This window comes from Parus major, chromosome Z (genome assembly GCF_001522545.3).
Source record: "Parus major isolate Abel chromosome Z, Parus_major1.1, whole genome shotgun sequence".
In the NCBI taxonomy this organism is placed as follows: Eukaryota; Metazoa; Chordata; class Aves; order Passeriformes; family Paridae; genus Parus; species Parus major.
Genome location: NC_031799.1, coordinates 162,153 through 229,495, shown reverse-complemented (window position 1 = coordinate 229,495; position 67,343 = coordinate 162,153). Strand labels below are relative to the sequence as shown.

The 67,343-nt window shown below is 47.2% G+C and overlaps 3 protein-coding genes and 2 long non-coding RNA genes across 6 annotated transcripts in view; 2 read left to right on the top strand and 3 right to left on the bottom strand.

Moving 5' to 3' along the window:
- CFAP53 (cilia and flagella associated protein 53) overlaps window positions 1–7,609 on the bottom strand; it is a 17,684-nt gene extending 10,075 nt beyond the window's left edge. The window contains exons 1-3 of one of the 2 annotated variants that reach the window (XM_015614872.3): window positions 7,327–7,608; window positions 6,123–6,352; window positions 3,765–3,941 (exon numbers count right to left, since the gene is read on the bottom strand). In XM_015614872.3, the coding sequence (XP_015470358.1) occupies window positions 3,765–3,941; window positions 6,123–6,352; window positions 7,327–7,425 (506 nt within the window). In that variant the 5' untranslated portion in view covers window positions 7,426–7,608. Of the gene's footprint in view, window positions 1–3,764; window positions 3,942–6,122; window positions 6,353–7,326 lie in introns of both variants that reach the window. The other variant, XM_015614873.3, reaches the window with a different exon arrangement.
- Window positions 7,610–16,764: 9,155 nt separating this feature from the next.
- LOC107198162 (tetraspanin-36-like) lies at window positions 16,765–33,094 on the top strand. Its single transcript, XM_015614875.3, has 7 exons — window positions 16,765–16,888; window positions 28,187–28,378; window positions 29,228–29,302; window positions 29,753–29,848; window positions 30,454–30,606; window positions 31,556–31,639; window positions 32,469–33,094. The coding sequence occupies exons 1-7, from the start codon at window positions 16,829–16,831 to the stop codon at window positions 32,553–32,555; spliced, it is 747 nt and encodes a 248-aa protein (XP_015470361.1). The 5' UTR covers window positions 16,765–16,828; the 3' UTR covers window positions 32,556–33,094.
- Window positions 27,268–28,192, bottom strand: LOC117245616. Its single transcript, XR_004500483.1, has 2 exons — window positions 27,832–28,192; window positions 27,268–27,357 (listed from the first exon to the last, which is right to left on the bottom strand). It is a non-coding gene; the product is annotated as an uncharacterized LOC117245616 (long non-coding RNA).
- Window positions 33,095–33,590: 496 nt separating the features above from the next.
- LOC107198163 lies at window positions 33,591–35,209 on the bottom strand. The gene is made up of 2 exons (XR_001518868.3): window positions 34,328–35,209; window positions 33,591–33,810 (listed from the first exon to the last, which is right to left on the bottom strand). It is a non-coding gene; the product is annotated as an uncharacterized LOC107198163 (long non-coding RNA).
- Window positions 35,210–35,335: 126 nt separating this feature from the next.
- Window positions 35,336–52,006, top strand: SKA1 (spindle and kinetochore associated complex subunit 1). The gene is made up of 7 exons (XM_015614874.3): window positions 35,336–35,471; window positions 36,379–36,482; window positions 37,187–37,311; window positions 38,260–38,351; window positions 42,013–42,141; window positions 46,739–46,908; window positions 50,669–52,006. The coding sequence occupies exons 2-7, from the start codon at window positions 36,383–36,385 to the stop codon at window positions 50,815–50,817; spliced, it is 765 nt and encodes a 254-aa protein (XP_015470360.1). The 5' UTR covers window positions 35,336–35,471; window positions 36,379–36,382; the 3' UTR covers window positions 50,818–52,006.
- Window positions 52,007–67,343: the final 15,337 nt, after the last annotated feature.

Here is a 67,343-nt window from a genome sequence, read left to right as displayed (position 1 = left end):
CAGAGCAGCTGGGGCTGCCCCTGGATCCCTGCAGTGTCCAAGGCCAGGCTGGACAGGGCTTGCAGCAGCCTGGGACACTGGAAGCTGTCCCTGCCCATGGCAGAGATGACTTTGAAGGCTCCTTTGAAGGCTCCTTCCAACCCACACCATTCCATGGTAAGACACTGTAGTTCGGTGGCAGTGCAGGCTGGTGAAAAGGGATGGTTGTTTTACCTCTTGGATAAGACAGGAACCCCCTGACCACTGTTTGACCCAGCAATAAAAGCAGAGGGCAGCAGAGGGATGTGCATGCCATGAGCCATGGCACATTCCAAGGAGTGCCCCTGCCACCCAGCAGGTCAACAGACGTACTATGTCATTGATAGTTTTGTTACATTTTATCACTTGAATCTATCTTTCATCTCCTGGGCGGGAGTTAGTGGTGATTAAAGACCACAGCACTAATCAGTATTCATGAAAAACGTATCTCTCAAATGTTGTGAGGGAAACATGCCATTATTAAGATTTGAAATCTTACACCATTAGCAATAACTGTATTACCGTAACACAATGGGTTCAAAGTTCTCTCAGCATTGAAGTAATAAAGAACTAGTCCTTCTTCTCTGTGATTATAAACTAATCTGATATTTATTGAATTCCCAGGAGGGAGTACAAGTTGATTATGTTCAGCATTGCTAAAATTTTAATATAAAATAACCCTGTAATTGCTTGATTTCATCAAAATAATTCCCTCAAAGCAGCTTTTACACCAACCCATAAACATCTGCTCTCCCAGATGGCAGGTTTTCTTCCTCACTTTGCTATCCTAAGCTTCTTAACATTAAAACTGTGCCTGGATGTGGCTACTTCCCAAAGACAGAACCTCCCCAGTTATTTATTCATTTTACGGCTGCAGCATGATGTTGCTGGGATAACAACATTCCCCATACAGATACTTCTGATGTTACCACAAGAAAGAGGATGTGATACGTGTTTTATGCAAATTTTAAGACGTCGCAGTTTTCTTTAAAGTTACCAATGATGAACATGCCCTCAGGCTAGCACTAGCCGAGTCTCTTCTCAGACAAGAGGTAGCCTTCCCTGAAAATGAATTCCAGCCAGATTCCTGTGGTCCAAGCCTTGTCCCCTCTGTCACCTTGTGACTAAGGACTCCTCCTGGTTAACATCACTACTGAGAAGCTGTTACACCTGTATCCTCAGGCCATGGCAAGCAGCCCACAGGGCTGATAAAAATGCTGCCTTTTACTGCTCTGGAATAACATCTGACAGTGTAGGTGCTCCTACACCTCAAGGTTTGAGGTTCCATGCCTGCAAAAGAGTGGAGCACCTTGCTTGGAGTTAAAGTAAATACAAACAAGTCTGTATCAAGTTTCAGAAAGACATTCAAAAGAGTTGTAAATACACAGGCAAAGAAAAACAGATAATCATGCGTGTAATAATCATTCACTTGCTACTGGATTGACTTGCCAGGGCTCCTGAGTGTGCCCTCGAGTAATGATCTCCAAAGCAGGGGTGTGCAGGAAGAGAATATGTTTTGTACCATTGATAAATGGCATTAAAAAGTAAAAATTAGCATTTATTTCATCTTTACCTCACCCTTTTTAATTCTTATTTTTGCATATGTTTTATAATGTACACAACATACCAGCACAGTATATTATTATTTATTTTTATAGTAGATAAATAAAGATATTGGGTGGAGTGTTAAAAGTTTTCACAGCTAGGCAGGTGCAGTCAGAGGACTGGAGACCACTGCCATAGAGGACAGGCTGTGACACCATTACAGACTCCTGCTTGTGGATTTTCAGTACGTGCCGATCTCCTGAGCAGCAAATCCTGCTCCCAGATCTCTGCCTGGACCAGAATGGTTTAGGAGGAAGAGTAACATCTAACAGCCAGACAAAAACAGACCTGGGGCTACTTAAACAAGACAAACACATGCAGATTGAGATATAAGAAGTTATTGGTCTAATCAGAATTAATTACCACAGCAGAGACTTCTTTCTTACTGGAAAAGGACAAAGACTAAAATATAACTAAGCACATCCATGTCACAGAACTTTTGTCAGCTGGTGTCTATCATAGTTCTGTTCTCTTACAGGAACCTTAATTTAAAAGTAGAAAGGGACACATCTAGAGGAACTAACCATGGAGTGTATTCCCATTACATCAGGACAGTCAAAGAGAAGAACTCTGCCCTGCAGGATGAAGATTTATCTGCAAAGATACCCCAAGACTGCCACTCACAATAGCTGTGAAGAGAGATGGTTTCACTGCTTCTAAATCCTCTGAAAACATGCAGCCAGCAGAATGCCAACAGTAAAGCTTCAACAACGCTTTTTAGCAGGAGGCTGTGTGGTGTGAATATTGCTTAGATCCCAGAGCAGAGTGGGAAAGGTAAAAGGATAATAATAGGATGAAATAATCCCATGAGACTGAGTGAACCATAGATCAACAGGGCAAAATTGGGAAGTCAAAGGACCTGAGAAATTAAGACAGGCAACTACAGCATGAAAGTTCAAGTATGTGTCACCAGATGATGCAGTTCAGTGGTGTGATTCATTTTGCAATTAAAATGCCTAAAATTAGACATCTAAACAGGAATCTGCATATGTGCTAAATTCCCACTCTGATCAATGAGAACCTAATTAAAGTCAGTAGAGCTGGACTGCAGTTCAACTGACAGGGCAGGATAAGCCTGTTTGAGACTGACTTTAGGTTCCTGTAACTGTCCTGATTTCAGTGGAGTTTTAAATAGAACAGGAATGCAGATTCCCAGGGAATATGAAGATACCAACACTCAGACACCTACCTTTAGGTGTCTACGTAACATCTCCTTGGTGTGTAAAACAATCTACAATACAAAATAAAAGACACTCCAGCAGCACCCCCTCCAAACTATTTTAAAAGTGTGCTTTAACCACTTTGTGTGATAGATAGAGAACAAACCAGAAGCTGCAAAAGGCCACATTTTCAAACCACCATGTGAAGTTAGGCAGTATGTACTTCTAACACCTGTCTAAGTCAATAAACCCCACATTTAAACAAACATTTACGTGTGGAATTAGTTAATTAGAGTTTATGCACAAGTGAGAGCAAATGTTGATTTTTATCCCCAGCCTGTGCACAGTGAGAAGCAGGTGTTGTAGATTTCACAGTACTGTGGGAGACTGGGAAAGACACTTCAAATTATCACAATTGAATAACATTATTATTTCTTTCATGCCTCCCTCAGAAAACCAGATTTCCAAGAATGGGACGAGGCAAATTTCATGCCAAGGCCTCAGGTCCTAATAAGTACCTTGCAAGTTACTGCTTTCAGTCAGGAAGACTTGGCACAGAACTTCAGGCTGCATAAAACCTTAGCTGCTGCTGCTACTCTTGGGAAGTATGCAAAAAATAAAAACACTGTCTTTTTGCACAATCTTAGCATTTTGGGAATCTTTGACATGTTAGCTTAGCTTAGTAAGCTTGATTTAGGCCAAATTAACCTTCCACACACCCTGTTCACTCCAACAGTATAAAGCTGGAACAGGAATTACAAAAAGGGTTGACTTGGCAGGTGGAAATGCAGGGATGCTCACGTGGGACAAGGAGGACACACTACACTTGCAAGAATTAACTACTTTAATTTTTTCTGTCTTACTTTTTCAATCAGTGTCATCTTTCCTTCCTCAGTTTATTATTGCCACCTTCTTTTTAAATTGTCCCTATATATTTATTTTGGGCAAATTCTCTTTTATAAGGTATTTTTATGGCAATACCTGAACTGTTGCTCTCGTTTCTCAGTCACCACTTTTAGTCTATCCTGCTCCCTCTTCTCCCTCAGTAATTTTGCTTGTTCCTTCATCTTTACTTCTCTGTTCTGTGCATTTTCTTCATCAAGTGCTTCCACCTCAGCAAAGTGCCTACTTTCCTCTGCCTCCAGAAAGTCACGCAGCCTGTAAGGAAAACATTTGAATAAAAGCTAAATCAGTTCTTTGATGAAGGACAAAGTTCTAGTTTACTTGTTATTGACATGAAGTGGGTACTGGGCTCCTTTCAACACATCTTTCAAGTATCAGAGAAGTGAACAAAATTTAAATTTGGGGATCATTCCTGTTGTGTCCATCAAGGGAATCTTTCAGCACAACATGAGTGATTCTGTCCAGGCAGTTTAAACTCCAGATCTTACAAACCTACTTTCAGAGCTGCTTTATGACTTCAGTTCCCCATCTTCTGATTCTCAGACTACATTTGCCACCAGGTGATAACAATTAGATTTGGTACTATTGCTATCCTTTAGCATAGACACACAGAATATCCCGAGCTGGAGGGGCCCACCAGGATCCTGCAGTCCAGCTCTTGGCCCTGCACAGACACCCCAACAATCCCAGCCTGGGCACCCCTGGCAGCGCTGTCCAAAGGCTCCTGGAGCTCTGTCCAAAGGCAGCCTTGGGGAGCCTGGGCAGTGCCCCACAACTCTCTGGGGGATGAGCCTTTTCCTGATACTCTCCTTTCTCTCTGCATCTATAATTGTATCTTCTCTCAAACGACCTCTTGCTATTTTAGCACCACTCCACAGAACACTTCATCCTGAAATATCTTTGATGAGAAAATTATGTCAAATACGCAGTTTTTACACACACCATCATTTACTTCTCTGTTAATCCCAGCAGTGAGAAACCTGAGGCTACCAGGAATCACTGATTTCAGCCCAAATGCCACAGTGTCTCCGCAGAAAGGGACCTGGGGGTCCTGGCACACAAGCTGAGCACAAGCCAGCGATGCACCCTTGTGGCAAAGAAAGTCAGTGGCACCTTGGGCTGCGGGAGGAGGAGCACTGAGAGCAGGCCCATGCAGAGCAGCCTTCCTCTGGGCGCTGCTGGGACCCCACCCCGAGTGCTGGCTCCAGCTCTGGGCTCTGCAGCACCAGAGGACACAGCCTCAGCCGAGGGAGCCCAGTGGAGGGACACCGAGGGACATGAGCATCTCTCCCAAAGGGAGAATCTCTCCTGAAGTTCCTTCTCTCCTGAGAAAGCTGGAATTGTCCAGCCTGGAGAAAAGAAGGTGCAGAGGGATCTTGTCAATGTACACAAACTCCTGACGGGAGAGAATGCAGAGAAGACAGACACCTCCTCCTCCTCAGCAGTGCCCAGTGACAGGACAAGGGGCCACAGATTAAAACATGTGAAATTCCAAATGAACAGAACAAAACAGTTTGTTTTCTTTTTAATGTGAATGTGGCCAGATATTGGACAGGTTGCCCAGAGGTGATTCAGTCTCCATCTGCGGAGACAAGCAAAAGCCAAATGGGCACACAGCCCTGGACACCCTGCCCTAGGTGACTCCAGATCTTCTCAGGAGGTTCCTTCTAGCCCCAGTGGAACCCATGTACAATTCCCCTGAAGGCACATTACACCAGGACTGACAACCTTCACAACTACAAAGTCACTTGGCATGAAAGAGTAACTGAGAAATGATACACATTATTTTTTTCCCAAGATCCATACAGCACAATTCTGTTCTTTACATGGCAGCAATGTGCTTCACCTTTAATATTTTTGAAAGACTTCTGGAAGATTTTAATTTTTTTAAGCTGACTGTGCTGCTAAGTGTTATTTGTAGGACCTAAACATCAGCTTGATGAGTTTGCAACAAAATTCTCAGTGAAAGTGAACTGGGAGAATTTCTGACACTTTGCTACCCAGAGAAGCTGTGGATGTCCATGGCAGGGTGGGTGGAACTAGGTGATTCCATCCAGCACAAACCACACCAGAATTCTATGATTCTGTGCTCCATATCTGAAAATGTTCCAGGCCAGGTTGGACAAGACTTTGAGCAACCTGGTCTGGTGGGAAGCGTCCCTGCCAGTGGGCTTGGAACAAGATGAGCTTTAAGGTCCCTTCCAACCCAAACCATTTCATCATTTTATGATTATATCAAGGTATTTTTCATTCTCTTTAAAAATCAAGCAGTGAAGAAGTGCTGTATTACTATTTCTACCCTTCTCTGCAGACAGGAGGCTCTGTAGCTACAGGCTACAGAGCTAAGTGTTTGAACACTTATCACTGCCCAGCTCTCTGAGCACACACTGAAAACAGCAGGGGTGTTTTCAACAGCACTGGCTACTTGTTTGCTACCTCTCTCTTCTCACATCGATCTCCTGCAGGTACTGCTGCAGGGTTTCCCGGACCTTCCTCTCGGCAGTGCGGTGCAGCCATTTGTCCTCGCCGCCCTTGTACCAGTCGCAGGCGTTGCGGTAGTGCCAGAACACTCGCAGGTCACGTTCTTGCTCACACTGCTCCTCCTGCTGCACCCTCTCAGCCAAAATCGCCTCCTCCACGATGTTTCTCTTGAAGGGCTTGGCTAGCTGCGAGAGAAAGGGAATAGAGAAAGCGTGGACACCTCATAGCACCCTCACAGAATGTGAAGGGGCCTACAGTGAATCCAGAGAGGGACCCTTTATCAGGAGCTGTAGTGACAGGACAAGTAATGGGTACAAAGTCAAAGAGGGAAAATTTAGGCAAGATGTAGGAAGAAATTCTTTTTGAGGGTGGTGAGGCACGCACAAGTTTCCCAGAGAAGCTGTGGCTCCCCCATACCTGAAATGTCCAAGGCCAAGTTGGACAGGGCTTGGAGCAGCCTGGGACAGTAGAAGATATCCCTGCCACGGCAGGGGGTAGGACTGGATGAACTTTAAGGTCCCTTCCAACCCAAACTATTCACGGGTGAAAACACAAACCGTTAGTCTGTGTGGTTTTCAGTTGAATTTATGACAGTACAAGTACTTAACACTAAATGATGAGTTCATGGTAATTACGGGGTGATCACAGAATCACTGAGGCTGAAAAAGAGCTCCAAGATCATCAAGTCCAAGCTGTGCCCAATCCCCACCTTGTCGCCTAGTCCAGAGCAGAGTGCCACATCCAGTCCTTCCTTGGACACCTCCAAGGATGGGCACTCCAACACCTCTCTGGGCAGCCCCTTCCAAGGCCTGAACATCCTTTCTGTGAAGAAATTCCTCCTAAATCAGGCAAGCCTTGCCTATACCCCCATCCCACTTAGCACCGGGCTCCCCTGGACCCTTCACACAGCACCGGGCTCCCCTGCACCCCTCACACAGCACCGGGTTCCCCTGGACCCTTCACACAGCACACCGGGCTCTCCTGCACCCCTCACACAGCACACCGGGCTCTCCTGCACCCCTCACACAGCACCGGGCTCTCCTGGACCCTTCACACACAGCACCGGGAGCCCCGGGACTCCTCCCGGCCCGCTCCGGGGCTCCGGCCCCCACGTCCCCGCAGCTCCCCGGAGCGGAGCAGCCCCGGTGTGGCCCCTCACCAGCGCCACCTCGTGCGGCCCGCAGCCGGTGAATTCCCGGCGTCTTTGGGTGTGAGAGCAGTGAGGGGGCCGGGGACGGGGCGGGGGCCGCGCCGCCATGGCGGATGGAGGCGCCGCCGTTGCTGAGGGGACGCGCGCGGGACGGAAGTGGCATCATGGCGGCGGGGGCGCTGAGGGGCTGTCCTGGCACGGCGGGGGCGCTGAGGGGATGTCCTGGCACGGCGGGAGCGCTGAGGGGCTGTCCTGGCACGGCGGGGGCGCTGAGGGGATGTCCTGGCACAGCGGGGGCGCTGAGGGGATGTCCTGGCACGGCGGGAGCACTGAGGGGCTGTCCTGGCACGGCGGGAGCACTGAGGGGATGTCCTGGCACGGCTGGGATGCTGAGAGGTGTCCCGAGGTCGGGGGACTGTCACGGCTGGAAGAGACCCTCCAGACCACCCAGCGTGCCCCTGCACCCAGCGCTGCCGCTGTCACTCCGAGCCCACCACACCGCGGCACCTCGAGCCACAGCCCGGCGCCTCCCCAACACCTCCAGGGACTGCAACTCCGCTGCCTCTCTGGGCACCCCGTGCCAATGCCTGCCCCGCCCCGTGTGGCAAAATGAGGAATACCTAATTTTTCTGAAGAAGGGGTGTTCTTTAACCATAGAACCACAAAGTATCCTGAGTTGGAAGGGAACCACAAGGGGCCCTCTTCCCACCGCACACGCCGTCAGGGACCCACAGAGTGCAGCCCCGGGTGCCACTGCTGGGACGCCAGTGGGGACAGGCTGGCACAGGAATGGAAAGGATTTAGGTTAATGAGTCTTATCCTGGGAGAGCTGGGGCTGCTCCCCTGCACAAGAGAAGGCTCCAGGGAGAGCTGAGAGCCCCTGGCAGGGCCTAAAGGGGCTCCAGGAGAGCTGCCCAGGGACTGGGGACAAGGCCTGCAGGGACAGCACCCAGGCAATGGCTTCCCAGTGCCAGAGGGCAGGCCCAGCTGGGATATTGGGAAGGAATTGCTGGCTGGGAGGGTGGGCAGGCCCTGGCACAGGGTGCCCAGAGCAGCTGGGGCTGCCCCTGGATCCCTGCAGTGTCCAAGGCCAGGCTGGACAGGGCTTGCAGCAGCCTGGGACACTGGAAGCTGTCCCTGCCATGGCAGGGGTGGCACTGGAGGGGCTTTAAGGTCCCTTCCAACCCAAACCCTCCACTGACAGTGAAATGGAGTTAATGACAAGAATGGGTTCCCTGTGCCCACAGGTGAAGTATGAACTGACAGCTCCCAGGTCAGTTCTGTCACAGAGACCTCCTGCAGCACACCCTGCTGATGCCAGGCTCTGCACCTGCCTGGGCTGCAGGAGGACAGAAGGTAAAACATTGTGCTTCAAGCTCATTGCCATCAAAGGAGTCACAGAAAAAAGCTGTGCACTGAATCTTTGAAACACACACATGCACTGCCAAGAACTTTGCCTTCTTGCACATAATCACTTTAACTTGGCTGATAACAAGTTGAAAAAAAACTAGTCCAGGGAAGAAAGGTCAATGTTTAACCTGGCTGTAAAGCTTGTACTCATCCAATTAAAACCCAGTGCAATTACTTCTGATGTCAATGATGGGATCCTTGCACAGTTAAACACAGCAGTTTGATACACAGGATTTACACACCAGAGTATGTGTTATTCCACCATGGTAGTGCTTGAAATAGAATCTTTTGAGTTTATTTCAGTAGAGACTTAATGCTGTCATACTATTGCGACTTAGTCTTGGAGATGTTTGTGAAAGGGAAACAACTTCACATCACTTTCCCCTGGAAACTTGTATTTGAGTGGTGGGAGGGCTGAATTTCTTGGTATTTTGTAGTTTTGCCTAGTATTTTATGGTGTGTTTAATGGGAAATGTTGCCTCAGTCTTAAGATCTACACAAAGCCAGCAATCAGTTTTATGTGTAAGTGTACACACTTACTGCCATCTGTTTGAAATCCAAAAATAAATAGGGATGTGTGGATTCTCTAGAGCCTCATTCTTCTGTGAAGTCCCTCCACCAGCTCTGACAACATTTCCTCCTGAAAAAGCTGGATTTATTCCAAAGACATTGCAGATGGCTTGTGACTTTAAGTTTATTTTAGATTAATATTTGATGACAAACCAGATTCTCCTTAATTTAGATGCTGAAGAGGACCCTGATCATTGGCTTTCCTCACAGGGAATGTATATGGTTATATAGGATATAGTCTCTTCTGGATCGGCTAGATTGAATGCTCTTTCCTGAAACCTCTCTCTAAGGAACAGCCCATAAACTTCAGATATTCACAGAACCACAGAATCCCAGGATGGTTTGGGTGGGAAAGGACCTTAAAGCCTGTCCCATTCCAGCCCTGCCATAAGCAGGGACACCTTCTACTATCCCAGGGTGCTCCAAGCCCCATTGGCAGGAGGGAAGAGGTGGGAAGGCGTAGAAGAAGGGCAGCATGTGCAGATGGACCGAGCAACTCAGCAAAACAGAGCCCATTTTCAGGAGCAAAATCTGCAGTGGGAAAATCTGTCAAGGACAGTAGGGCCTTTCTGTTCTTCAAGGAAGTATGAGAAAGTGATTAGTATCAACTGATAGACAATTCCCTCTTTGTGCAAAAGAAACTTTGAACTTCTTCCTCTAGAAGAAAAATTAACTCTATTTAAGGGAACCAAAAAATCATCCCTACCCCTCAAAAAAGACGATTTTCCCTACAGTGGCTGCCTATTCTCTTTGACTGGGACTGTGGTATGTACATGAGCCAGTGCTTGGGCACACCAGGCCCCTTCCCTCACCAGGATCAAATGTCCTTCTGTCCTGCAGATGCCCCTGGCTTCCCAGGCTGGGGCTTTCAGAAGTTGCCAGTTCCTCTCTGGCTCTGAATCCCCCTGATGTTTCCTCACTGGTCACACTCCACACCATCTCAGGTTCCTCCAGCCAGGCTTTCTTGTGATTCTTCCTCCAGGCAGTTTTCAAAGTACTTGCTTAGGGAAACCATGACTCTTGGCTTTTTGTGTCTTTTGGGTACATTTTTTTCTGAGGGCTTTTTGGTTTGTTTTTTTATAAGGGATTTCCTGTTTGCTCAGATCCACATGACTGGCTGAGTCAGGAACAGGAGAGTCACATAAATATGCCTACAGTGGCACAATTTGCATCAGCGGCAGAGCTCAGAACTTCTACTGATGTATTTAAAAAATATAAGTTAAATATAAATCTTCCCCTTACATCACTGTTTCACAGGCAGTTCCTGCCAGCTGGCACCACATGTCATGGTGCAGAGCCACACAGGCCTAATGTGGCAGGAATCACAGAACCCTGGAATGGCTCTGGTTGGAAGGGAACTCAGAGTCCCTCCAGTCTCACCCCTGCCATGGGCAGGGAGAGCTTCCAGTGTCCCAGGCTGCTGCAAGCCCTGTCCAGCCTGGCCTTGGACACTGCAGGGATGCAGGGGCAGCCCCAGCTGCTCTGGGCACCCTGTACCAGGGCCTGCCCACCCTCCCAGCCAGCAATTCCTTCCCAATATCCCAGCTGGGCCTGCCCTCTGGCACTGGGAAGCCATTGCCTGGGTGCTGTCCCTGCAGGCCTTGTCCCCAGTCCCTGGGCAGCTCTCCTGGAGCCCCTTTAGGCCCTGCCAGGGGCTCTCAGCTCTCCCTGGAGCCTTCTCTTGTGCAGGGGAGCAGCCCCAGCTCTCCCAGCCTGGCTCCAGAGCAGAGGGGCTCCAGCCCTGGCAGCAGCTGCGTGGCCTCCTCTGGGCTGGCTCCAGCAGCTCCACAGCCTTCTCATGGCTGGAGCCCCCAACATATACACACATGTTTCATGTACCTTGTGCAGTTTCCCTGAGACAGCAGCCTCATGTCTTGGCTCTCATCTCTCACCATTGTGATCAATTTAAAATCATGCTGGCACTAAATTCTGCAGCCCAAGAGTCCCACAGATGTTTCATGGTGGAGCTTTAAGCACCATTGACTCATCATTCACATATATGTGACACAACATGTGTTTCTGTTGGGTCCATGGGTCTCCCTGTGGAATTTAATGGCAGCAAGATACAAGTTTCTAGCACTGGCACATAAAATTCAGGTACTCCTCACTATTTATTTGACTGAGCTTCACGGGAGGACGGAGAGTTTTGAGTTGGAGGCTGAAAAGAGCTCAGTGAACTTTTTCAGTGCATGAAGGAGGCAGCTGATGGGACGGGTCTGTGTTTGGCCGTGGCTGGCAGTGCCGGCTGTGTGCATGAGTCCTGCTTGGTGACTGTGGTCCAGATGTGGAAGTGCAAAGATCAGAGCCCTTCCCCAACCACATCTGAGCCAGGCGCCATCCGACAAATGCCCCTTTTTACCCCAAATCCACATGGTGGAAGGGGCTGGGAGGATCATCTGCTTTCCTCTCTCCACACCAAGGGGCAAGCAGAAAAGATATTTTTCTCCTTCTTTTCAGCCTTGAAAGAGCAAAAGGTAACCACAAAAAGGGAACATGGTGTGAGGGCAGGGTGAATAATTCCAGCATGATTAGGACAGAGTAAAGCCCGCTAGTGGATTTACAGTATTAATTCTATAAAGCTGCCTGTGGTCCTTCCCTACTTCCCTGCCCCAAGAGCTGATCCATCTCAAGAAACATCTCCTTAATCTCTCTGTGAGCTCCAGGTTTCACCAGGAAGACTGTACATCTCCAGGATGCTTTATCCGTGTTTTCTAATTAGAAGAGGATATCACAGAGAATCTCACCAGGCATCATTTGGGGTTTCACCACCCACATCCTGCCTGGCTACTCTCAGTCACCAGTTCAGCAAGTGGGTGAGATCAGCAGCGAGGTCAAAATTCCCCTCCCAGCAAATCAGAGTCCCTGAAGCAGAGCAGGCTCCAGCTCCCTGCAGGCACAGCTTCGCGGTTGGGGCAGAGTTACCTGTGGTGGAGTGCTGAGGCGTGGCAGAAATCAGAATTCCAAGCTAGTGACATGGATCCTTGCACATGAACACTCCAGGGAAATGCTGCCCTGCTGAGTTCTCTGCCAGCATGGGATGAAGAGCCATGCACAGTCCTTCCCTTCCTAATCCAATTCCAGGCAGCAGCAATTTCCCTACTGCAAAAATATGAGTATTTGTGGTGGGAAACACACTGTTTTTCATGCCTGAGAACTGAGTGTGTAGCCCAGCTGGGTTAAGGAGGAACTGAAAGTATTTGAGTTTTTCAAACTTGGCTACCTTCTTATTTTATGACATCAATAAAAAATTATTTTATTTTTTTTTTAGCTAGAAAGCAAACTCCATTGACTATAAATTTTCCTTCCTGTTATTTTTTACATGAGTCTTTTTAACAGACCCAAATAATTCCAAGAAATAAGGTCATGTACTACAAAGATACTTCTCTGTCATCCTCACATGCCAGTCATGGGAGAATGATTTTCTGTCCCCACTGCAGTGGGGACACCAAAATGTCCAGCACAATCAGCAGCTGGCACAGCAAAACATACAATGAACAGGATGAAGGGCAAAATTCAGCAGGAGAATGAGGAAAGGACAGATTACACAGAGGATTTATCAATGGATGGCTCTCAAATGAACTTGGTGTTGTGGGTTTTTTTTCCCAGAAGGCTTAGAAAGTGAGTCCAGCCATCTAAGAGCTGTTTGCTGTGGGGATTTTGGAAGGGAGTCAAGGTGCTGGCAGACTGATAAAAAGCACCTCAAAAAACTTGGAAATTACAAGCCAGTTAACTTCAGTTCCTTATTAACAACACCAAAGAGACCATGGAATAAGTATTTGGGAAATAATTTGCAGGCAAGAAGAAAATACAGACAACAGCCAACATAGATACTGTATAATATAATTGCACTTCCTTCTGTGATGGGTAACAGGCCTTGTGGGGAAAGAAGCAGTACATTTAATACCATAAGGCTTCTAACATCTCCCTGTGCCCCACAGCACCTTCATCCCCATGGTGTGTCAGGAATGACCTCTAGATCCCCCACCCATGGCTTGGTGTCACCTGGGTCACTGTCCCATTTCTTGTTTAAATTTCAGAAATAACCTGGAGAAGAGATTTTTATGTGCAGAGCACATAGAGGTGTTAACGACAAGGACTGCAATAGATAGAGTTTACAAGAGACTTTGAGGATTTGGAGGAAAGGGCTGAAAAGTCAGATATGGTGCAGGAAGGACAAGGCAAGGAATGGCTTCCCGGTGCCAGAGGGCAGGCCCAGCTGGGATATTGGGAAGGAATTGCTGGCTGGGAGGGTGGGCAGGCCCTGGCACAGGGTGCCCAGAGCAGCTGGGGCTGCCCCTGGATCCCTGCAGTGTCCAAGGCCAGGCTGGACAGGGCTTGCAGCAGCCTGGGACACTGGAAGCTCTCCCTGCCATGGCAGGGGTGAGACTGGATGAGCTTTAAAATCCTTCTGAGCCAAACCATCTTGGGATTCTTGGATTCCATGACACTGGCAGGGATGCCCACCTGGACAGGCGTAATCAGGAGACGTGGATAGGGAGCAGCTGACTTGGAAGCAGTTCCTTTGGCAGAAAGAGATGGTCACGAGCTGGGAGTGAGTCAGCAAGGCCACGGCGCTGCAGGAGAAGGCAGAGAGCCGTGGTGACCTCTTCATTACAACCCTTGGGGAATTCACTGCGTTTCCAGGCATTTCAAGAAAAATGAAGCTTAGTGGGAGAGCATGAGTTCTGTAAAGTGTCCGAGCTGACAAGTTATTTAGTCTAGCAGGGGGAAAACAAAATAGAGATATTTTCAGATACGTGTTCTCAAGTGCAGAAGGGGATTATATCTTTACATTGTGGTTGTCCGGTGGATAAGGGGAAATGTAAAGATCCTTTTCCTATCACATGTTGCAGCTTCCAATACAAACCACTGAGCCATGCTGCTGAACATGCAATGAATAAATCAGTGGGAAACCTGTTGTTTTTCCACCATGTTTCCTAAACCAATCTCAGACAAATTCAGCAAGCCCAACCAATTTACCCAGGGCAAGAGATCTATGACAGGCAGAAGCTCTGGAAATATAGCCTCCTTTGAGGCTTTATCAGGTTAGGTAGTTTTAATTTCCTTTTTTTCCCCAACTCTCCTCCAAAGCTGACTTTGAAAATTCCAGCTTACTGCTGGAATTTTAAAAATTCTAAAATCTCATGTTCAACAGGAACCTCTTGATTTTAATATTAATTTGGTAGGAAATGGTGCAGAATATCATAATCAGGGCTGCTTGTGATGTTTGGGATACTTCTCTGTGCGCACATTTTGTTCTGGCAAGTTACTTTCTAGATCACCTGTAACAAAAAAATACCCACCGTTGATTTTAAGTAACACTTTGTTCTGAAACAAACAGCATTCAGAAGGTGACATTTTTCATAAGGATCCTATTTTATTCTCACTGTGAAATTACCTTTCTTTTATTTCTAATTAAGAAGTTCTAGTGAACTAACAAGTGACAAGATTGGTAACAATATTTGGATATTAAAGAAAGATAGGGCTTGGTTGGTGTTTTGGATGTTGTTTCATATTTTATGCTTTATATTTTATGTTTTATATTTAATTTTAAATCAAACATCAAACTTTTCAATTTCATTTTCCTTCAAACTATTTCCCCCAGATTACCAATCATACCTGCAAAACTAGGATAAATGGTTTCCAGGTGATTTTGCTATTTGTTTTGCTTTTTTTTTTTTTCTTTGTCCTCCTGCCACAGTGCCAGGGAAAATGGAAATGCTGATTTTTTTATTTTTTTTTCAAATAAAAAAATACTCCACAATTACACACTGTGTTAATATTTAGTGCTGTAATAGAAATTATGATGGCAAAGAGTGGCTTGCTGGTCAGAGAAACTCTATGAGCAGTTCCCAAGTTTTGACTTTGTGCTGATCTTTACTCTCCAAGGAATTTAATTTTGGATATCAGCTTCACCCCACTTTCTGCATGGGTATTTCTCTTCTCAGCACCTGGCACAGTCTACTGCCTGTCAGAGCAGCTGCAGCTTAAACTCATAGGCTGTGGGCAGAGGCTGTCCACAATCACCCTTTCCTGATTTCCTGCTGGGGAGCTGGTTCAGCACATCCCCTCCAAAATCCATCTCCCCCAGAAGATGCTGCATCACAGCAATTTTTGCCAGGAAAGGGCAGTGGCAGGAAACTCATTATTGCTGCATCCTGCAGCCCTGCCAAGGGGTGGGTTCAGCTCAGTTCAGGCTGCCAAAGGTCTTCTCTGCCCCTGGCTGCCAGTCCTGCGCCTCCTGCTCGTTTGAAAAAGCACAAGGCTTGGCTGATGGAAATAAAGCAACACTGGCAGCCCCTGAATTACAATACCTCTCCCTTCAACTGTTCAGCCTCACATTCTAGCAGTTGGGATGTACTGCTGTGTGTCCAAACCAGTGTTGTGGAGTCACAGAATCACAAAATGGTTTAAGTTGAAAGTGACCTTAAACACCATCTGGTTCTATCTCTGCCATGGCAGGGACAGCTTCCAGTGTCCCAGGCTGCTGCAAGCCCTGTCCAGCCTGGCCTTGGACACTGCAGGGATCCAGGGGCAGCCCCAGCTGCTCTGGGCACCCTGTGCCAGGGCCTGCCCACCCTCCCAGCCAGCAATTCCTTCCCAATATCCCAGCTGGGCCTGCCCTCTGGCACTGGGAAGCCATTGCCTGGGTGCTGTCCCTGCAGGCCTTGTCCCCAGTCCCTGGGCAGCTCTCCTGGAGCCCCTTTAGGCCCTGCCAGGGGCTCTCAGCTCTCCCTGGAGCCTTCTCTTGTGCAGGGGAGCAGCCCCAGCTCTCCCAGCCTGGCTCCAGAGCAGAGGGGCTCCAGCCCTGGCAGCAGCTGCGTGGCCTCCTCTGGGCTGGCTCCAGCAGCTCCACGTCCTTGTGCTGGTGTTGCCCAGGGCTGGGGCAGCTCTGCAGGTGGGGTCTCACCTCAGCACAGGGGCACAGGGGCACAATCCCCCCTCCCCTGCTGCCCACCCTGGGGGATCAGCCCAGGACATAGAGCCCAGTTTTTAACCCAGCATGGATCCACGAATCCGTGTATTCCCACCACTGACCCACATATTTCTGCTGTTCATGGACCATGTGACTGAGAAGATTGGCTTCAGACAGACCAAAACAGACAGTCTGGACAGAAGTGAGAAAGCTGTGGGTTAGCAAAGCTGGAAGGCAAATCTGATGTGAATCTCTGTGCTGCAGTGAGAGCTTTTCACAGGTCTTAGCGTAACTTCGCTGGAAAGTTGCAACAGTTTAGAAAAAAAAAAAAAAAAGAAAGAAAAGAAGAAAAGGCAAAAAAAGCACCAAAAAACCCCCAAACCTCGCCGAAGTCAACAGTGATTTGCTTTGACATTTGTTCCCGGCACTCCCCACCCCCTGCTTGTAAATCTGCCTGTTTGGCCACGGGGAAACGCGTCCCGTGGGTGGGCAGGGCAGGGCAGGGCAGGGCAGGGCAGGGCAGGGCAGGGCAGGGCAGGGCAGGGGCGGGCCGGGGGCGGCCCCGCGGGGAGCCCAGGAGCGCTGCGGCCGCACAGCCCCAGAGCTGCGCCCGACATGGACTGCGGAGTCATCACCTCCAAGACCGTGCTGCTGCTGCTGAGCCTCGCCTTCTGGGTACCGCGGGGCTGTCCCGGGCGGTGGGGAACGGGGGCTGTGGCAGGGGGACATGCTCGCCATCCCGGGTTTCCCGGGCACCGGGCTTAGCTGGGCGCATGTAGTGCGTATATTTCTGTAGCAACGCCTGAATACGTATTTTTAAAGGACAAGGAGATTTAGGGGTTTTAAGTTTCTAAGAAAAAAAAAGTAAGGTCGGAGCTTGTTATTTTTTTTTGTTTTGTTTTTTCTTCGTGGCGTGTTTTTAATGTACCCAGCTTTTTAGTAGTGTTTTTAATTAAAACAGTTTGCAGCCACGTTTTGTGATCAGAAGCAATTGGAGCCGCTTAGTGAGGACATTTTATAAGGGCTTTCCTCCATATTTGGGGTGAGGAGATTTTTGGGGAGGAAATCTGCTGAGAACTTTGTTCCAGCTATGTCCTTGGCACAGTTACGGCTTTCCAAATCACTTCCACGATAATTATTTACAAGCAAGTGAAAAGATGAGGGTGTTTTTTATGCTTTTCAGCCTAACCCTCGCTGTTTTGGGGGTGTTGGCATGGGAGGCTCAGGGCACGGCTGCCTTGTGACAGTGACAGCAGGGCTTGGGGCTGTTCAGAAGAGCTGGGGATTATTCTGGTAAGCAGGCTCGGGCATTCCCCCTGCGTGGGGAAGTTTGGAAAATCCCCAGCAGCACCATCAGCCGCCCCGGGACTTGTGTGCTGCTGTCAGGCAAGGGCCCCTGTCGAACCTCACTTCTGTCTGTCGGACCTCACTCCTGTCTGTCGGTGCCATGGGCTGGGGGCTCACGGCTGCCTTGTAGCACCTGTAGCACGATTTCCAGACGGGGTTTTGCCTCCAACCTGCCGGCAACAGCCCGGGCTGGGACTCAGCATGGCAGCGCCCCTTCCTCTGGGTGTAATGGGGGCCCTTCCTGAGGAGGAGAACCAGAGCTCTCCAAAGAGAGATGCTACAAGAGGAGAGGAAAAATAAAGTGAAAGAAGGAATACTGCTCGAATTAATCCCTGGGGCCTCGTGGGGTGTGGTGCCGTTTTGTAAAACATGACTTGCTGCTGGCTGTGGTGAGAAGCTCGTCCCCTCTGTCCTGTGCCTCGTTTTGAAGGCCAGGCACATTTTATTGCTAAATGTGCTCCATGTGACTCCTGAGCCACTGGCGCAGATGGAGCTGCAGGCCGAGTCACTGCTGCACACCAGATAACATGATCTCACCGTGTCTGCTTGGTTTGTGGTGATTGTTTTGTTGTTTGTTGTTTTTTAAGTAGCCACAGAGAAACATTGCAGCATCCCACTGTTTGTATGTGGAAAGGCCCTGAGCCTCAGATCAGGCATACCTCAGGTTAGCATCGTTGCTTGGCTTTTTAAAAATGAAACAACAGCCTTATATCCTCCTAGAAATGTCTCTGGTACTTTTTCTTCTGCTGTAGGAGAGCTCTCTAATCGTGATTGGGTCATCTGCATCTGTGGACTGTCAGTAAAGATCCTCCTTCATGTCTATGGCCTCTGAATTTGGGGTGACCCAGACCCCAAAAAAGGCTGCCTTTGGGTTGTTTTTTATCCCAGTAGGAGCAGAGCAGCCCAGTACCTGTGGTATCTAGATGCTGCTGCCACCATTATGTGTGGTAATCACATTCCAGCAGCAGAACTGCAGAACCTGGAATTCTGGTTTTGGGAGGGTGGAGATGGAGGGACCGATTCTTTTATGCTCTTTCAGAACACTTCTGACAGTCAGGGCTCTGTAAGTACAAGGCTCCAGATGATTGTGAAAACACAGGATTTGCAAAGAACATTAGAGTCCTTCCCCAAGGAGTAATTCATGTCCAGACACTGCATGCTGCAGATCTTTCCCAGCTCAGAAGTGATTACGGAAAATAATTCACCACCTGCGTAGTCAGCAGATGGTGCAGATGTGGTTCTTTGACAGAAGTTATTACTTAAGAATATCCTAAAAAGGCAAAAATCCTCTCTTGGATTTCTGATCGTTATCGTGCGGAATGGAGGAAGTCAGATCTTCCACAATGACAAATCGGGGCTTCCTAAACAAGGTGAAAAAACAGCTTTTCTCCTGAGCACCAGGCTCAGCACCGTATGTGCGGGTCATTCTGTGGGTGAGGGATCCATGCATAACTCCCCCCAAAAACTCAGTGATTAAAGATTATTTAATTAAAAGGCTACCACGGGTGGTGCTTCAGGCTGTGGGAGTTCTTCCCACCTCCTGTTCTACTCTTCAGCACCTTCTAATTAGGTGCAAGTGTTTTGGTAAGTGGGTGTTGGCCTGCTCTAGGTGAAGACTGGGGATGCAGGTTTATCTCATGGGACCCAAAACAGGGAGAGGAAGGGTTAGAGCAGACCATGATGTTCTTGGCAATGTGTTTTGAGATGACTGGGCTGGGTGGGATGTAATGTTGCTCTTTTTGAAGGAGAGAGCTGAAATGCTGGGATTCACTTCCTGTGCCAAGGGAAGAAACTGAGAGTCTTAAAACTAGATGGAAGCACTGTGCTCCAGTATTTCTGTCCAATGTGTAGTAAACACCTTCCCAGGCTGCTTTTAACCTCAAAGCATCCAGCACCGTGCCCCTGCTCGCCTTCAACTTTGTTGTCACTAAACAGGTCTCTGCCTTCAGAGGGTGTTTGGCATCTGCTGGCGGTCCTGGGGACTAGGAGATGGACTTCCATCATCCTTGTGGGTCCCCTCCAACTCAAGGTACTCTGATCCACCACCAACGGGCTACTTAGGTGTTCCTGCAGTGAAAATCCTGTTTGCCCAGATTTCCCATTCACTTTTAGGCAGAAGTGAGCACGTCCCCAGCTTCCTTGCTCTACTTGCCCTACAGCAGGGAGAAGCATAAGGACAAGTTACTGTCTGGGAGGCTTTAGCAGGACCAGTGGATTTGAGACAGCACCATTTGATCTCCTACAAGAAGTGCAGCCCCCTGCCATGGACAGGAACACCTTCCACTAGGCCAGGTTGCTCAAGGAATCACAATATTGCTGTGGTTCACTTTATGTAATTTTTAGTGATTTTAAGGTGTAAACTTACCCAAAAGAAAAATTCCTCCATGTGTGAATGGTTTAAATCGCTCATGCCAATAATGAGTACTTTGGGAATGCTTAACTCTGAAGCCTCAAGTCCTAGAAAATCTGGATACTTTTAGTGAACAATGTATTGAAAAGCAAAGATTGCATTGAAGAAGGGAAGGTAAAGGTGGGGGGCTCCTTGGGAGGTGGAACAAGGGTGATTTTTAAGGTACCTTCCAACCCTGGCCATTCTATGATTCTATGATTTCTAGCTCGTTTCTGAATGGTGAGGGAAGAGCAGCCACATGATGCAAAGTGGTCACAGGATGGGGCTGATGCTGGGGCTGGGCACTTCGGTGTGATCCTGTTGAGCATGCCTTGAAAGGGTAAAGTTCCTCCTTGTTTTAAATTTTTCTGCCCAAAATCAGGAAGCAGAACTGAAGTGACTTTCAGGAAGATGGGCTCTGTGTTTTGCATAGGGGCCTCAGGGACTAAATTAAAATGAAGATGCTGGTGCTGCGTGGTCAGCACAGGGGAAGTGTTGGGACAGTGATGCAGATTTGGAGAAACAACAACCTCAGCCAGACTGTCCCCAGCAGTCCCTGTGGCTGTGAAAGGATCCACTGGATGGCTGGGCTGTGTATCCATCCCTAAACACACTTTGATCTCTTCAAAGGTGTCACCAAAACCAGAGGTCTGATATTGACAGGCTGAGAAGGCTGGGGTGATCAGCCTGGAAATGAGGAAGTTGTGTGGAGACCATGTAACAGCCTTCCAGAGTCTGACAGAGGAAGCAAGGAAAGCAAAGAGGGATTCTTCATCAGGAGCTGTAGTGGTGGCAGAATGGCTTCATACTGAAAAGAGAAGAAATTTAGTACAGATATTGGGAAGGAATTGCTCCTGTGAGGGTGCTCAGGCACTGGCGTAGGTTGCCCAGAGAGGTGGAAATGTTCCAGACCAGGCTGGACAGGGCTTGGAGCAACCTGGGATAGTGAAAGGTGTCCTTGCCCATGGCAGGGGGTGGAGCTGGATGAGCTTTATGGGTCATTCCAACACAAACCATTCTGGATTTCTGTGATTCCATGTTGTGGAAGTGTGTGTGGTAATTACAACAGTTCAAGAGGACCCATTTTTGTACCTCTTTAGCAAGATTTATGATTGAGCTCTGCTGTGATTTAGGTGCACCTTGGTTCAGTTGCAGGGTCTGGTGTATGAGCCTGGAACAGCTGACCGAGAAAGTGGGGTGGTTCCGAAGGCAAATATTGAACTACAGGGTGTTTTGTGTCCAAACAGGCTGCTCAGATCCAAAACTGCCTGGCACTGGCTGAAAAATCAATCCATGCTCAGCTGAAGTTACACTCCCTGCAAGTTCATGCCCTGCAGTCTGTGTATTTGGGGAGAATACAAGTGAAAATGGGGGTTCTGACAAGTGAAAATGGGAGTTCTTCCTCTCTCTCTCTTTCCTCCTGTTGCCTCTGTGATTGTGATTAACAGCAGCACCCTAGCTGCAATGCAGGGGTTTAAGCATTAGAAGTTGTAGAGATTGAGGCAGGATTCCTTGTTTGGCACTGCTGTACAGTGTCTCTGTGAGGACATCCCACCATTTGTTGGCTTTTAGGGATGGGAAAATAACCTTGGAATTAGGCTTATGGAACAGAAGAAGACGTGCTAAAACAACTCTTAAAGTGGACATTTACTTAAAACAGCTTGGAAACAAGCCCACTACACCCAGAGACCCCTCTGAGTGTGTGGTTTTGCGGCATGTAAAAACTGCAGGAAGATGTTAGTCTGGGTTGGGGATTTTTTTCTCCTCAAAGAGAGACATAGGCTTTCAGAGCCTTTTGGCAGCTGCTCATTGTTTTCATTTGAGAAAGAAAAGGAGAAAGTAACTGCTTCCCACCATACCCAGTACACAGCCTGAGGTGTGTTTTGAAGGCAGGCTGAAACATGCCCCGCAGTTGTACATCCCAGCTGAATATTTTGGTGTAACAGACTTTGATGTGTCTGCTGTAGCTTGGTGTTAAGTTGGCTCAGAACAGTTGTCTGGGTTCTGTCCCACCTCTGTAGCTCACGTCAGGAAACTGATTTGAAGGTTTTAGTTTGAGGGTAATGACTAGCATGAGATTAACAGGAATTTTCTCCTGGGGCTGTTGGTGCTGCTGGAATCAAGGGCAGCCTGGTAGGAGCTCACAGCTTTGGTGCTTTTTGCTCCAATCCAGAACCAACTTGCTGAGATCAGTATTTTTTATTATTTTGTAAATCAGTGTTTTCACAATGTGAGGATCTGAGGGAACACAGCAAGTTTGCATACTAACAGGAGATGCCATCCTGCCCCAGCCCTGGGCAACACCAGCACAAGGACGTGGAGCTGCTGGAGCCAGCCCAGAGGAGGCCACGCAGCTGCTGCCAGGGCTGGAGCCCCTCTGCTCTGGAGCCAGGCTGGGAGAGCTGGGGCTGCTCCCCTGCACAAGAGAAGGCTCCAGGGAGAGCTGAGAGCCCCTGGCAGGGCCTAAAGGGGCTCCAGGAGAGCTGCCCAGGGACTGGGGACAAGGCCTGCAGGGACAGCACCCAGGCAATGGCTTCCCAGTGCCAGAGGGCAGGCCCAGCTGGGATATTGGGAAGGAATTGCTGGCTGGGAGGGTGGGCAGGCCCTGGCACAGGGTGCCCAGAGCAGCTGGGGCTTTGGTTGCTCTTCTGTGACTGTCCTTGCCCAGATGATGCTGTCAGTGTGCCCAGTGACAGGACCAGTGAGCACAATCTGGAGCACAGGATGGTCCCTCTGAACATCAGAAACTTTTGTCACTGTGAGAGAGACCAAGCAGCGTCACGCTCTGTCCTGGGTGAAACCAGAGAACACCAATGTGGCAATACCTGATTTATCATTTAGAGAAATGAATACCATAAGCAAGGTAGGAAAAGGTAACTGAAGCCAGAAAGTCCCTTTCAGCTGGCAGAGTTTTAAATCCAGGATGGGAAAAGGGACAGAAAATTGTGCATGTGGGATGGGAGGTGCTGAGATGGGGTCACTCATTGCTGGGAGAAACCAGCTTTGCCTCGGGCCAAGGGAGAGTCTTACGTCTGGGAAGTGCCTGGTCCATGTCAGTCAAGGGGAGTTTTAAAATGGTTAAAATGAGGATAAAGTGAGGAAAACTTTCTCAAAGGTGCTCAGTGCCTTTCTTTTCCTCTAAGGTCACTAGAAAACCTGTTGCCTCCCTGAAAAGGGAGTAGTGCAGCAGCCAGGGAGGACTTGAAACTCTGGTAGTGAATGGGAAGAATAAATCTTGTAGTACAATAAATCTGCAAGGGAGCCAGATACTGATTCCCTTTGCCATGCAAGCTGACTGTTGGGTAATAAAATACATTATTTATGGAGGAAATGTGCAAAACCTTTCAAGCAGAAGATTTACCTGTCAAGGTAAATCAAAAACACTTCTTGTACACAGAAAAAAAAGCCAAAAAACAAAGACATGGAGTGTCTTTTGTGTTAAGGAGAGAATGGGCAGCTGTAACTGAGACCAGTGTTTCTGGGGGCTGATTCTAGATATGAGAGGCATGGGGGAATCTCAGTAGTAATAATTGTAATTGCCAATGTAAAAATTGAAGGTGACATATCCCACTCTGTCCACTGGAACTGCTGAAAAGGTGACAGCATCCCAGTGAAAGTAGGTGCTGGATGGGAAGGCAAAACAGCAGCATCAGGTGTTGCCCTGGGTGAGGAGCCCTGACTATGCAAAGATACCGGTGAAAAAGTGGGATTTGAGCCTTAAAATTAACTCAGGCAGCTCTGTGAGCTGACTGTCTAATGATGAATTAGCTGGCAGTGGTTCAGAAAGGGTTTGGGTGGATATTCATAGTTCTTCCAATTCATCTTTGCAGTAGTTTGCTGTAGAAGACAACTTCTCTTACTGTGTCATGAAAAATGGTATTATTTATCTTACCTGTCTTTGCCTATAGAAAGTTAATTATACAGGACAAAGTCCAGCCAGTCGGAGTTTTGTGCTCTGGTGGATATTAGTGCTGGCTCAGGGAAAGCCCCATTGCACAAAGGAGAAATGTCTTTAAGTCTCATAGCCTCAATTTTTACTGTAAAGGGGCTGCATCTTGCTGGACACATGGGGTGAAATCGCCCTGTTCTTAAGCTTCTCCTTTCAATACTACAGTTTTGTTACTCTGCATTTTTAATTTTCCAGCCTTTTAAAAAGGAAGTCTTATACCAGTCTTACGTCAGTTTACAGAAACAGACCGATTCATAGAATCAACACTCTGAAATGGGAGGTTGCTGGAAGAAACCTTTCAAAAAGTACCTCAAATCCTCCCAGCAGCAGAGACTGCCTTTTAACATCACGGTCGGTAGTTTGTCTCCTTTGCTGTACCTTATCTGGTGTTTGGCAGGGAACAAGGAAGGCTGTGCTAATAACTGTGAATGAACACTAACCTCTGTTCTCAGCCATCACATAAGGCAGGCTTGTGAAAACAGAGGAGTAAAGGTGGAAAAGCACCGGTTCTGCCTCCTGATAGCAAAAGAAAGGTAGATGTGTATAGATACATATATATACATAAATACATATATATAAAGTGCATGTATTTCAGAGCAGTGGTATAGAGGAAGCTTTAAGCAGCTCCTTCTGTGTCTGTGATCAGGTGGCATGAAGTATTTGCATGGCCATGAGCCTCTTGAAAAGGGTAGGTGCTTATGGTCATCAGCATATAGCAAAAGAAGCTTGTTTGTATTTTTAAAAATACATAAAACTGGTGTTTCCCAGCAGCTGTCCTGTTCTGCTATGTGACACAGCCCAGGCTTCTGTTTCATGGGCAGGATTGAATATTCACAGTGCTGTTTGTTATGTGACTGAGAGCCCCCCTTGTTGTTTTTGTGCACTCTGTGCACCTGCTTCCCTGGCTCAGCTGAGCTTGGAGCCCAGGCCCTGCCCAAACCTCAGCCTGGGAAAATCTGGTGACTGTCACAGCTTGGCTTTCTTCTCACTCAGCCTCAAGAAGTTCACTTTTTCACGCTCAAATAGTTTTTCTGCTTTCTGGCCAGGGTGTGGGATATGAAAGGTTGAGTGGTTCTGGCGTTAGGTCCTTGAAGGGTGCGAGGCATGGTGGGTGAGGCAGCAGAGGCGGCTGCAGCTCTGTTGCCCAGCTGTGAAAAGGGGTTTTCTTGCAAATTTTCCTTTCACCTCATCTCGTCACCTTGTCTTAAGGAAGTCGTGAGCATTGTAAAGAAACTGGAGTTTCCTGCCGGCCTGGTGAGTCAGCTGGGGCTGCGTGGGAAGGACAGGGTCAGGTGTGGGTGTTGTGCTGGCTGTTGGTGGCCCAGGGGAGGTGTTTCTCCTGTATCCGCCTTGAGTCACTGTCTGTGCCCTGCTGGGCACTGGACCTGCCTGCAAGTAAGCTGCCAGACAGGAGACTGACAAGAAATGTGAAGAACAATAACCATTTTTATAGTGTGAATTTCTTGGCATAATCCTAGCACCCTTGTGTATAATCTTAGATGGGTTTGAGAAGGTGGTTGTCTCATTGTGAAAAAGGAGGTATTTGATCTATTTCTCCTTAAAAGTAATCACTCAAACTGGCCTTTGTGTTTGTGGGATTGTTTTTATCCTTGAGATCCAACAGAAATCTTATCAGACATACTTTGAGATCCACCTTTTGCAATGCAAAGGACTTGTACTTCTAGAGAAGTGCATCTTAGTACATTATCATTATCTTAGGTCTAAGAATGGGCTGTAGGTTTTGTGATGTTGGGGTGAAAAAAATCTCTCCACTGGATTTTGAATTCGCCCTCAGTTCTGGAAAGGCTTAAGGGAAAGAGCTCTGGTTTAAATTCTAAAATATTGTTCATCTTTGCTTTCAAAATTTGTCTCTGGGACTCACCTGCAAAAATCAGAGAAGAGATCATTATCTGTGATGCCTTCTATTCCTGAGCAACCCTGCTCTTCAGGCTTCAGGACTCTTCCCACTGAACTAAAAATCATGTGTGAAGTTGTGCCATTATCTGTGGGGTAAAACATCATCTTCCTTTAAGTCTTTTCCCAAAGACTTCTGGTTTTGCCTCATTACACTTCCTTTTTCTGCTTGGAAGCAGAAGCTTGGAAATTTTAGTAGACTTCTTGCAGGCAGTGTTTTGTCTCTGACCAGAAATGAGGCGATCCTGAGTATTGCAATGAAACCCACTGTGAAAGTGTTTTGTATCTGAGGTCCTTGAACTTAACACTAGACTTTCTGGTTTTGTCTTGCAGTCATGGAGCTTTGCTGGTTCTGGCTTTAGGGGCCTTCTGTGAATTGGCTTCATAATTTATTTTTTTCTTAATTCATGGCAGCCTTTTGCTCCCAGCAAGGTTTTTTTAGCTCCCCACAGCTGGTTGGTCATTAGCAAGTCCTGTGCTGTTTCCTTTGTATTGTGTGTTGAGCACACTGGAAATGGACAGAAAACGAAGTATGCATGAAAAATTAAGAATGTTTCTCCACCATGGTGGAGAGGGACTTTGGACAAGACACTAGAGTGATGGGGGAATGGTGTCCCACTGCCAGAGGGTGAGGTGAGATGGGATATTGGGAAGGAATTGTTCCCTGGCATAGTGGTGAGGCCCTGGCACTTTGCTTGCCTCTCCATGGCTGTCCTTGCCCAGATGATGCTGTTTCAAAACAGAGAATAGGTGCAAAGACACGTGCATCCAGCCTTCCAGGCCAGAAATACAGGATACACTTTCTGAGTCATGCACCTTCATTCTTTTTGTGCCACTGAAGGCAAAGGAGGTGAGGTGTCCTCACCTCCACCTTCACTGCTGCTGCCATTCCAAGAACTTCTCCTGTCCTACTTTCAGTTTGGGAACAGAGTGTTGGAGGAGAAGGTGAGGTTCCTCCTCCTCAAAACCTCATTCGTGTGGTGAACTGAGAAGGCAGTGGTGCCCTTTGAGGTAAAGTGGTCTCATCCTTTCCCTGCATCCCTAAAAAGGGGTGTCAGGAAAAAGCCACAGCCACCTGCAGATAGGGAAATAGGAAAGATATTTTCCTCAATGGAAGGAAAAATGAAAGGAAGCTTTAGGAACCGCTTTAATCATTAGCATATCTGAAAACCCGGTGCATGTGGAGAAGAAAAATAACTTGTTAAGAATTGGTGGTCCTGTTCCTTTTCCTGATATCCCACCACCTCTATCTGAGCCCCAGGGCAGCAGGATCTTGCAGGTCATGTGCTAAATATCTGGCTTCATCACTTAATTCTGGGGTACAGACAGCATCCAGGAATGTGAGATTATGGGATGGGAGCTGTCTAAAACAAAGGATGTTCCTGCACTTGGAGGTAATTGAAGGGCAGGCAGCAGACCTGGCTGGAGGGTAAAGAGCCAAACAAGGTAAAGGAATTAGCAAGGAGTGTTTCATTTAATTAAAACACACAGTGCTGGGGAAGCAACAAGCTGCTCCAAGGCTACGTGATGAAATCCTGCTGCAACCTGTTGAAAACAAAACAGCTTCCCTTAAGTTTCCAGAATGTCAATACAGAGGGTGCTTAATTTTCCTTGTCCTGCAGGATTACAGAGGGTGGACGAGCCATCCTAATGCCTGTGAGAATTTTTTTGTGGCATCAGTGAGGTTTGGCAGGGCATGGCTGAGTCTTTTGGTGGTGTTTCCAGGGCTGTACCCAGTACAGTGGGTAAAAGGCTTTGGTTTCCAGGGCAACTGCCACTGGTGCACTCTACCTTGGCTTCAATCAGCAAAACATCCCTCTGGGAGAGAGATTGTTTTAGAGGTTGCAGAAATCTGTTTCCTTTTCTTTCCCTGAAAAGGAGGGGTTCTGTTTTGCTGAGATTAGGTACATTTGTGCCTGCCTTAGTGATTAATGCTGTCATGAGAGTGCAGAGGATGAGTTCCCCCACCCCCCCTCCCCCAAAAAAAGAAAATAAAAAAGCCCCAAACCAGCAACTCACTGTGGGGATCTGATTCCTGCAAGTGCAGCCTTGGGTAGGATGTACTCGACCCTGGGTAGGCAGTGTGAGTGTTCTACAAACTGCAGTTTGTGCAGGTCTACAAACTCCAGCCTTTTGGCTCAGCTTCAGTGGTGCCTTATTAGCAGGGGAGTGATAGAGTGAATTTCATCTTCTCTGTGTTCAAGTTTGAATGCATGGCTAGATTAGGTAATAGTTTCAGTTGCAGCGTATCATCTAGTTCTTTGCACACTGTAGCCATTACTATTACTGTTAATAACTATTAGAAAACAATCCATGATCAGTTTCCGGGTCAGAGGCTTAATAAATAACTCCTAATAACTTTATTGCGTTTCAGGCGGCAGCTGCAGGCCTCAGCTATGTTGGGGCGTACGTCATCAACACCTACAAGAGCTACGACAACTTTCTGCAGGACAAGTACGCGCTGCTGCCAGCTGTGATCATTATTTGCGTGGCCGTGGTGATGTTCATCATCGGGCTGCTCGGCTGCTGCGCCACCTTCCGCGAGTCTCGGGTCGGCCTGGGGCTGGTGAGTGGCATGTCCGTGTGTGTCGTCTGCCTCCTCCTGGCAGGGGAGGTGCTAGGCTGCACCTCGGGAGGTGAGACAGAGCGAAAGGTTGTGGTGCTGCACACTGCTGAAGCGCTGCTTGTTTGTGCCAGTCATCTGCAGCTGAGCTGCTCGGATTTGCCCCAGCTCGCTCAATGAAGATGAGTGCGGGAAGCAGCAAGTCTTGAAGAGTGAGGTGGTGAAGGAACAGGAGGAAATACAAGTCAGATGTATATCAGTTTTTCTGCTGACTTTAGTCCTCTGAGTGCTGAAAGTATGCCTTGACTGCTCATAGAATTACTTTTAAAAATCCAGAAAGTTTCACTTAGAGTAAGTTCATGCCCCAAGTCGTGCCCTGAAGGCAATGTGAGCCCACAAGCAGTGCACAATGTACCTAACTCAGCTGCTGGTTTATCCATGTGCTCTCCCCTTTGACATCCAGCCTGTGAAGTGCTCCATGGGCTCTTCACACAGGTCATGTCATGGCAGAGTTCACGATCAGCCACACACAGGAATTCCCAGAAGGTCTGGGTTGGAAAGGACCTTAAAGCTCATCCATTTCCAACCCCTCTTCCATGGGCAGGGACAGCTTCCACTAGACCAACCAATACAATCAGGTTGCTCCAAACCCTGCCCGACTGGCCTTCAACAATTCCAGGAGTGAGGCATCCACAGCTTCTTCTATTCTAAATTATTTTCTGGGAACTACTTCGATTGGAGAGGCATTAAGAGATAGTGATCGCTGCTGTAAATTAATGTGAAATGTATTGTGCGGCTGAATTCAAGTGCTGTGGGATTCTCTCTTACTGTCTCTCCTTTTTTTATTTGCAGTTCTTGGCCATTATCCTGATTATCTTCATTGCAGAAGTGTCTGCTTTTGTCCTGGGATTTGTGTACAGGGAAAAGGTAAACAAAGAATTAGCATCTCTGTCCCAATATAAAAGTAAAGAATAAGCTCTCACATTGTTTTATCATTCCAATTTATCTGGGTTTTTTTACTTCATCCCTGTCTTGCAACCTGCAGAGAAAATGAGAATGGGGATGTCCTTGTTGGGAACACTGTGAATATATAAAATATGTGGCAGATATCACAATAGTCTCTGAGTAGGATTAAACAGTTGCTGATGTTCCCAGAGGGCTTTTCCATCAATGATGGCAAGCTTCTACCCAGGAACATGATTCTGGCTAAGTGACACCTGAATTTTGTCTAAAACATTACCTGATTTTTTGTATTGCTAATTTTTCCCCCTCCGTTTTTTGGGATACTTTTGGGATGCATCTTTTGCAACTTCCACCTGATAAAATTTTCAATTCTCACATTAAAACCGTCTGCATTGTTTTTATCTCTCTAAACAGGTAAAAACTGACGTGCAAGGTACAATGAGCTCAGTCTTTGAGAAGTATGATGGCAAAAACCCAGAGTCTACAGTTGTGGATTACTTGCAAGAACACGTAAGAAAATATTTAATCATTGTTTGGAAAAGAACAGTTGGGTCCTAAACAAGGAATTTAGGCTGGGAAAGGAGGGGAGAGGATGAGTATCCTGGAACCTGGCTCTGTGTTTAGCATCCAATTCTCCAAGGCAGCTGAAGGTGCTCCTCACTTTGCAGAGCTAGTGTGTTCAGGCTCCAGGTGTGAAGTTCATGTAGAGAGGGATGGGGTTGATATGAGTGACATTTGCATCAGAGCAAATAAGTACATATGAATAACTGCTGCTGAGAACACTGCTCCATAAAATAGCGAGATGATGGAAGACTCTACCCTGACACTTGTCACCTTCCTTTTGGAGCTTTCACAAAGAATAAACTAAGAAGGATGCAATAATGTGTGAGGGAGACTGATTTATTATGTCTATGATTTTTTTCCTGAAGCACCACTGCTTGTAAATCTGCTGCAAACTAGTGGCAGCTGTGGCTCACTATGCCTAAGAGAGGTTTAACTTAACTTGGGAATTCAGATAGGAACATATCTACTTATATGTATACAATGTAACTAGTAATAAATACCTATAATCTTACATAATAATAACTGCTGTGTAACTGTCCTGTGTTGGGTAGCTTCACTGCTGCGGGGTTAAGAACTACAGTGACTGGACGACCACGCAGTGGTTTAATTCCACTGGGAACAACAGTGTTCCCCAGAGCTGCTGCCAGCAAGAGGCTAAGAACTGCACAGGGCATCTGGATCAGCCGCAGGAGCTCAACACACGGGTGAGCATGAGGGGCTCAGTTTCACAGCTGGGCCACGTTCATTTTCAGCCAGGTGGAACTGTGCAGGGAAGCACGCCAGGCAGAGTTTAGGGATGTGCCCATAGCTGTAGTTGTTTAAACAGATCTGGGGCAGGGGAACAGACTCATCTGGGATTGATCATGCTGAATCTAGAGGATTATGATGCTCTGAGGGGTGGAGCCCCTCTGCTCTGGAGCCAGGCTGGGAGAGCTGGGGCTGCTCCCCTGCACAAGAGAAGGCTCCAGGGAGAGCTGAGAGCCCCTGGCAGGGCCTAAAGGGGCTCCAGGAGAGCTGCCCAGGGACTGGGGACAAGGCCTGCAGGGACAGCACCCAGGCAATGGCTTCCCAGTGCCAGAGGGCAGGCCCAGCTGGGATATTGGGAAGGAATTGCTGGCTGGGAGGGTGGGCAGGCCCTGGCACAGGGTGCCCAGAGCAGCTGGGGCTGCCCCTGGATCCTGCAGTGTCCAAGGCCAGGCTGGACAGGGCTTGCAGCAGCCTGGGACACTGGAAGCTGTCCATGCCCATGCCAGGGGTGGCACTGGATGATCTTTTAAGTCCCTTCCAACCCAAACGTTGTGATTCTATTAACCCAGGCTCTCCTGTCTGGGGCATAAGCCACTAAATTGACTTTTATAGATACCATTGATGGCCTTCTGGCTCTGAGTTTTGGGCACTTGTTTAAGTGACCTGAGCTAGAGGAAACTGAGATGCACCAAATGTCAGTAAATTGCAGTTTGTCAGTGCCTCTCCTCGTGCAGAAGGAAATAAGCCATCAGATCTGGAAGACAAGAATGGAGTTCCTCACATCTGCAGTACTGGTTAAACAGGATCTACCAGGCCCTGATTCCCTGGCAGAGTTGGAAAAATAATAAAAACCTCCATCTGGATGAACACCTTTTAATGTGTTTTTGCCTCTCTCTCTCATGGCAGGGCTGTACACAGGAGCTGGAGTCTGTCCTGCAGAGCGTTATCAGCTATGCCATGCTTGTAATCCTGGGGTTTGCCATTGTAAAGGTAAATATTCCTGTCTCTTCCCCCATGGAAAATAGTACTGTCTGCCCTTGGATCTCGGATCGTTCTCATCTTCAGTGTCCTAATAGCCTCAGCTTTCTTCTGCCTCTGAAATAGACTCAGTCACACGTTCCCCACTTGTGTTTTTCCAGCTGTTTCTGTTTCATCTGCCTAACAATGATGGGAGGAATTCAAAAGATAGTAGGGGATTTGGGATGGAAATTCAGAGTGGAATCCATTTATCATTGAATCAGAGAATCCCAGGATGGTCTGGATGGGAAGAGACCTTAAAGCTCAGCCAGTCCCAACCCCCTGCCATGGCAGGGACAGCTTCCAGTGTCCCAGGCTGCTGCAAGCCCTGTCCAGCCTGGCCTTGGACACTGCAGGGATCCAGGGGCAGCCCCAGCTGCTCTGGGCACCCTGTGCCAGGGCCTGCCCACCCTCCCAGCCAGCAATTCCTTCCCAATATCCCAGCTGGGCCTGCCCTCTGGCACTGGGAAGCCATTCCTATCACTCCTTGTCCAAAGGCGTACTTAAATATTTTGGAGAACTCATTTTATCCCAGAATAATCCTAGCCTTTCACTGAAATTTTCCCCGTGGCAAGATAACTAGTAATTAATGTGAATGTGTTAATGGGACAAACCGGAGAGGAAACACTCAAGACGGAACTATTACTGGGAATTGGTATGCAAAAATAACACTTTCTGTAGATCTATTTTTAAATAAGTTTTTTTTAATATGATGAACTCATCTGCTATGTAGGTGTTTAGTCTGACTACTGAAACAGAAATACAGCAGGACTAAGTCTCTTGTGCACTCCCTCTTTTCCAGTTCTTCGGCATGCTGAGCGTCTGTGTGCTTACTTGCAAGAAAGAAGAAAGCGGATATCAGCCTCTTTACTCAGGCGTGTTTGCTTAATAAACTGAAAAGAACAAAGTTGCTTCGAGATGATGAAACTGACTTGTGATCACACCACAGCTTTCTGAAACGTTTTGCTAAGTTTGGACCTGTGACTGCAGGTAGTACCAGGTGGTATAGTTGGCTCCAGAAAGAAACTTTCTTCTGACCTTCCTTCTTCTGCCCCAAAAACATTGCAGCAGAAACTTTATACTTTAATCAATAAACTGGTGGAGACCACAGGAGGGGTTTCAGTTGTCTGCACAAACCCCAGGTTATTTCCATGATGTTGTTTAAACAACAAAAGAAACTTCTGAATGCCAGGTTTATATACTCTTCATAGGCACGGGGATCTTTAATGTTTCTTCTGTATCTAATTGTGCAGCGTCGGGTTTTTTTCCCCTTTCTTGTGTCATGTTGTAATTCTGATTACTGCAGAGGTTGTTAGTGCAAGACACAAGTCCATGTTTAAAGTCTAGAACGAGCATTTGTGTGGTTGTTTGGAGCAGCCAGCAAACAATAAAAACCCCAGGTTTTGAGCTTTTGGGCTCAGAACTCTCTCTCCCTCTTTGGTTTGTTTTTAATCTTTTAATTACTGGTATTAAAAAATCCTTATGAAGCAGGGCTTTTGAACATTTTCTTCCTCCTTTTTCTGTGGTTTGCCTGGGGGAATTAGTGCTGCATTTCTGCCCTGACCACACTTTTCTACTGAAATGTTAAAAAGATGCATTCTTGTACAAAGCAATTTCAATAACCTGCTGTAGCGCTGCTTTTGCACATTTTCTGTTCTCCTTAATTCTGCTGGACACAGCCACTTACTCCTTGGATTGCATCCCTGCTTTAATACAGTCCTTCTTTACCTCGTTTGTATGTTAATCTGTTTATAAGCTCTTCAGGATTTTGGGGATAGAGAATGGAGAAAACTGTGAGCTTTTATGTATCAGGGAATTGTGGAAAAGCAACAGAGACTCTGCTGATTCCTTCCTTGGAGACATAAGCAGCCTGTCCTTAACAATATAAATCTTTATATTTGTAGCTAATTAGAAAAAAAAATAGCTTGGGATCAGTGTAAACTGTTTAATTATCTCCATCCCTACCCCAAGAGAAAAAAGAAAGTGATGGGTAACGATGGAGACACACCAGCATGAACACGTGTATGTTGAAAACTGCATTTTTACTAAGGGCTTTGTCTTCTGTTAAAAGCTGAAATAAACTGAATTTATACAATCAAATAAAAAATGGTGTGGCGGTTGTTGGTCGATGCTGTCACAACTCCCTGGAAGGAGTAAAGCCCTTAGGGGCAGAACCGGAGCGGGCGCCTATCGGCGCTGCCTCAGAGAGATCCCGCCCGGCTCCCCTCAGCCATCCTGCGTTCCCTTCTTGCTGCGTTCAGCGATCCGGGTTCCCTTCTCACCCGGCTCCCCTCAGCAATTCCGCCTCCCGCCCTTCCTTCTCGCTCCCCACAGCGATCCCGCCTCCCTCCAGCGACCCGGCCTCCCTCACCGCCTCCCTCCGGGATCCTGCTTTCCCTTCCTGCCCGCTTCCCTCAGCGATCCCGCCTTCCGCTCTTCCTTCCCGTTCCCCTCAGCCGTCCCTCCTTCTTTCCCGTTCCCCTCAGCAATCCCTCCTTCCTTCCCGTTCCTCTCAGCAATCCCTCCTTCCTTCCCGTTCCCCTCAGCCGCCCCGCCTGGTTCCACAACCGATTCCGCCCTTCCTTCCCGCCCTCCTCAGTGATCCCGGCTCCCTTCCCTGCTTCTGCCCTTTCTGCCCTCTTTCCCTCAGCAGTCCCGCACCTTCCGCCCTTCCCTTCCCGTTCTGGCCAGCGTTCCCGTCTTGCCGCTCGTCCCACTCCCAGTCTTTTGTATCTTTTAATTTTTTCCTCGCCTTTCGTAAACTTAACTTAGGTGGCATTACTTGTATAAGAGGACTTTGTCTAGTGAAGGAAAGAATCTGTTTCAAGTCGTGCGTTAAGATTACATCACTAAATAAATATGCATTAGGTGGGCGGAGAATATGCAGTAAGTGAAGAACCTGTTTCGAGTCGTGCGTTAAGATTACCTCACCTAAATAATGCATTAGGTGGGTGGAGATATGCAGTAAGCGGGCGTGTTCATATGAATTTTACTGTATAACAGATTTAACTTTTTACCCTTTGGGAAGTTGATTAGTGGAAACGTCTTTCTTGCAAGCTGCGCTGAATAAACCACGTCTCTTTTCTAGAGTGAACTCTGTGTTCGTGTTCCCAGAGCTGCTGAAATCGACAACGCCCTCCGCGCTCCCCCTGCCCTCAGACCTCCCGCCTTACGCCCTTCCTCCCAGTCCCTCCAGACTCACAGAATTACAAAGGTTGGAAAATACCTCCGAGATCGTGCCCAACCTATCACTGATCGCCTTTTGTCACCCAAACCACAGCACTGAATGCCATATCCAGGCGTTCCTCGGACACGTCCAGGAGTGAGGACTCGAACCCTGCACGGGCAGCCACAACGCCGTTTCTTTCCACGAGGAAATTCCTCCTCAAGTCCAACCTAAGCCTCCCCTGGCGCAGCTTGAGACCATATCCCCTTATCCTATCACTGGATACTACCTGGGAGAAAAGACCGACCCTCACCTGGCCTACATGGTCCTTTAGCGCCGCGCAATCCGCCTCTCTCCCCTCAGCGCCGCTCCCGCCCTTCCCGGCCCGCTTTCCCCCAGCGCTGCCCCCGCTCCGCCCTTTCCGCCCGTCCCTCGCGCTCCCCTCAGCGCGCACGCGCCCAACGCCCGCCCGAGCGCGGCGAATTCAAACCGGGGCTGGCACCGGGGCTGGCACCGCGTCCGGAACCGCGTCCGGAACCGCGTCCTCCCTCCTCCGCCGGCTGAGGTTCCTCCTCCTCCCCCCCTCGGCTGGGAGAGTGGGACCGCGACGAAGCCCGGGAAGCGCCGGCGCTGCGCCAGGTAAAACCTGAGGAGAAACGGGCGCTTGGCGCCGGCCGCGGCGGGGAACCTCCGTCCCCTCAGGGTATCCCGATCCCCCTCGGAGTGTCCTGGTTCCGCGCAGGTCTGGAGGGTGGGAAGGCGGCAGGTATCTAAAAACGGATTTCATAAGCGCGGCAGCTGATAGTATTTTTAAGCCAAAAGTGAAATAAAGGCTTTTTGAAAATTTCCAGGTGTGAGCCGCCGGAGGGAGCTGTGTGAGCGCTCAGTGCCGGGCCCCAGTGTTAAATGTGGGCGTTTGTCACGTTGTATAACTTTTTCTTTGAACCAATTCCTGTCTATAATAGGGTCAATAACTCTATTATTATAGTAAATAGTATATAGTATAATTTAGTAATCAATTTATAATGCTCTTTTTAATGCTTCCAGACTTCACTAATAATTCTAACACTTTTTTTTTTGCATAATTATGTTTTTAAAAAAGCACACCTCTAAACATTAATCATCTGATCTCTTCCTGAGACAGCCTTCTAAAGCTGCCTTATATAAGCCAGGTATTTCTTGGCTTAATTCCAACTCCTTTTTATCCTTTATATATTTTTATATTTTATCCTTGATATATTTATATCACATATTATAAGGATGCTTCCAGTCTCATGAGGAATTGCTGCACTGATATCACACTGGATTCTCTACGTACCTCCAGAATTCTGGGAAACTTAGTGGCTTGTCTAGTGCCAGTCACTTTATGCTTCCTTTCCTGTCTTCAATTTAGTAAGATAAAAAATAATTACTCCATTTACTGTTTCATTTATGTTCCCTTTGCTTCTTCAACAGATCAGAGTCCTTTAAAAATTCTGCTTTTGTAGGCAATGTTTGCAACTTGGGTCCTTTTCAATTTCCTGCTTTCACTTTTGTTCCCCCTCAGTGTGATGATGAAGGATATGGGATCCTCAGGCCTGGAAGACTTATGCTCCCACATCAATGAGAAGATTTCAAATATTAAGAAGTGTATCCTATTGAGAGACATAGGTAAAAAAGAGCAACAGTGGGGTTTGGTTTGCACTCCAATCCAAGAAAGACACCGAGGGGCTGGAGCGTGTCCAGGGCAGGGAACGGAGCTGGGGAAGGGGCTGGAGCCCCAGGAGCGGCTGAGGGAGCTGGGAAAGGGGCTCAGCCTGGAGAAAAGGAGGCTCAGGGGGCCCTTGTGGCTCTGCACAACTCCCTGCCAGGAGGGGACAGCCGGGGGGGTCGGGCTGTGCTGCCAGGGAACAGGGACAGGAGGAGAGGGAACGGCCTCAGGCTNGGACAGGAGGAGAGGGAACGGCCTCAGGCTGGGCCAGGGCAGGGACAGGGGGGACAGCAGCAGGAATTTCCCCATGGAAAGGGTGGCCAGGCCTTGGAACTGCCCAGGGCAGTGGAGGAATCCCAATCTCTGGAAGGATTTAAAAGCTGTGTGGTTTTTTGACACTTGGGACACAGTCTTGTGGTGGCCTTGGCAGTGCTCTGAGGAAATAGTTGGACCTGGTCTTAGAGGGCTTTTCCAAACTAAATGATTCCATGAACTCTGTTGGCTCTGCAGAGTACAAGGCTGACAGTTTGGCTTGCTGCTTCTCCTGGATGGATAGGGTGACTGGGGAGCAGGGAGATAGACAATTACTGCTTGTGAAAGGGAGGAATATCAGATTTTGCTTTTTTGTTGGAGACTTTGCAGCTTATTATTCTCTCCTTTACAGGTGAACATGAATCCTGCAAGTCTGTGCTCTGTAAAATACAGCATGAGGTGGTCCTTGTACATGATCTCCTGAATACAATGGAGGCTGAAATTAAACAGCAAGAAAAACTGAAAGATTTGCTGAAAGTAATATTTTTTCTTTTCCTGGTTATAAAACACTGAAAGCTTCAAAGGAATTTTTGATACATGTGTTACGTTTTTTTTTCCTAGATCCTTAGTGATGTTTGGATGCATGTGCCGCATCTCCAAGAGAGACTGGGGCTTGGGATAGGCTTGCTGATGTTCTTTTAAGCAGTCCTCCAGAACAATGAACATTAGAAATTGTATTTTTAGAGGCTTATACAAAGAATCATAGAGTTGTAGAATGGTTTGAGTTGGAAGGGATCTTAAAGCTCATCCATGGGCAGGGACACCTTCCACTGTCCCAGGTTGCTCCAAGCCCCCGTCCAATCTGGTCTTGGACACTTCTCTGGGTAATCTGTGCCAGGGCCTCCCCACCCTTGCAGGGAAGGATTTGTTCTTAATATCTAATCTAAGTCTACCTTCCTTCATCTTAAGGCCTTAAAAGCATGTCTTTGTCACTGGCCTTGAAAACATGTCTTTATCATAATAGATATGGTGATCTGAAGAGTAATTCTGCTTACACGTCTTTGCAATAGCTGCATAAAGTGCTCAATTATAATATTTGTCTGTTATTCCACCGTGTATTTGCACTGCCTTTGTTAAGTCTTTTGTGGAAATGTTGTTTGGGGAATGGAGGTGAGTTCACCATAGTATCTCACCTGCACTACCACCATTCCCCTGGCCAGACCTTGCTGAGGGTGTATTACCTAGGGTTCCTTTTGCCTGCTCAAATTTCTCTGCCATTCTGAGGGCTAAGGCAGGGAAGGATGCTCCTTCCTTTGTATCTTCACCAGTTTCCCTGGGGAAGTTATAGGGTGAGGAGGTACGATGATGGGATGAGAATAAAGGACACCTCTAAATAAAACTGAAAATTAATTTAGTATTGCCCTAATTTTACTTGCTTGATTTTAGTAGGATCAGATTTCTGACATAGTCTCATATTAATTTCAGGAGATCCAGAAGGCTGCCGAGAAAGATCAAAAGGAAGCACAGCACCTCCTTGAACACATTCCACCCTATCTGCCTAAACCAACCCAGAACTGGTATGTGGTACATGAGCCTGGAGGATTTGGGCTGCTCTTGGCAGTGTTCAGTTGCAGAATAATAATAGTAACAACAATAACGATATGCATATTAATATATTAATTTAAAATAACATAATTTTATTATATGTTATATATTAAACTATACTAATATATTGTTATCTTAGTATATTAATATATAAAATATAATATATAATTATAATAATATATTCAGTTGCTCTGCTCCTTTCACTCCACATTGACTGGGAAATTTTGGGAGCCAAAGTTGTTGTGTGTATTGATTCTGGAGTTGGGTCTTGTCCAGGCTTGTGCTAGCACCCCAAAAAGTCTGTCAGGTCAAGTCTTTGAAATACCAAGTTGTTCCAATTGCAGCTTCCATGGGGTAGGTGTGATGTAGTAGAAAGCAAGTGCTTCTCTGAATCTGAGCATCCCTTGCTTTAGAATCACAGACACACTGATTTTATAACTGCAGTGCCTATGGATTAAGGGGTTACTGCCCCAAACTAGAGCTGAAGTTCACCACTGCCCTTGCAAATACAATTAAAAAACAAAAAAACCTCTAACTCAGTCATCTTTCTGTGGGACTTTGAATTGTGTTTGTGGTAGTTTTGTTCTCTTTTCCCTACAGCAATCCTGCATTTATTTCAGCTAGCTTTGACAGCCCCTTGCCTTGGAGAGGGCTGTGGTAAGAAGATTTTCAGAGTCGAGTAGCTCAAGTATGTGAAAATGACAAGTATGTGAAATAACAGCTGTTACTCCAAAGGCTTTTAAGTCATTTCAACTCTGACTGAGTTTCTCATCTCTTTCTCTGGAGCTGGTTTTTTTTCTGGAGTGATGTTAGTGTATGTCAGGTAGGATCACTTGCAGAGTCTTAATATCTGGGGATCCCAGAACTTCTTTCGTACCTCGTAGCTTGTCAGAAGTCAATGCATTAATTTGAATTCAGTTCATCCAATATATGCTCTGAATCTACCAGCTCTGCTTGGTCTGGTTCCTCATGCCAGAGAAGCATCAGTCTCAAAACACAACAGACATATTCCAACAAAATCAAAGGTTAAACACGTGGAAAGAGTGTTCTAGAAGAGAAAAATCAACTGTAATTTTTGTTGGTGTGTAGCAGTATTGTCGTTGGTGTAGGTATTGAAACTGTTCCTAGCTGGTGAAAGGATGGTTTGTGCAGAAGCTTTTTTCTTATTCCCACCCTTTAGACATGAACCCCTCAGCTTAGGAAACAGCCTCTCAAAATGTCTCTAGGGGTGTCTTGTTCCTTTTCAATTTAGAAGTTGCTTTTTGTGTGTGTATAAGAATTTAAGTTTTTCAGAAATTACCACTTAGGTTCTGTCTTCCTGTCAAAACTTACTTTCTTATTGTAGGAAATCCTTTGTCTTAACTTTGTGTTAGCTCCTGAAAATTGTTTAGATGTAAATGAGGCATGTTTGGTGATTGTTCCAGCTCTGACACCAAAAGATTCTTTGGGATGTTGGTTTCCCTTACGATCTTGCCCTGTTTGTGATCAGGAAGTTAATTGTGATATGACTTTAGCCAGTTTTTCCCCTTCTAGAGAGAGCTGTGATGTGTAAAACCAGACAAGGTTTTCTGATAATTTTCTACAGACTGTGCTCAGCCAGCTCACAGCCACTGCTCTGTCAGTGTTAGTTTGTTGTTGGTTTTTCTTGAGTAATAGTACATTGTATGGTGATGCCATTTGTCAAAATACACTTTCTCCTTTTGTCCCCATTTTGTCACTTCTTGGTCTTGTGCAGTGGAGGGTCAAGGTAAGAAGGGACATAATTGTTCAAAACCCACTATAACAGTGTAAATATGTTTTCAGGTCTCTTCCCCAAACCTTCCTCTCCTGGCCTTTCTGTTGCCCTATGCCCCCAGATGTGTGGGGCTGTGAATACTAACGGGCTGTTTACTGATTTTTGTGAGATAATGCAGAAAGCAGAGAAGCATTTGAACGCTGGTGAGACAGGCCCTGAAGTCCCTGGGAAAATGAGAACACCCACACAGAGAAACTGAACGATTCATGGCTTTAGCTATTGTTTCTCTCCTGTTGTATTCTTGGGTTTTCTGTTCTTGTTTACCAGAGGAATGTCACTGAAATAAAAAGCGAGTTCAGTATCTCTCAAGGTCTTTGTATCCCACGTGTTTGTTGAGAGCAGTTTCTCTTTCCACCAGAGCCAGATTTTGTAAACAAGCATCAGTTCTTCCTTTTCATGGTTCAGGTCAGCTGTGAACTGTGTCTGTACCACCTCACTGCAGCACGGCAGGGGCCAGGGAGTGGGCGGGAACACAAAGGAGGGGTGCCTGGGGCTAGGGAATCTTCTAGAAAGGGTTTGTTGCAGTGTGATAGACAGCAGGAGACTGGAGCGTGGGAGGAATGAAGTTTCAAGACGTGAACTTGCTTCCCTTAGTTGTTGTGTTTCTCCTTTCATTCCAAACCCACCTCCACCACCACCCAAAATCCACCTCCCTTCCCTTTCCCTCCTGTTTGCTGACATTCCCTGCTAGCTGCAGCGTGCCAGGATTCCTGTTGTTGTTGTTGTTGTTGCTCAGATGCAAACAGATGTTCTTCAGATGATGACATCTGAGTAAGTTTGGCTGCAGATGTCCCGTGTTTCGGAAGGGCTCTGTGTTGTGTCACCGCGCAGAGCTGCTCCGGTGCCTGTGTCACCTGTGTCACACAGCAGGTGGCACTCGCTGTCCTCTCCACGGCACTTGTGCTCCCCGGGAACGGGACACTGGGCTCGGCGGTGTCACATCAAGTGACACCTCGAATCCTGGCCCTGCGGTCGGCAGATGGGGCACTGCTGTGCCGTTCACTGCTGCGGGACCCCACGTCCCACAAGGATCTCTTGTGGGACAGTCGGATCCACGCAGAGGATCATTTCCGTGTCCAGCTCAGCTCTGTACTGCTAGTTAATTCTGCTGCACATCCCAGTAATGTCCACGTGTTCTGATGACAGTGGATTTGGCCATATGCATCGCCTCTGCTGTCCTGCTGAGGAGCAGCTGGGTGGGTGGCTGGCAGATCCATTGGGGCTTGAGGCTCTAAGCTGAGGGTTTAGAGGAAGGATGAATTTATAAAAATAATGTTCTAATAATCAGGAATAAATCAGGAAATTCTTTGACCTTTTGGATCTTGCCTTAATAAAAAAATTAAAAGTATTTTTAAAACACAGTCTGTTAGGTGGTGTTGAATTTCTTTGCTTCAAAATTTTAATGGATGAGTCAGGCTTCCCAAGATTTGAACCTGTTAAAAAAGAGTAATGAAGTATTTAAAATCTGCCCGTTACAGCTGCAGCTCTGTGCTGTGTTTCATCTGACAAAAAGCCAGGCCTTGTGTTGTGTGAAATGTAATGGTACATTGAATTCTGAGCTGTGCCATGCTGCACTTGGACTGCTTCCAACTCACCTGCTAGCAGCCTCTGTAGCAGAGAAACCAAGAGCTGTGCTGAAGTCAGCTGAAGGATACCATTTGGAACACAGTAGGCTTGTTTTAGTGAGGTTTCTTTTGTGAAATATCATTAATTGTGTTCATCCAGCCTAACAGGCTGAAACTTAGGTCTGTGACTAAGCAGACTTGCTAGTGTTGTGGAATTCTCCTTCCTACTTACCTGCTGTTTATACATTGAATGAATATTCCTTCATTTTACAGCATCACTGTGAAACATGAAGGACAAACAAAGGCTGTTGAACCCAAATCTGCACAGAAACATTCAAAAGAGACAAAAGTCATTAAAGAAGCAGCATTAATAACCGCAGAGGAGTTTGAAAGTGTTCCTGCGTAAGTAAGCGTGGCTTCCCTTGCACCCTGGCATACCAATTTGGGGGGCACACGTGGGTTTGGGAGAGTGACCTCTTGCAGAACTGGGACTGACAGAGATTGAATATTTCATGGGATGAAACATGATAGTAGCTCCAAACAGTTTAAATGCTATGCTAGCAAACCTGAAAATTGAATGGCTAGAGTTAATTTGGCTCTTTTCTATGCTGGTATTGGGAATGAAAACTGATCAGTTAAAACCCAAACCTCTTGCCTCAAAAGTGACTGTAATTATATGAACAGAGATTTATTAGCTAACAGGTGAATCCTGATCTTGTTTTGAGAACTGACATTAAAAAACAAAGAGCCATCATCTCATAAGATGAAGGGTTTGTTTACATATAGAAGGAAAAATGATAAATGCTGTTTCTATTTGACCCAACTATTGGTTTCTGGAAACTTCAGGTCTTGGCTTAACAATCTGTTTCGAGGCAGGAAGAACAGACTTGTTAAAAGCAAAAAAACACTTTGCACAGAAATTCCCAAATTTCTGGATAGAAAGCTGTGGGTGTTTTCCCCTAACATCAGGACCTGATTAGTGGATATCTTTCTCTGAAGTCTGACATATAGGAATAACTCCCTAAATGGCATTTGGGTGGCGTGGGTAAATATTTCTGCAAAAAGACATTTCTTTTGATGCCTAAGGCTGAATTTTTATTGGGATTCTAGATTCACTGTGTTCCCTGACAATACCTGTTTCAATAAGAAATATCTTTTTGAGTCTGTACTTTACTTGAAGCTTTCCAATAATTTTTTATATAGCCTTCAAAATTTTCAGGTGAGTAATACCCATTTTCTTCCTTTATCCTGAATGTTGAGCTAATGATAAAGGACTTACGGTTACTTCTCAGAAGAGCATGCACCTGGTAGTTTTATTCTGCAGAACATCTCAGGTATTGTGTGGATTTACTCCCTTAGGTAGTTCTCTCCTGATAAAATAATGGAGGATAAAGCCGGAGGATGGGAATTTTTGGTCTTTATCTCTGCTGTGGCAAGAGAAATAGACAGACCATTTCAGCTGAATACTGTTTTAACTTCCAGTTAAGGCTATGATCTTCCACATCACGAGACAGGTGGAAGGACACTTGGGGGCATGGTTTAGTGGTGGCCTTGGCATTACTGAGGGAAAGGTTGGACTTGATCATCTCAGACAGCTTTTCCAACCTAAAGGAGTTTATGATAATCCTTGAAAGTGGAAATGGGGACAGAGAGCAGCACATCCTCTTCCATTCATTACAGATTCACAAAACCCTAGAATAAGCTGAGTTGGAAGGCACCCTTGTGGAATTGTTGCAGCTGTGTTGGAAGGCACCCATTACGGAAAGGTTGTGGCTTAGACTGTGCTGGTACAGCTCTAGAAATAATTTAGTTTTATTCAGATGGGAGAAGCATGTTTGTTCTGTGGAAGAAAATTTACATGAATTTACATAGATCTATTAATCTACCAGTATTTCTGTTGCCTGGCAATGTTGTAGTACAAGATTGAGGGAGTACTTGCAATTTCACATACTGATTGACCAAATCGAAGCAGCAAACACTTGTCATACAAATTCCATACAAATTCTCTTACACTGAACGTATTCTCTCAGAAGAATGAGAATTTGGTTCAGGGCCCAGTTCTTCAAGTGAGCACTGGGGCTGGGAGGTGGTCACTGAAAAATTGAGGCTGTTTTCTCTCGCTTTGTGCTGAACATGAAGGAAAATCTATTCCAAACACCATCAGGCTTCAGTGACTTCATAGTCCTAGAACTGGACAGCTGGTATTTAGCAAAGGTACACGCTGTGTTAAGGGGCAGATGTGGAACACCCTGATCAAACAGAACACTTTGCACAATAAAAAACTTGCAAATTATCTTACCCTTCAAATCTGTTGCAGGAAGGTGCTCTTTGGAGGAAGATAAAGGACATTTCACAGTACCTGTCTTTGTTAACTTTTGACTTTGAGGCAAAGGAAAATGCTTGTTTTATTCCGTGTCTAGAATTAATATTGCTTTCTAAAAATCTTACTGCTGAAAGTATTTTAGATTCTGTGCATTTATAGCTCTCAGCTCTCAGAAGATGGTGGCTTGGGAGAATACATGGCTATTTTAGCCTAACCGTTTTTGAGAGAGCAGGGGGTATATCTCTTTTAGAGTGGTATATATGTGATATATTGATGTTATTCTGTTCTCTGAGGAACAGCACTGTGCTCTGGTGGAGCAAAAATGGAAAAAATGCTTTGAAAAAGGGCTTCTGTGGATTAAAGAAAAAAACTGACTGAATTTTTTTTTTTTTTTTTTTTTTTTAATTTTAATGCATTTGGAATAGTGAAGCAGATTTTAAAGTTATTTTAAATCTAAATTAAATGCCTGCATTTGGAACTTCTCAACTTTGTATTTTTATATGATTGTACGTATGGACAGAAATAAATGTCAGCATTAACGGGTTTGCCAGCCATGGTTGGGTAGAAACATGAGAAGGCTGTGGGACAGCTGGAGTTTTTATGATCCTTACTTATGCACAGAATAAAAAACTCCCTTCGGTTTTGACAGAGTTTAAGTTCAGATTAAAGCATCTTGGCTGCCTGAGGGCCTCTCAAAGAGCATTTGGTTTTTGGGTTTAGGCAACCCAGCGCTGCCTCTCTGTTTCAGCCTCAGGATGAGCTGAGGTGCTTCCTTGGCTTTATTAAGTGTGTTCAGTGTCTGTGTGTTGACAGTGGGAGCAGAGGAACTTAAATAAAGGTATTTTATACCTCTGGGCTCAGCCATCCTCGCTCTGCACGCTCCCCTGTGTCGTAGGGAGGCAGAGAGAGCAATAAACAGCAGTTAATGCACAAGGCAAAGCCTTGCTGTGCTCACAGGCTGTGTTTGTGCTGTGGCTGCATCTCAGGGGTGGTAGTGCTGCTTCTTTTACTATGAAAGGTACAGCACTTTCATAACTGCCACATGGCTGCCCCTACAACGCTGAATTAGTCAAATTTTCAATCAAGTCCAAAGCTGGTTGCAAGCAACATTGTGGCTACTAAGTTTCAAACTCAGTTTGGAGGCAGAGCAATTGCTTTGAATTCAGTTTTTGAACGCCTCCTGCCGGCCTGTCTCCCTGGCAGGGGACTGGCTGCTGTTGAAATCTACAGCACTTATTTTGGCAATTTCAGAATGCCTGCCCGAATTCTGGTTTGGAATACTGAACAATTTTGTAATTGATTATCTACTTCTGCTTTTAATTCTTTGTATGTTCTCTAAAGATTGAGCCTGTCTGTTCAGATTAAAACAAGGGAGGAACTTGCTATTCATTGATCTTTTCAGTCTTGCCGTCCCACAGCTTTTAGCCACCTGCTCTACTGACCTAAAGCATTCATTCTTAAAATGAATTGTAACACCTGTGTAATCCCTCATGTCTGCAAACCGATACTGAGTGGAACACAAGCAGCCAGGTTTGGCTTGTGACAATTGAATGAAGGCCACAGGACAATGCAGGTTGCAAGGCTGGCCTGGCTCTTTCAGCCATTCTGGGGAGGAAGGGGTTGTGTTGTATTCAGCTTACTGCTTGTCATTTGAGTTTCAGATTTCATTTTTATATAATGGCTTCTCAGTGTGCAGCACAGTTCCTTTTCCTTGAAGGCATGGCTTTACATCTATAAATACTGAATAGCCTTACTTGCAAATATTCCAGTGTTCTAATATTTCCACATCACTTTGTTCCTTATCTTCCATGCTTCCTGTACCTCTAGGCTGTTATCAACAGACCTTATTCTTCCAATACTAGTGTTATGAAATGCTCTGAGGGTTCAGAAATGGGTGCTGGTGGTGCAGAACCATATCTGCACGGCTCAGTAGGCTGCACATACAGAAGGCAACACAAAACTAGTAGTTCTTCAAAAAACCCCAAATAGTCACAGAATCACTAGGTTGGAAGAGACCTTCAAGATCATTGAGTGTCCAGCCCATGCCCTAACACCTCAACCAAAGCATGGCACCGAGTGCCACATCCAAAACAAAACCAGAAATAAATAAATTTATTTATTTATAATATATAATATATATAATATAATATATCCATGGCAGACACGGATGGGGCTGCTGCGCTCAGGCTCTGCTCCACACACACCACCAGACTTTGGGCAGCCCTGCTGAAATACAAATAGCTGTAACACCAAACACAGGTTGTTTATGGTGATAATATGAACCAAATTATGCTCCTAGGCAAACATTTGATTTCATGCTGTTTTCTGCGAAGTTACTTTATTTTTCTGTTTGTAGTTTTAAGTGGTACGCTATAAAAGCAACCTTTATTCCATTTTGAAAAGTTTTTTACAGTTTAAGCACTGAATGCATTCTGCTTCTTAAATTTAGCTCTCTAATATTTTATCTTTCTGGTTTAGGTTGTCATGGCCTTTTCACTTTTAAGGTTGTTAAACAACCATGGAAATGAACAGAATTAAGTGCTACGTGTATTCATTAACACAAAGCAGGAGAAACTGCCCCTAACTAGGAATGGCTTGTTCAGTTACGGCTGATGAAAGAGAATAAACACAGAACTTTGTGACTTTCTGGTTACTGATTCTTATTTTTATTTGTAGGTATATGAAAGGCCGTATAACATATGATCAGGTTAATGCAGTTGTTCAACAGATAAACAAGGCCGTGGTGGAAAAGTACAAGATCTTGTGTCAGCCTCTGAAGTCTATGAGTTCATCAGCCAGAAATCTCTACCACAGGTTTATAGAAGAAGAAACTAATGATACAAAAGGTAATTTTTTTTTCCTTTGTTAGTACAAAACGCGTAACACTTGGATGTTGCAGCAGAAGTATAAAAATACTGGTCTTCTTTTTTTCAGTATTTTTGACTGAAGAGTTTTCCATAGTGATTGGGTCACTTATTGAATGTTTTCATTGAAAATATGTGCCTTTGATGGTGTGTCATAGCAGAAACTTTGCACAAAGATTTAGTTTGGAATCACTACATGTTCTGGAAACTCTTAGTTTGATAACCAAATCACAGAAATTAGTTCTCAGATCTCAAACTTGATTGGACACGAACTATTAAAAATTTGTTCTGAAGCTGGGAAATCTGGCTGATTGATTGTGCTGCAGTGGCTTTGTGGAAAGGTCTATCTGATAATCTTAAGAAGTTTTCCTCTCTTAAAAGCATAGAGGAAATGAAAACCAAAATACCTTTCTTTCAATTGAAGACCAAGTTGCACTTACAGGTAATTTTTCCAAAAATATGTGGGACAGTAAATCTCTGATATTAAAATCTCCTTTTTGGCATGCCTTTCCTCTTGAGAACAAGTATGTAATTATTCCTGGAGGGGTGCTGCACATGTCAAGCTTGCTGATGTCCTTAGAGTGCCTTCATGTTTCCAAGTCCAGGCATAAAGAGTGGAGCAAACTCTCTTCTGTCTCAGAGAAAAAGAGCTGTCTGACAACACCATGGCACCCTCCTTCCATTTTTGCCCTGGACAGAAAGACAGAATGCTAGAACTTCTGCTCTGAGCCTTCCCTTCCCGCACCTTCCCTTCCCTTCCCTCCCTTTCCAAGTGTGGTGCTAACATCAGTGACATTTGGATTCTAAATGCTGCTTTTCTGCAGGGAAGGAATTCTGATCTGATGGACATGCTGGCACTTTGAGACCAGTAAGATAAACAAAGAATCACAACAGAATGGTTTGGGTTGGAAATGGCCTTCAAGATTAGCCACTTCCATCTCCTGCCACGGCAGGGACAGCTTCCAGTGTCCCAGGCTGCTGCAAGCCCTGTCCAGCCTGGCCTTGGACACTGCAGGGATGCAGGGGCAGCCCCAGCTGCTCTGGGCACCCTGTGCCAGGGCCTGCCCACCCTCCCAGCCAGCAATTCCTTCCCAATATCCCAGCTGGGCCTGCCCNCCCAGCTGGGCCTGCCCTCTGGCACTGGGAAGCCATTGCCTGGGTGCTGTCCCTGCAGGCCTTGTCCCCAGTCCCTGGGCAGCTCTCCTGGAGCCCCTTTAGGCCCTGCCAGGGGCTCTCAGCTCTCCCTGGAGCCTTCTCTTGTGCAGGGGAGCAGCCCCAGCTCTCCCAGCCTGGCTCCAGAGCAGAGGCCTCCTCTGGGCTGGCTCCAGCAGCTCCTTGTCTTTCTCATGCTGGGTCACAGGGCTGGATGCAGGACTCCAGGTGAAATCTCAGTTGTCATACAAAGGTCATTGTTGCAAAGGGGTTTATTAAAAGCATTCTAAGCACATGCAGCTGGATAAATTTGTGTGACTGACTGCTGGTTTGGGCTGTGATGGTTTGGTTTCTCTCTAAGCATGTTTTGCTTCAGTTGAACAGCAGTTTTTATCCATCTGGATTTCTTAAAGTACTGGCATCACCAGTTTAATTTACAGCATATTTTTGGTAGCACTGTTGCTATCCTTGGGACAGTAGTAAAGAGCTTGAGCCCACAGTTGCAGAAAAGAGGCTGAACACAACACTAGAAGTTTCCTCCTGGGCCTGGAGTGCTGCTCTGTCCGAACTGTGATCCACAGTAGTCTTGGCTGCAGTGAAGAAACTATTCTTGAGAAAGCTGCAGCTGGTCAGACAGTTTTCTGTCAGAAAGCTGGAGAGCTAAAGTCCAAAAAACTGAAGTGCTGAACTTCTCTAAGTACCTGAGAGATGATCTTTATTTCTTGTTTATCTTGGGAAGTTCAGTTAGGAAACTAGGACATTCAGCATCTGATAAAGCACGTGTATTTGTGAGGTAAATAGTTTTGTTTAGGTTTTTTTGTGACTAATCCTTTAGAAAGTCTAGAGAAAAGGCCTGGCAGTCTGTCAGATTGTTCTTATCTGGCCAGCACAGAATGATTAAATGTCTTTATCCATTGCATTTTTCAGGATGACGTTCTACATTCATTGATTTGTTTGCTTAAATCTCTCCTGTGAGTGTCTGTGCTTAGGATTCCCCTGGTTCTCAACCTGGGCTGATTGCCAGTGACCTCTTCTCTGATTTCAAGATGAGAGAAGATGCTGCCTGGTTTATCAGGGTGACTTCCAGCCACTCAGGTGATTCAGTGAGCTTAGCTGGTTGTTTAGCACATGGACCAAAACACCACCCTTCACCAGCTCTGATTTCTTCACAATAAAGATCCTGCTATGCTGAGAGTTGCCACTCTGAATTGTGAGCAAATATAAGAAGGAATCTTGTTTTATCAAAATTCAGGACGTTCTGATGCTCCCTCAGATGTAACAGACTGTGAAGGCAGCAGGCAGGTTGTGCCTGGATTCCCAGCACTGTTTGGGTGTATTGGCATTCCTGGAAGTTGTAAATGGTCTCTATCCTACAGTAGTTCTATTTTGAGCAGTAATGCAGTTCTTCCTTCTTTTCCTAGTAAACAGACTTCCTACTTCTCATCTGTATGTGGATTTGGTGGCATTACAAGCTCTGAGATCCCAGTAGAGTTCCTCTCTGGGGAAATATCTCTAGATTCTGACAGTTATTGTCTCTGGAAGATTCTATTCCCTGTGAGACCCATGTGTCACCAACTCTCATGAGAGGCCCAGGCTGTGAGAAAATATGATCTATTCTTTCTCAGCTCTGTCTAAGCAAGATTTTGGGGGACATTACACTTAGATAATTATTGGACTTCAGTTCTTTACCAGCAGCTTCATCTTTCCAGCTTGGATCAGCTATTTCCCAGTGAAACTGGAAGGACCTTATAGGAGGAATAGATGCTCCATCTTTTCTAAGATGTCACTGTCTCTGTGTTAAGGATGAAACAAGGAGGGAGAATGCAATTTTTTTCCAAGATGGAACACCCCTACCCTTGTGTCCTCCTTCTCATTAGACTTGGAAGTGTGGTGCTACACATAATCCAGGAATCATTTAGGTTGGAAAAGGCCTCTAAGATCACAAATTCCATCTGTCAGCTGAGAACCATATTCACCACTAAACCATTCATCGAGGTTTTTTGAACACTTCCAGGGATGGTGACTCCACCACTGCCCTGGGCAGCCTGAATTTTAATGAGAATTTGCTTATGGAAGTAATTAATCAACTACAAGCAGGGGTAGGCTCTCAGCTCTGGTGCAGGACCTCCCTGTGCCATTTTCTTGGAGACGCAGGGACGATGCTGTTGCAAGTGGTTAGCCTTTTCCTGTAATTTTCTTAAGTAATGATGAATTATTCTTTTCCAAATCTGATATAAGTCAAGGCAATGGTGGGCTGCAGAGCTCTGATGCAATCAGGGCTCTGTACTTATGGCAGAGATCTAATTCCAGAATCTGAGTGCCTGCTGGGAGACAGAGCTCATGGAGCGCGGCCTGTGGATGGCGCAGAGTCTGAGCTTCATGGGAAGGCTGGCAATTCTCTTTCTGATGGCAAATTTTAAAAGTAGAACAAAGCTCCCAATATAGTGTGAAGCCATCCTACTGCTGACTGTGGAATTATGAATTGTAGATTGTGGAATTATGAAGAAGAGGCTGTGCTGTCACTTGTGAAATGCTGAGCGTATCCTACAACAGAATCGTTTCTGTAACAAAATCGTTGTTTGTTTTCCAGGAGCATTTTTTATTGTGGAGGCTGATATCAAGGAGTTCACTCAGCTGAAATTGGATAAGCGCTTCCACAGCATCCTCAACATCCTGAGGCACTGCCAGAGAGTGAGAGAGCTGCGCAGCTCGAAGCTCATCCGCTACATCATCTGCTAAGGAGCTCCCCACGTCTGCCTGCCCAGGAGAGAGACCTGTGCTCCTGTCCCCAGACAGCAGCACTGAGGGACAGGGAATGGTTTCAGGCACCTACCCTAAATTAGGAGCGGCATTTGAGTTTTGTTTAGCGAAGTGTGGAGGGGAAGTACCAACCCGAACCAGAAAGGCAACTGGGCATAGGCAGTTAATCACATTTTCTCGTCAGCTCATGAAAGTTCTCTGCACGTTAACACTGCTCCTTTGGTTCTTTTGTGGTTTTGAGTATTGTAGGTTAGGATTTTTCCTTTTTTTTATTCCTTTCTCTAAGAGAATTTTTTCCCATTTGTTGCCTAAGAGATGGGAACGATGGATACTTAAGAGAGACAAAAGATGTGGCAGGGGAAGGGGGGATTGTGGGGTGGGAAGGAAAACAGGTGGAGCTGGGGGGATTTCTCTCGGGAAATGCAGATACCAGAGCCTGGGCTGGAGGTCAGTGGCCAGGCTTGGCCCTGGCATGCTCTTGGGATCGGAGGGGACGCAGGTGGGGGTTTGTGGCCAGACTGCTGCTGCTGCAGAGAGAATTCACTGCACTGTGGAGTTCTGTCCTGGCTGCTTCTCCTCACCGTGAGCGAGCCTCTGCTTGTAAGAGCAGCCATTGAACTGGGCCCTTTCCAACACCCAGCCTCACTGGGATGGACCCTCTCCATCTGCTCGGGGAAACCCAGGACCCTGACCCTGCTCCGGGGGGAGAGAGAGCGTTTCCCGGCTGCTTGCAGGAGCCCGGCTGCTGCTGCCCAGCCCTGCTGTTCCCCACAGCACTTCAGGCTTTTAGCTACCCTGATGGGCAGTGACTGCCCGCAGCCCTGTGGCTGCTGGCAACTCCTGGCACAGCTCCAGAGGCTTTTCCACCCTTGGCTGTCCACCGTGGGTGTGTGCCGGTCTCTGCTGCGTCTCTGCTGCCCTGGATCCTGCTGCAGCCCATCCGCCACCTGAGGCTGGGACTGGGCTCCCGGTTCTGCTCGGTGTCACTGCTGCTTGTCTGCCTTCTTTTACATGTTCTGGTAAAGAACTGTTCTTCTTTCACCCCTCTCTTTGCCTCAAAGCCCTGTAACTTCAAAGTTATAATAATTCAGCAGGAAGTGTGTTATAGATACATTTTATATTGTTGGCTTTTCGCAAATATTAAAATAAATGTTATAAGAATGAGAAATTTTATTTCTGTTATTGATGAAATTTAGAAATAGTGGTATAATACATATATGTTAGGCTATGGCATAGTATTAAAATAAAAACTGTCTTTGTATAACCCAAAAACTGAAGAAAAATAGCTAGAGACTCCTGCATTTGTAAACTCTCTTATCCAGATGAAGACAGCAGTGACCAGAGCTCTGGGGGAGGAATTTATTGCATTTCTGGTATCAGAGAATGTAAATCTCGATGGCACCAAGAGGATTGATCTATTGGGAAGGGGGCAAGAGAAAACTAAACAGAAGAACACCAAAGATCCTAAGAAGAATGTCTGAATATGTATGAGAATTTATGGATATGTAGTAGGGTTCTGTTTTTAAGGGACAATCCTTTTTCACTAAGGTGTGCTCTCTTGGCTGGATGCAGAGACACCCGGCCCTATCTGTATACTTTATTTTTTTCTCCTAATTGCTTTTATTATTAAACTTTTAAATTCTATAAAAATGATGTGCACTTCATTTTTCACAAAGGGGGTAATTTTTCCCAACTTCCTTGGCAGACACCTGTCTTGTTGGAGGCTGTGTTTAAGATTCTGTAGCTACTCAAAGGAAGCATCTAATTTTTCTTTTTTTCAATGCCTCAAACCAATTTCCAGGCTTCCTTTTCTTAATCTTTCTTTTTATACTAATTGTATGTTTTGGAGTTATCTACGTCACTTGAACAGGAAGAGCTGAGGTGATCCAAAGTCTTCTAGACTGATTGGTAATTGTGTTAGTCCTGACCTTTTCCAACTTCATCATGCAGCCAGGTTTTTCTCTCAGATACACAGACCAGCCTGAAACAGTAGGGATTTGAAGTGAAAATATTCACATTCAATGTGAAAATTCAGGTCAAGCTTGTCCTGTTTTTATTATTAAAGTCTTCATTACAGCTTTTGTTATAGAAGGTTGCCTTCAAATGATTTATTAGTGTTCGGAGTAGATCTATTGTGATAAATATAAACTCTGCAAGTAATGAAAACCTTTGTGATAAGAAAAGCAGTGTTCTTTTTCTTCCATGAGCCTATATGTGCTGTTATCCTAATATCTCATCTCAAATGCCTCTTCTTGTACCCTGTCAGCATTAACATGAAATTTAATGTGCAAAATACCCCAAATGATCTTTGAACTTTGTCACTAAAGCAATTCTGCCGAGTTTCCCTTTTCATGCATCTGTGCGTGGTGGTTGAATTTTGGGGTTTTGTTTTTTGGTCTTTTGCTCCAGAATGTTGGGATCCAAGCTGCTGTCTCTACTCTGCATTGTATTGGAATATATTTGAGGACCCTGGAGATTGTCCTTTTCTTCTGATGAGTATTAAAAAGCAAGACCTGATAGTATACAGCATAACCCTGGTTTTGCCTACTCACTGTAAGGTCCTGTCAGGATTTTTTTTCTTCAGATGTCACTGAACAGGTTTATTTTTCATTTTTATTTCCTTAGTACTTGTTTTGGTCTAGGTAAGCTTGGTTGCTGCATGGATTTATATTTTTTTCCCTCCTTTTTTGTGTTTTGTTGTAGGGCTTGCAGTTTTTGTTTAATTAGATGTTGGTTAACAGCTTTCGGTCTGTTACTATGGAGTTTTTAATTTTCTAAACTATTTTCCCTCGGGCAGATTCTCACAAATGTGCTCATTATTTTAATTCTCTCTCCTAACATTGTGTTTTCCTTCTCCCAAGGAACTCTGCCCATGGACTGTGGTCACCTACTGTGCCCTTCCACTTCTTCCAAAGGCTCATGCCAGCCTGGGAGCTGGAAAAGAGCAATTCCCTGCTGTCCTAGAGGTTCAGTGAGCACCTGTCTCCTGTCTTGGACAAACTTTTTGGTGTGTCCGAGGCGTTTTGGGGAGAAAACCTTCACCTCCAGGAGCTGCCTGGGAAAATGGCTATTTTCTGCAGGGTGTGCACAGGCTGCTCTCTGCTCCCTGAATCACTCACCAGCAGACAGAGGCCCCAGCCCTGGGTACCAGCCCTGCCAGATGGTTTAATTTAAACCAAAAGCACAGCCCATGTGCAGCCTCCCAGCACTCCCTCGCACCCTGCCAGCCGCCGGAGCCGCTGGTAGCAGCTTCTGAAAACAACGGAGCAGAGCCGAGGCGATTTAATTGCCTGATATACGAGGAGGGAGCTGTAATCTTCCCCCAGCCCTAATCTCCTCTCCTCAGTTGGTGATTTCACCCCCGTGGCTCTCTGCGAGGAGCAGGAGGGGTGCTGGATGAATTATGTATTCGGTGAGCAAAGTTGCCTCCTGGGCCACTCTAGATAAACAGGGAGCCCACAATGCTGGTGACAATCTGATGTGGCAAATGTCTCGGGCAGAGATGAAAGCAGAGTCTGTTGAGCTCTGCCTTGATGGTCATGTTATAGATACATTTTATGTTATTGGCTTTTAGCACATATTAAGATGAAAGTTATGTGTGTAAGAATGAGAAATTTTGTTGTATTAATATAGTTTTTTTTTATTTCTGTTATTGATGAAATTTAGAAATAGTAGTATAATATATATATGTTAGGTTATGGCATAGTATTAAAATAAAAACTGTCTTTGTTTGTATAACCCAAAGACAGAAGAAAAATAGCTGGAGAACTCCTGCATTTGTAAACTCTCTTATCCAGATGAAGACAGCAGTGACCAGAGCTCTGGGGGGAGGAATTTATTGCATTTCTGGTATCAGAGAATGTAAATCTCGATGGCAGCAAGAGGATTGATCTATTGGGAAGGGGGCAAGAGAAAACTAAACAGAAGAACACCAAAGATCCTAAGAAGAATGTGTGAATATGTATGAGAATTTATGGATATGTAGTAGGGTTCTGTTTTTAAGGGACAATCCTTTGTCAGCAAGGTGGATGCAGAGACACCTGGCTGTATCTGTACACTTTATTTTTTTTCTCCTAATTGTTTTTTTATTAAACTTCTAAATTCTATAAAAATGATGTGAACCTCGTTTTTCACAGTCAGAAACCAAGCCGAGTGCGGTGCGAGGCTGTGGGGGCTGGAGGAGGGGAGAGATGCTGTGTGGCACTCAAAGCAGCACTGCCCGGCAGGAGCAGGGCTGGCCAGCTGCCCGACTGCGCTGCTCGCCACAAGAAAGGCACCAGACGTCCCAGGGGAGATGTCTCCCTGTCACAGACCTGCCTCCAAAAAGCTGAGACAAAACCAAGTTGGTTTTCAAAATGTTCTTTGTTCCTGCTGCTTTGCTGTTTTGCCGGTTAAAAAAAAAAAATTTAAAAAAATCTTTTTTGTTCTCCTTAACTCCTCTTTGGAGAGGCACTAATGGAAATAATTATCTGTAGAAATCAATGCTCGGAGCAGCTCCTACCCCTGAGTATTTAGTGCTGCGTGTTGTTTCAGGAGGCAGTGATTTCCATCTGTGAGAGCACATGTTCCCTTTCACTGCACCTATGAGGAGGAAGAGAAAAGGAGCATTTCATGTCATTCATGGATCTTTGCTTGTAGGGAGCTGATACTGAGCAGAGCTGGCAAGAACTGCGTGAGGGAACTGGGTAAAGAAGCTAATTGATACTGAGGAATATCGCAGAGCTGAGGAATATCTGAGCTGGAAACCTATACAAGGTTTTATCAAATTTTTCTCTTAATTAATAAGAAGATAATAAATTAAGAAGTGTAAAACCTTTTGTCCAGGATGGTGCACACTGTGCCTCGTGGGACTGAATAATCCAGACAAATCACAGTGATTGTTGTCAAAGGTCTGCTTGCCTTCCTCTGCATATGAAATTTGGGATCTATGCGTGTCACAACCAGGATAATACACAGTTAAGCAGTTGCAAAGTTTAATGTCTCATAACTAGGCTAATCATTTTCCACAGTAAGGTACAGAAACAGTAGTGCTTCCTTGTTAAGTGGCTGCTTTTTCTTTTCTTTTTAACCTAACTTTTGTGTCACACAGGATTTACTGGGAATTGGGATGCAATTAAAATGCAGGAAAAGTTGTTTAAAAAATACAGCTTTAAACACATGGGGGTTTATGTGCAGGCAGAGGTACTTTAGCATTTTATGTACGGACAGAAACATGGAACAAGTTTATTTCTGCACGTGTTGCTTTCAAAGCTGAATAAAACTCAGTATTTTGGAAAGCTGGGATGGAAATCAGTTAAGTGTATTTGAATTTCCATGTATCAGGTTGTAGTCTCAGCTTCCATGGATGGAGAATTGCACTAAGAAAATTGTTTTCCCACTTCCTCAGTTCCTGAATTTACTGAATACAGAAAAGTCAGTGGAATTTCATAGTGCTGAATAGCAGCACAATTTTCTGTCTACTTCAGTTGAGCAGTATGTCATGTTTAATTGAAGTGAGACTGGGAAGTGATGATGAGCCCAGGCCTTTCATCACTTCCTGAACTGAAGCTGCTTGGACTCTCTTGGCATTGTTTTAAGGCTGTTTCATGCTTAGTAGAAGTTTTGTGGATTGATCCAGTTCCAAGTTTTGCCCCTTTTTTCCCTTTTTATTTTCCTTTTTCCCAAATTTCAGGGGAAATTCATTCTGGAGAGAAGCTCAGCTCCTGTTCCCACCTCCTCTTCTGTGCTGGCCAGCCTCAAGTCGCTCATCCCTGCTGATCTCCTCTTGCCCTGTGCCGAGCAGCAGCATTTCAGCTGTGAGCCAATGCCTTATGTTTGATATTTGTGCAGCAGCTGAGAAACCTAAATAATTAAATTTCCCTGTGGCCCGAGCAGGAGCTGGATGAGCTGCCTTGTAGACGTGAGCTGTGCTGCCTTGTAGGATTTGCTGGCCTAGCGGTCGCTACCTGTGTGCTCATTCCTTAATAGAAACTGCCCCACTAATCATAAATAATTCAGCTGTGGCTCAGCACGTCGGGTTAACCTTTGGGAACACGCCGAGGCTGCTGCTACGTGCAGCCTTTGTTCTTAAAGCAGCAAAATCTTTTTTTCTGAGCGGGGAGAGACCTGCACCATCCGTCTGGAGGGTTTGTTTCGCGGCAACAGCCGCGACTAGGCGTGACTTCATTGTTGTGCAAGTGTGAGGTTTATTCAAACCAGTCAGATGTTTGATTCAATAATCCATACTATCCCAGTTTCTGTGATGCTGTGTCCCATTCAGGGATGTCCAGGAAGGCTGAGAGCTGCTACAGCTATGGGAGCATAAGAGTGCTGAATCCCTGTCTAGTTTCTCATGGATTTTATCTGGGCATCCTTTTTTCCTCAAGCAAGTTACAAGTAGATGGGATGAAATTTGTTAAAATCCTGACATCCCTGCTTCCCTGCCTCATGCATCTGATGCTGCCTCCCCTTCTCCTCGTGCCACATCCTGGGATGACTGCAGGCAGAGATAACCATGGGAAAGAGAAATTTGCAGGCTGGGAATGAGCTGGCCAGCAGTGGTGGGTCAGAGGAGACCTGATGATCACAGCAGACCACAGATTAAAGCAGCAATCCATTCTTGTGGCTATTGCAAAGTCAGCCAATAAATGCAGATGGGATCTGGGTCTGCCAAACTGTCAGAAATGGAAAGCAGTCAGTCAGCCTCCTAATTACAGGTGAGCTTGGACTCTCTCTGTGAGGTCCTGGCTGCCTGCTAGGAGAAATTAAAGATGGAATTGAGAATGGCTAGAAAAGTAAGGAATTGGGCTTACTTAGAGTAGAGAGAGATGCAGAACCCTCAATGGTGGGTTTGGGTTTTCCCTCATGGGCCCTGAGCGTAATAGAACACGGGAAGGTGTGAGTGCAGAGGAATGATGCAGGGGCACTGGAGTTGGCCATGCTCTAGGTTGCACCAAGCCCGCAGCAAGACCTCAAAGAATTCATCATCCATCCTCTCAGACATGTAATTTCAGCGTCTGCTAGTTCGGGCTAATTGTTCCTGGAATGGGCTTGTTCCTCCCTTGCAGTGGCAGCGGCATTCCGGACGTCCTGCCCTTCCCTCTGCGAGATCTGAGGAATAATTGCAAAGGGAGAAAAAGGCCCATTAACCTTTACTGTCTGTCTTTTCTTGCTGTAATCCAGTTGGTGTTTGTCTTGATGGCGATAATTACACAGAAGTATGTAATTGCAAGACAAATGTTTAATTAAGAGCAGGTTTGTTGCTAGTCTCTTGTCTGCTTCCATCTGGGAAGAGCGTGCTTGTGCCGGTTGTCTTGGCAGCCTGGATCTAAGGTCTGACGAGCCCGTTCTGCACCCTTGCTAAAGAGGAAGGAAATAAATGAAATTAAAGGATTAATGGGACCCTTCAATTCCCTCCTGCTGCCATAAGGGTTTCTAATTTCTGTATCATAGTTTGCTCAAGACCCACATCTTTAGATGATGCCCATGGTGGATAAACCAGGTTTATTTTGTTAAAATAATTTGGGATGGTGTGTCCTGCACGGTCAGAGCTTCAGGAAAGCTTGTAAGGAAAACTGCTCTTCTAGATGCTGCAGTTACCTGCCTTTGGATGAGCTTAAATCAAAATTACATTTTCTAGCTCTTTAGCAATGCCCAGTAATGTATTCCTGCAATATCCTAGGAGTCAGAAAGCTTTTAAACCCAAAAAAACCCCACTTGGGTTGAGAAGGTTACTTGTTTAAGCATGTCTGAATAAATGGGTTGTAAATCCTCAGCCTGCACTGCCTCTTGGGAAGACACACGAATGTGAAGGTGGCCCTGTAACCTGACTGCACAAAGAAATGGCATTAAAAATATTCCTCCTCTCGTCACTCCTTGGTGCAGAGGATGTCTGGGGCAGAGCTGCCTCCCTGCCTTACAGTAACAGCAGCGAGCATCAGCTACTGAAACAATTTAAATACATTTTCCCTCTGGGAAATCACACTGATCTTACTAGAGCTTTTCAATTAAATAATATGCTGACTGTTACAAGCTGGAAATACTTTGTGTTTTGTGTTTATTCTTTTCAGCAGCGTTTTCTTCTTGTAGTCGCTCGATTTTTTGAGGGGAGAAGGGCTCGGGAATTGCTTCCCGCTGGGAAGAGCGTGGGAGATGGGAATACACAGATGAGCAGCTGGGCAAGGGTGAGTTCCTGAAAGGTCTTGTCACAGGTGCCTGTGGTTCTCCTGCCGAGCCAGCCCCACCGAGCCCCTCACTTCTCCCCTCCGGGCAGCCGGCAGCTTTGGGAGCGGCTGGGCTTTCAGCGTGACTTCCTCCCGCTGGTGAGGAAGCGGGTAATGAGGCAGGATGGTTTCACAGGTTGTTTTAAACCCGGCGAGCACCATCGCAGCCCGTTTTTCCCCGCGCTGGCGCATCCCGGCTGCGGATGGATAACCCTGGAGCCCGGGAGGTGCCATGGCAACATCGCAGGCAGGAGCCGGTTGGGTACGGATGCAGACGCGCACGCCAATTAAAATTTTAACAGCCTGTGATGCGAGGAGCGGGCCCGAGGGGCGGGACCCCTGCTCATGAATAAAATACGGGAGTGTTGAAGGGGTGTCTGTGTCGGTGGGCTCCCGGCTCCGCCGCTCCCCCGGCCCTGCTTGCGCTGCCCTCCCGGAGGTTTGGGGTGTCTCGGCAGCTCCATCCCTTGCCGTGGTGGGCTGGTGGGGTTCTGCCCGTTCTGAGCTCGCTGTCGAGCTCCTGTGCCGGACAGGCAGCGGGTCCCACCCCCAAACCGACACAAATTATTTGAAGATGCTGGTATTTCGTGCTGCAGTGGGAACCAGGAGGGGCTCTCTTGTGACCATGCCTTCATGTCCCGGGCGGTTCCTAAGCATGAGTGAGAAGTATTATCCCTGTTGTACAAAAGGGAGTTGTTGAAGCATTTAAGCACTTCCCAAGGCCACGCCACGAGCCGGTGGTTCAGGCTGCACACAAAGTGTTTTGTCCCCAGCTGCCACCTCCCCGAGCCTCGCAAATCCCTGCCTGAGGAGTGATGCTTTTTGCTCATGAACAAGCGATTCAAACAAGCTCCACGTTAAAACCACTTGGCTGCACCTTTGCCCCTTCAGCTCGGGAAGCCCTGATGTTTCTGCCTTAACAGGAAAAAAAAAACTCCCCCAGTATCCAGCTTAAATCCAGCCATGGCTGAGGAAAACCTCTTGTCCTTGTGCCTGGCTTTGCAGGCTGCTTAGTGCAAGCTCTGGCCCTGCACTTCTCCCTCTTCTCTAAGCCAGACCTGCTCTCCTTCTTCCTGCTGTCTTCCTCCTGGTGTCTCCTCAGACAGGGATGCTGCTGCCAGGAATTGGCAGGAGTCTGTCTTCCTGCCTTGCTCGGTGGAATTTGGTGCCACCAAACATTGCAAGCCCTACCCATGGCCACAGACACCAGGCTGAAAGGGGTGAACTTTCCACCAGCATCATTCCATCACCTGTGGTTTGCAACCTTTAATTTGGCTCCTTATCTGAACACGCGGGACGTGCATCTTCTGTGGTCTGGGGGTTTTCTCCTCATTTGTACAGTTCCTCTGGCTCTTTCTGATTGTGGCTTTGAGGTGTCTGTGCCCAGAAGTGGGGAAAAAACGGGAAGCAGGTGAAAAATGAGAAATCTCACCACCTCTGGGGCTCCTTGCCTCCAAATCCCATGCAGATGCTGCTGCAGGAGCTCTTCCCCGTGTGTCTCTCTCCTTCTCCCACCTGAGCTTCAGATTTGCTCCCTTGGATGTTGTTTTTCAGGCCCATAATCAGATTTTTTACAAGCCTTGGGAAGATCGCCTGGAAACAGCACGGGAGAGATGCTCTGCAAAATATTATCAGAAGCATCAGAAAACAGCAAAACAGCTTTTCTTTTAAAAGCTGGAAGCACGCAGTGCGGAGGTGGGGGTGGGACGCAAACCTGCAGAGCTTTGTAGAGCCAACTTTTGGAGCAGATCAAGCTTAAAGCACAGGTTTTGGAAGGCTTTGCTCAGCTCAGAGCCACCACGAGCTGTTTTGATGCTGGTTTCTGTACTTCCATTCATCTGCCTTCAGCGGGGATGTTTTCACCCAGTCAAAGCTGAGGTCCCGGCTTTTTAGCAGTGTGGGAAGAAGCCAGGCTACCTTGTGTGAAGGATGGGGAGCCCATGCAAGGAATTCTTGCCCTGGTGGCTGGGGAAGACAATTCCTATTTTTTGCCCCTCTGTGAAATGCCACTGCAAGGCACAAAGAGCACAGAGGGAGGTGACAAAGGAATGATGAGATGGCTTGAGCGGCACTTCTTACCCTGGTTTGATTCCCTATCCCCTAACCCTGGTGAGGGGTGATACAAAAGCTCTACCAAATGTTTTCTCACCCCAAAAGGTGAGGAAAGGAGCTGAAGCTCTGGCTCCTCTCTGTACTCACATCTGTGGGATGATGCCTGGGAGGAGACCTGGGCAGTGCTGGCTGCAGGGAGGGCTCTTGTGAAGATGGTGAATTCTAAATTATTCCCATCTCTGATCTCAGAGGCAGGCAGGTGAACCCCCAGCAACCACGAAAGGGTGCTAGGAAATACCCAGTTGAACCACTTCACTTTAAAAAATGCATCAAGCTGCACCCAGATCCAGCCACAAAGGGTCCTTCCTGCTTGGTGTGGCCACCAAATCTCTGTGCTCTGGCCCCTCAAGTGTGTCCTGGGCCTCCAGGCCCCCGTTCCCTCTGCTTTTCTGGCTTCCTACATGTGCCCACACAAACCATCAGAAACCTGATCTGTGTTTTCAGGAGTCTTCTTTCTTCTCCTAAAGCCTTAATTAATTTTCTCTGTCTGCTCTTGCTGGGTCTAATATCACTTGAACGGCTCACTCATGTGAATTAGCTTGATTAATGGCAGCACCCAAAGCTCCTCAGCCTGCTTTCCGTGGGAGCATTTCCAATCTCTAATTCCCCTTTGCCGAGGCCAGGCTTTAGTCTCAGCTGGTGGGAGCAGCAACCCACAAACACACAGAGAATATACAAATAGAGCTCCTCAGATGAGATAGAGTTTCCCTGGCTGAAAACATCAAGCTGCGGATTAATCTGTTGCACATAAAAAAAACCCTGCAGTGCCTTCCTGCTCCCCAGGCCTTGTCATTGGCACTGTGGCCTTTAGTGACAGCCACGCTGAGGTGCTGGGGGTCTTCTGCAGGCTGTGCTGCCCCTTCCAGCAGGAGCCTGCCCAGCCTGCCCTTGCTGTTGGACTGGCTCTGGCAGCTGGAATCTCCTCCAGACCAAAGGCTCCGGCTAGCACCAGTGGCCCAGCTGGTAATTCTGGTTTATTCTTCAGCTGGAAATGCCTTGAAAGCTTGGGAGGACCAGGGAGGTGGAACCAGCCCTGGAAAAGCAGGCAGGGCTCTGTGTCACTGTGAGCCAGGACTGATGCTTCCCTCAGCGATCATAAAGGCAGCCCCGGCTGATCCAGACACTTTCCCAGGGATAAACTGCATCCTGGTGAAACTGGACACTCCTTGCCTGTTTCTGGGGGGCACTGAGGGGAAAAGCACAGCCATGGGAGCCACAGCACGAGGGGACAGCCCCACATCACTGTCCCCCAGGACATGGGAGCCACAGCCCCACATCGCTGTCCCCCAGGACAGTGACACTTTGCCTGCAGACACCCAGGAAAGGAGAGGTTGGGAGGAGCTGTGTGCATGTCCCACAGAGCAGGAACAATCCTGCAAGGACCGGTGGGGACACACAAGGCCTGCTGGCTTGTTCCAGGCACAAAAGTGGTGGCTGGAGCCACCAGGAGAAGACAGCAGGGAGGTGTGTGCAGGGGAGTGAGCCTCCACGTGCCTTTTGGACAACTCCTCCAGCAAGATCCAGCTTCAGGGGCCTGTGAGGAGGAGGTGACTGGGAGGGGACCCTCAGCCCAGCCCTGCCTTGTGTACCACACCTGGTTTTGGGGCTCAAGCCCCCCAGTGATGACCAGGGCTTGCCCAGGCCCACATGGCAGGTGGGGAAGGGCAGGCTCTCAGCTCTGCCATCATTAGCATCTCATCAGCAGCCAAATTTTCCTGTGCTGCCAGGGGTGCAGCTGGCTGCCAGGTGCCAGCAATCCACAGCATCACTGCCCACATCCCATCCTTGGGCTGCTGGACCTCCTGGAAGGGCGAGCTGCTGGAAAGGAGCACCTGAGGTTCACAAATGCTCGTGCTTGAAGGGAACTACAAAATCAGAAAGTCCACAATAACTCCTGGGGTTTTATTAGTAAATTACAGGAGGGAATGGTTGGTCCCTGATCTCCCAGGGTGAGCACACAGCAGTGTGGTTTGGATAAAGGAATGGGGTTGGATGTAGGGTATTGCCATGTCCTCAGCTTGGGGTGGAAGAGAGCAGCTCTGCCTCACTGCCTGCCTTGTGAACTCTCAGCTGAGAACCTGTGGAAGAGGCACAGCAGTATTAATTGAGAGCTCATTTCCCAAGCCATCCTGGGCATTATCTCAAACGTCCTCCCCATGAGACACTCGGATGCTGCTTGCAGTGTTAGGCTGGGAAGCTTCGCTGCAGGGAGGTGTCCATCAGTGCCTCCCCCTTGGCAGTCAGTCTGTCCATCCCCCCTCACCCCTTGGCAGTCAGTCTGTCCCCCTGACCCCTTGGCAGTCAGTCTGTCCCCCCTGATCCCTTGGCAGTCAGTCTGTCCCCTCTGACCCCTTGGCAGTCAGTCTGTCCCCCTCTGACCCCTTGGCAGTCAGTCTGTCCATCCCCCCTGACCCCTTGGCAGTCAGTCTGTCCCTCTGACCCCTTGGCAGTCAGTCTGTCCCCTCTGACCCCTTGGCAGTCAGTCTGTCCCTCTGACCCCTCTGCAGTCAGTCTGTCCCCCCTGACCCCTTGGCAGTCAGTCTGTCCCTCTGACCCCTTGGCAATCAGTCTGTCCATCACCCCTGACCCCTTGGCAGTCAGTCTGTCCCCCCTGACCCCTTTGTGTCCCAGTTTTGGAGCGTTTGGGGCTGAGCTGTGAATTTCCCCTTCCCAAAAGGCTAATGCGATAGACACTGCTCAGCCTCAGCTTCTTGGCACCAGGGAGGTTGGACATCTCCCGTCACCTCCAAAACAGGTTCTTAAGCTTCAAAACACTGTTTGCAATTAGAGCAGCAATGCAGGGAAATGGCCAGTCTTGGGGGAGTTAAAAAAAAATATTATCTTGCTGTGCGTTTGGCATTGGTGGTTTCCGAGGCTGGAATACTCCCAAGGCGTTGGATCTGGAGCACAGAGGGCCAGAGGATGCCTCATCTGGGCTGTTCTTGGAGGAGATATCATCTCCTGGCACTTGCAGCACAGCCTGCCCAGAGCAGGCTGCTGAAGGTCACCGGAGAGCTCCGCTCACACGTGTTCAGACTGCTCCTTCATCGCTGCCATCCATCAATCCCCGTGCCCCAGCCCAGCCCCTCGGATACCCACTGAGGCTGTGCAAAGCCGTCCTGCTTAATTGGGACCTCAGGGAGGCACTTCCCATTCTGAAGCATGCTCTGTTTTAATTAACAGGTAAAATAATCTATGAATAAATAGGAAGACCGTGACTAACTCCCATTTTTATTTCTCTTCTGCTTCCCATGCTTCTCCCAGATAATTTGCCTCATGAAAGTCCATGCACTGGATTACCTGGCTGCTTGTTTTCTGCAGGCTCAGTCCTGCAAACAATCAGGAATGCAAATGCTGGGAGCTGGCAAAGCAGGTGAATACCCAGGTGAGCAGGTGAGCTGTTCCTGGGATAGCTCCCTTGCTAAAGCTCAGCGGGCATCCAGGCATTGCAAGGGATTTATTCCCAGGCGTGGGGAGCAGCAGCTTTGAGGCTGTTTGACCTGGGCATCACCTGCACACTGGGGACAGCCATGGCAAAAGAAAGGCCTCTGCTTCCAGAAAGAACAACACCTCTTTTGAAACAAGGCCATCCATTTTCTTTCCTGTGGCTGGGTTTCTGTTGTGGGAACGGTCGGGAACGCAGTGGATCCAGGCACCTGTGCCCAGAACCTGCCCCCTGTGCGGTGCCTTCCTGCTGCACCTGGGCTCTCCTCGTCCATCACAGCTTCATGTCCAGGGCTAAACCAGGAGCTCTGGGGGTTATGAGCAGGCAGAGACAGCACTTCCAATTAGAACCTTTATTAACGAGCGAAGCGCCAGGATGAACGGCTTGTGTGGCAAGCGGGGAAGGAAGCTGGGCGAGGGAGGGGATGCTGCGGTGTGAGGGAGCTCCTCCTGCTCAGCAGGAAATGTCCCTGGCACTGTCTCCAGGCTGGGACAGTGGATGTGACAAAATCTGGGCTCTCCGAGCCTGTCCCTGGATTCCCCAGCATGTGGAGCTGGGAATTGTCAGCTCAGAAGTGCCTGCCCCCGCTCCCGCCTGCTCTGAGTGCACAAAGGTGGGCACAGTGCACGGAGGAAAGAGCAGCAGGAGGTGAAAAGTGATGGGGAGTGTGGGTGGGCAGAGAAGAGCTGCTCTGGCTCTGGTCCCCCGGTGCCAGGAAGTTGTGACAAGCTCGTTCCCGAGGATTTACAAAGGTGGCTGCCTACGACGTGAGAGAGACCTCATCTTCTTTCTTCGCCTTGGCAGTTTTAGGTCAGTTTAATAGAACAGGAGGAAAAGGAAACCTTCAAGGAAGTTGATGCTAAATTGATGACAGTTTGGGGAATCAAAAGCTTTGCTCTTGACTAGTTTTGCTGCCGGTGAGGTGGAAGGAGCGGGCTGGGATCCCTCGCAGCTGCTGAGTGGCAATGCTCGCCACTCCTGCCCTGGCTGGGTGGTGGGTGGGTGCTCTGATACGGCATTAATTCCAATGTGATGTGAGAAAACGGAGGGAGAAGTGAATAAACTGTTATTTGAGGCTGCCAGGGGGGCTGGGAGCAGCTGTGGGACAGGAAGGAGGACAGCAGGGACACACTGAGCGTGAAGGAGGATTTGCAGTAAATAAGAAGTAGGTGGGTTGTGCTCCACACAGACCCAGTCCCAGGAGCTCCGTGTCTGGACATCACATCTGCTCACCACTCCATCATTCTTCACAGCAGCTGCCCCGTGCTGTCCTCTGCCAGGCCATCCAGCCTGGATCCAGAGCTGCTCCCCAGTGTCTGCCACCCCTCCTCCTCCTCCTCCTCCATGCGGATCTCCATCCCTCGCAGAGCGCTGGAGGAGCTGGCAGGGCTGAGGGCAATTCTTCACTCGTGGCTGGCAGATTTTGTGCTCTGACACTTCCTCCTTCGAAGCATTCCTGTTTCCAAGAGGCAGACTTTGTTAGGAGCCGTTTCCCTAGAGAACAGCCCACGGGAGTGCCTTGGCTCGTGTCCTGGTGTCCAGCAGTGCTCTGAGCCCCGAGCCAGGGTGTCCCCACTGCTGTGGGACCCTGCCAGCTATGCTCCAGCAGCACCAAGTGAGCCAGGCCTGCAGCAGCAGCTCATCCCTTCTGAGAGGTGCGAGCTCACCCCTGGCCTGTCCTGAAGGTGAGGAACCAGAGGAAGGTGATGCCTGCCCAAGGGCTCGGTGCTGCTGTCCTCAGCCACAGCAGGGCAGGGCAGGGCACTGCACCAGTGCTGCCGCAGCACCGGGACCTGACGGGTGCAGGGAGGGGCAGCTTCACTCCATGCACAGCTCCCCACCGCTGCAGCTGCTTTGTAGACACCAAATGTAAGTATTTGTACATATTTAAGTACCAATGTGATTTATGGCACTTAGGGGAGAAATCAGAGTGTGCGTGAAGGATTGAACAGAGCACGTGGCGGGTCAGAGCGGTTTTATTTCCCCAGATTGACACTCACAGCATTTTTCTGTCCTGCTGTTTTTAATTTCCACTTTATTCTTGTACATTAATGCTGCTCCGGGGCAGGTGATTGCACATTGCTGTCACACATTCCCCTGGAGAATTCATCTTTTCCTGGTGGCAGCAGGGCAAAGGCAGAGTCACTTCAGAGGTGTGACCAAGCCAGGGCTAATGCAGCTGGACCACTCCAGTGGAGCTTTACACCGATGTGCAAACCACCACCAAGGCCGTGCCAGAGCTCTGCTAAGCCGTGCCCCCCTTAGTAACAGGTAGGGCAAAAAAGGTATATGCATTATTAAATGGCATTTTTGTTCTGCCTGCTGGAAATATAAACTGACCTTTATGAGGGCTTAAATATGAAACATGGGCATGGGAGGCTCGCTCAGGTCCAGCCATCAGTCAGCCTCTCCTTTGGTATTCTTGTACGTCCTTTTTCTGCATGAAAGGTTAGGAAGTCAAAAGAGCTTTCTTAAATGTTTCATATTGTCCTTTTTTCCCAGCCTCTGGTTAGAGAGCTGCTGGCTCAGGGCAGTCTGGGGCTGAGGCAATGGCTCAGGCAAGTGCTGCACCCAGCTCTCTGTGTAGATCTGTGTGGCAGCTGGGCTGAAATCAAAGGATCACAGAACCATTTGGGCTGGAAAAGCCCTCACACCATCGAGCCCAACCACTCCCCAGCTCTGCCCAGGCCACCCTGCCCCGTGTCCCCAAGTGCCACATCCACACGGCCTCCAAACCCCTGCAGGGA

Excerpts from the sequence above, each read along its gene's own strand:
- LOC107198162 (XM_015614875.3), top strand. The coding sequence starts at position 16,829 with ATGGACTGCGGAGTCATCACCTCCAAGACCGTGCTGCTGCTGCTGAGC. Across the intron at positions 29,303-29,752 it reads GATTTGTGTACAGGGAAAAG|GTAAAAACTGACGTGCAAGG; the intron begins GTAAACAAAGAA and ends CTCTCTAAACAG. Across the intron at positions 30,607-31,555 it reads CGCAGGAGCTCAACACACGG|GGCTGTACACAGGAGCTGGA; the intron begins GTGAGCATGAGG and ends CTCTCATGGCAG.
- SKA1 (XM_015614874.3), top strand. The coding sequence starts at position 36,383 with ATGATGAAGGATATGGGATCCTCAGGCCTGGAAGACTTATGCTCCCAC. Across the intron at positions 38,352-42,012 it reads CCTAAACCAACCCAGAACTG|CATCACTGTGAAACATGAAG; the intron begins GTATGTGGTACA and ends TTCATTTTACAG. Across the intron at positions 46,909-50,668 it reads AGAAACTAATGATACAAAAG|GAGCATTTTTTATTGTGGAG; the intron begins GTAATTTTTTTT and ends TTTGTTTTCCAG.